This window comes from Dendrobates tinctorius, unplaced genomic scaffold, assembly GCF_039654945.1.
Source record: "Dendrobates tinctorius isolate UK_male_01 unplaced genomic scaffold, ASM3965494v1 ptg000099l, whole genome shotgun sequence".
NCBI lineage: Eukaryota > Metazoa > Chordata > Amphibia > Anura > Dendrobatidae > Dendrobates > Dendrobates tinctorius.
The window spans coordinates 2,762,776-2,814,519 of record NW_027361767.1 but is presented as its reverse complement, the minus strand read 5'-3'; the positions used below and the strand labels follow the sequence as shown (position 1 = coordinate 2,814,519).

Here is a 51,744-nt window from a genome sequence, read left to right as displayed (position 1 = left end):
AAGACCAAGATCCTGTCCCGTCCCAGGAATGCCGAGGAAGGGAAGTGGGTGACCGTGCCGCCGGAAACCTTCAGTTTAACCATGAAGGTCCAGCCCCCCGACCAGATGCCGAATTCCTCCCTGTTCTTTTTGGGGACCTCGGTGACTTCCCCGTAACGGGAAAGCCACGTCATAATGTCCACGCCGGCAAGTGACTCGTTACAAGTGACCATGGTCACTCGCTTGACGGAATTTTGGCAAGACATCGCTTGCGCAACGAAGTCTCGCCATCCGGGCTCTTCCCGCACCAGCTCATAGTTAGACCAGAAGAGCGCAAGCCCCTCTGGCCGCACAAAGCTGACGTTGAAGAAGCGGGACACCGAAGGATGTATCAGGGCAAAGATGTCATTCGCCCCGAAGCCCATCCTAAGGAGGAGCTCCATCACCTTGCTCCTAGGTGGACAGGCTTCACTGCCCCCCCACCTAAGACGGACCACATTCCTCCTTTGCAGCCCCTGCCCGGCTGTGGGGAGAGACCAAACAGTTCCTCCTTCCCTTTGGTTTTGGAAGGCAGCAAGGCCGTATCTCTCTATCCAGAAAGACAAGTCCACTGTCCTCCCCTCTACCACTATCGACCTTTCTCCTTTTTTGAGGGCCTCCAGGAAACGGTGGTGCAAAGCGCCATCCCTGGAGCCCGGAGGTGAGGAGACCCCCCCTAGGACCACCCCGAGGACCACCCCGACCCCCAGCCGCGGCCCCCGCATAACTATGTTGGGGTCTTGCGGCCGGGAGGGCAGACGGGCCAGCCCTCCCACCACCACTCGTGCTTGCACCCTCATTTATCCGCCCACTCACTCTCCCATTCACTCTTTTATTATTGGCATTCACTCCAGCACTTTCAGACCCATTCACACCCGCACTCACTCCCTCATCCATGTCACTCATATCTCCATTCACCTCTGCAAACATCTCTTCAAAAATATCCACGCCACTCTCATACTCACTATCACTCACACAAATGGTGCTTGCATTATTTACAGTATTATTTACAGAAATTACCTTAGCATTAGTATTTACAATATTGCCACTTTTTTCCCCGCAGTTCTCCCTCCCACCTGCTGGGGGACCTCTCTGGCTGCCAGATGCTCCTGGTCTGGCCTGGACAGTGCTGCTGGCCAGGAGTGCTGCTGCTCCTTTAAGGGCCTCCATGTTAGCCTGCATGTTACTCTGGCTGGGCCTGGGAGCAGCAGCTCCTGTTTTCCCCAGCTCACTTTTTTTTCTTTTGTCCAAAGCACCACAGTCGTCCTTTCCCGTCTGTACTCTCTGGGCAGGGACGGCCACTGGCACCGCTCCCTGCCCTGCATCTCCTCTCTCCGCCCCCGCCACTGGCATCCCAGGAAGAGCCGGAGCCCCCGCACCCCCAGATGACGGTAGGTGGGCCGGGGACCCCGACAACTCCCCACCAGTTTCTGGGGGCCGTGCTACATTGCTGGGAAGGGTGGGTGGGACAGAGGGCAGCGGGCCCGCCGTGGCCACGCCCCCCCCGCCGGTCGCAGTCACTCCAGGCCGGGCAGTGACCCCTTGCGAGGCCACGCCCCGGGTGACGCGAGCACAGCGGGCGGAGCCATGACCGCCAAGGCCACGCCCCCCCACCAGCCACAGCCACCATGGGCAGAGCAGCGGCCCTTTGTGAGGCCACACCTCCCCCAGGGTGACGCGGATGTAGTGGGCGGGACTATGGCCGAGGAGGACACGCCCCCCCGCATGCCGCAGCCTTTGCAGGCCGGGCAACACTCGGGGTGGCCTCGCCCCCCTCACGGACCACCGCCGCCACCCTGTGCCCACCGCTCGACACGGGCAAGGCCGGCCACTCCCCCTCATCACCCAATGGCGGCGGAGCCCCCTGCATGGACCCCTTTTTGAGTCGACGTGCCGGAGACCCCGCTCTCACCACGGGCGCCGATAGGGGAGCTACCAGCACCTTGCACCGCTTGAGCTGCGATTTAATTGCTGGATCGCCCTTTCTTGGCTTCTGGACCCCCACCAGCGATCCAGACCTAACGGATCCGTACGTGGGGGGCCCAGAAGCCCCAGCACTCGCCGCCGGAGGTGCGGCCCTGGCTGTACCAACTTTACCTGGTGCCAGGCCAGCCCCCCCTGCCACTGAGGGCTGAGCCTGGACACCACCACCAACACCACAACCAGCACCGACCTCCATGTCACTGCCCTGGTCTGAACTGTCACCAGATGCGACAGTCAGGTCACAACAGTCATCTCTCTCCCCGCTCCCTCGCTGCGGACCCACCACAGGGCCCGAGCCGGGGTGGATAGCGGGTTCCACACAGCGGGACAGAGGGGCCCCGGGAAGAGGAGCAAAAACCAGTTGTTCCTCCACGCCTTCAGAGGCCTTACGCCTGCGCCTCCTGTTTCTCCTCCTCCCGGTTGCCTCATCCTCCTGGCAGACTTCATACCCAAACAACAGCGTGCCAAACCGTGCTGGGGATTCTGTCTTCCGTACTTGTTTAAGGATGAGGCAGCCCCCCTCAGAACTACTCCCGCTCCCTCCATCCTCCCCCTCGCTCCCGCTTTCCTCCGCGTTACTGGAGTCCAGCGGGAGGGCCATCTGCTCGGGGGCTATCCCACTGTATGTTACCTGGCTCATGCTGGTGTCCGCCAGGTCTTCAGGTGGAGGTGGCCCGGGTGTGGTGTGGGCGCCATCTTGCTTTTCCTCCACCTGGATGGGGACTCCTGACCCCCCAGGAGACCCACCGGCCATGGCCCTGAACCGGTCCTCGTTGTGCAGCTTCTCCTGGAAGGGGCCGCTGCCGGCCATGATGGTACTTCGCCGGTCCTCCAGGGCCAGAATCTCCCCTTTCAGCCGCTTGACTGTGGCGGCGACCTCCGCTCTCTTTGAGGCAGGGAGCCTGTTTTTACTGATGACCCGGGCTCCCTCCAACTCCCCCCGGAGTCTCCTGAGCTGCTTGCCGGCCTCCTCGTACTCGGAGAGGTGGGCATGGATGCGGGAGGCGTAGGTGGTAGCCGGCTCTACCGCAACCTTGGAGCCCCAGATGTTAAGGGGGGGCCCCGCCTCACCTCTGCCGGCTGCTGCACCTCCGGGGGAAGGGCCCGCCACAGCCTTCACTTCAGGGGTCCCGGACCCTGGAGCCTTGCGGCCCCCTGGGGTCCGCTTTTTCCCCATCCCTGGGACTGGCTGGCTGTGCCTTGGGCCTCCTGGTGGTGGATGAGGCCCCCCCACCCCCAGCTGGCTTGCCGGGGGGTGGGAGCCAGGGGCACAGCCCCGGCGCTCAGTCCCAGGTAGAGTCCTCTTTCCTGGGAAGGGGGCAGATGGAAAGTCCTTGCAGGAAAAAAACCTCCCTTCCTAGGAGCTTAGCAAAACCCCAGCCTGCAGACGCTCAGCTGCGACGCTCCTCCTCTTCCTGGGCGTGTACAGAGCTGCACTCAGTATGCTGCTGGTGCAGTCACTGTGTGCATACATTACATTACTGATCCTGAGTTACATCCTGTATCTCTTTTATTATAAAAATATCAAAAACACAATACATAATACATAAGACAGACAAAAACAACATTCCAGAACTAAAAAACGAGACAAAACCATACAGAAATATACAACGCCTGTGCAAAACTTGCAATGTCCTTTGTGGTCCTCAAGCTTTCCAGCTTGGAAGGCCCCCAGCAGGAACTCTCCAACAACACTATACAATTTAAAAAATAAAAATAAAAAACCCCAGATATAATCCATTCATCCTCATGCATACCCATTCACACCCCATTCACGTTTCCCACCCATACCTATATACAAATAACTAAAGAAATACTTCCGGCCCATACTGCCTCAAAACTAGCTTTAGCCATTAACTTGGCAAAAAGAACCGCCACCGAGCTTACCACCCCTATCCTTTTTTTTTTTTTTTTAATTTTTTTTATTATATATATATTTTTTTTTTTTTAATTTTTTCCCCCCACCTTTTTTCCTCACCACAGGTCCATATATGTCCATGGCCTATCACTCCACAAGGTCCATAAAAGTTCGTGGCCTTATCACATCTACTTGAGGAGCACGAAAGTTTTATGCCCCTCAAGAAAAAAAAAACCCTCCACCATTTGCCTCCGATGTGCTCCAGCATGCCTTTTTCCTCCATGGTCCATCTCCACTTGCCACTTCCCTTTGACTTGGGATCCTTTGGTTTTTCCACTCTCACCTCCCCCATTCACCCCCCTCCCAACCTCACTATACCCTCCCATGCCCTCTAACTAAAAGAAAATAATAACACATACACATAATAACATACAATACAATATAACACATAATACACCAATTAAATATAATGTCATAACATCCTATTCATCATTACTAAATACACCATATCCTTCAAAACTTTTCTTACAGGCCCAAGTTCAGTGCCTGCAAGCCCAATATCCATCAATGCTCTATGTTTCTATGTTTCCAAAACAAAAGACTAGAGTGGCATGCTTTAGCCCTCCACCAGGAAAAGGAGTTCTCGAGGCCCCGTCCCTCACTAACTCATTCACCCTGTCCCTCAACAACTAAGACTGTCCCTGCTTCTGTCCCTAAAGAAACTGTCCCTATCTGTCCCTTCCTGTCCCTACTCTACCTAACTTATCATAACTAACTCTCTATCTGTCCCTCAGTGCCTGTCCCTCCCCGTCCCTATCTGCCTCTACTTCTGTCCCTAACACACCCAGTGAAACTTATGCTATCCCTACCCTCATTCACACGGAGCTAGCTCTCCCTTGAGTGCGTTTTTAAAAGGAGAGGCCTCTCCAAAGCCAAGAGGCCTTCCTCACACCCAACCTTTCAAACTCCAAAGAACGGACCTTCACCAGGTCACCCAAGATGTTTCCTACCAGCTCATCCCTTGGGAGGGTTTTTTTCCGCGTCGAAACTAGGCACCGTGCATTCCAAGTGTAGAACCTAACCACTACACTGACTAGGAAAAAAGTGCATGGGTCCCGGCCACCCAGGGATCTGAACGCTCCATAGGCCCACTCAGCGTAGGAGAGGGACGCCAGCCGCGGCCAACGTATGGAAGCACCCACCCTGTTGTACACCTCTGCATTAAAGGGACACTGAAGCAGGAAGTGCTCCATGCTTTCCAGCACGTTGCCACACTCCTCACGGGGACAACCCCGATCATCGGATTTCCTGCACTTCAAGTTATCCTTTACATACAGCCTCCCGTGGAAGCAACGCCAGGTCAAGTCCCAAAACTTCATGGGGATCCGCTTAGAATTTAAAAGCCCCAGCCCGACCTCCAGATCCCGGCCTGGGCAGTCCTTAAGGGCCAGGGGCTTCTGGAAATGGGTCAACAGGACCCTCCTGTCAAGGCATTGCCTCGACATGGTCCTGATTTCCCACATTCCCAGACCCCACTGGCGGATCACCTTCAGAACCGGGGTAGCGTAAGCCGGGAGATGCCCATGAGGTGTGCGTAGGTCCTTCACCTGCCCTCCTGTCTCCCATTCCTGGAAGAAAGGCCAAAGCCAACCCTTGCAGGAGACTACCCACGGAGGAGCCCTCTCTAGCCAGAGGTTGGAGATGTTAGTCTTAAGAAAGGTGTTTACTAGAAACACCACCGGGTTGACATACCCAACCCGCCTAGTCTCCTCGTACGGTATGTAACCTCCCTCTTGATTGGGTTAAGCCTATTCCCCCATAACAATTGGAAGAACAGGCTATAGACCCGTGTCCAGAGAGGTTCCGGCAAGATGCACACACTGCCCAGGTATATTAATAAAGGTAGCAGAAAGCCTTTAGCCAGGGCAACCCTTTCCCTCAGGGTTAAAGACCAACCCTTCCATTGGTCCACCTTTTGGGCGGCGATCTTAAGTCTGCCCTCCCAATTTTGCTGGGGGTAATCCCCGGGGCCAAATTCGATGCCTAGAATTTTGGCGGTGGCCTGGGGCCCTGGAAGGGTGCCCGGGAGACCAAACCTGGGATCTCCCCCTCCCAGCCAGAGACTTTCACACTTATCCCGGTTGATCATGGACCCGGATGCCTCCGAGTAGCGCACTACCTCCGACATGACCCAATCCGCCTCCCCTCTCGAGGACACGAAAAGGGAAACATCATCGGCATACGCCACCACCCTCAGAGAGGACCCAGAGCCCGCCTGGTCCATCCCGACTCCCGCCAACGGTCCACTATCTACCCTCCTTAGGAAGGGATCGATTGCGAACACATATAAAAGCGGGCTCAGCGGACAGCCCTGACGGACCCCAGAACCCACCTCAAAAGGGCGACCTGACCAACCGTTCACCAGCGGAAAAGTCTCAGCCCCTTGGTACAAGACCTCTAACCATTTTACAAACCTCCCAGGCAGACCATACCTCAAAAGGACGGACCAGAGGTACTCGTGGTTGACCCGGTCAAAAGCTTTCGCTTGATCTAATGACAGCAGGTACCCCTTCCAGTGACCTGCCCTACCCTGCTCCACTGCCTCTCGGACACCGAGCACAGCACTAAAAGTACTGCGGCCTGGAACAGAGCAATGCTGGGCCCCTGAAAGGAGCCAGGGTGCAAACTTCACCAGCCGATTAAACAGCACCTTGGCCAGAACCTTCCGGTCCGTATCGAGAAGCGCTATGGGACGCCAATTCTCGATACGGGACGGATCCTTACCCTTTGACAGAATAATGAGGGCTGACTTCCTCATTGAGTCGGGAAGAGTGCCCGAGGAGAGACACTCATTAAAGACCCCTGTCAAGAGGGGGACCAAGGAGTCCCTAAAAGTCTTATAGAACTCGGATGTTAAGCCATCCGGACCTGGCGATTTCTTGGGCCGAAGCCCATCAATGGCCAGTCTCACTTCCTCTTCCCTGATTTCTTCTGCCAAAACACCAAGAGAGGGATCACCCCCTGGCTCAGGGATGGTTTCAGCCAGGAAAGCCGACATCCTGTCCCGATCCAGATCCTTCTTTTCCAAGAGGTGTGAGTAGAAGGATCTGACCACCTCCAGGATCCCTGATTTGGATCTGTTCAGGGACCCTGTCGATCAGTCATGTCACCATCTTACAATTCACTGACATCTTACAGTTTCTGTAAGGGTCGGGCGAGCAGTACTTCCCGAAGTCCCTCTCAAAAACTAAAGATGTGTGTCTATCATACTGACACCTCTTGAGCAAAGATTTCACTCTGGAGATTTCCTCACGGTCACCTCCAGTCGAGACAAGCTGCTCGAGTTTCCTCCCCAGGGCCTGGTACAAGCGGTGCCTGTTCAGACTCCTGAGGCTCGAGAGCTGACGGAAGAACCCCGCCACCCGCTTTTTGAAGATCTCCCACCACTCTGACTTACTACTACAGAGATCCAACAGCGGTACCTGGCTCTGAAGAAAATCCTCGAAGGATTGTCTCACCTCCGCTTCTTCCAGCAGGGACAAATTGAGCTTCCACAGCCCTCTTCCCATCCGATGAGTCTCTGCAACATTCAGAGAAAAGAAAATTAGACAGTGATCGGAGAACTCCACCTCAACGGCGGACACAGCAGAAAAGATGGCGTCCTCCTTCAAAAAAAACATGTCTATTCTAGACCTACTGCTACCCCTATGGTAGGTGAAACCCCGTGACCTGGGGTGTGCCGGATGTGGACATCCACCAGGCGAGCTTCACTGGCTATGCTATTCAACGCGACGCTATCATAAGCCAGGCGATCTCCGGGACCCCCCCGGTCACGGGACCTCGTAATGGTGTTAAAGTCCCCACCGAAGACCACCTGCCGGCTCGTAAAAAGAAAGGGCTTGATCCTCAGGAAGAGACATTTGCGGTCTCACTTGGATTGTCGGCCGTAGATGTTGATGAGCCGGAGCTCTTGTCCCCTCGTGAAGACATCTAGGATCAGGCACCTCCCCATTTCCAACTCAGTAACCCGTCGGCATTTAACAGCTGCAGTCTTAAAAAGGACTGCCACCCCACTATACGGCTCGGCCGCAAGGGACCAGTATGAGGGCCCGCACCTCCACTCCCTCCGTGCTTTATAGATGGCCCCCATGTCTGTTAGTCTGGTCTCTTGCAAGAATAAAATTTCTGCCTCAATCCGGGAGAAAAAATCAAAGGCCGTGAAGCGAGCCGCATCTGACTTAATGCTGGCGACATTAATGGACGCCAGCGTCAACGGGGCGAGTTCAGCCATCATGGGTGATCGAGTTGGATGGCCAGTTTCTTCCCTGCCCCGCTATCTTCTCCACCTGGGGAGGGGTCAGACACCTTCCTTTTCAGGGAAGCTCCCGACGTGTCCATCCCACCCCCCCGGTGTCCTCGCCCCCGGGTTCCAGGTCTGTCCCCCCCTCAGGAGGAACAATGCCCCCTGAGGGACGGACTCCGCTATCCCCTGAAGGACCCTCCGGTGTTGCCCCCGGCCCAGCACCCTCGTCTGGCGGCTCATCATCTGAACCTCCGAGGGCGCTGAACCGGTTGGAGAGTCTGATCAGGGGGGGGTCAGCGGGCCCTTCCGTGTGCACCCTGGTGGTCGGGGGCGGGGGAGACTTTGAAGGCTTGTCTGCCTTCTTCCCCCCCGTTTTGCGCTTGGCACGCCTGGTTTTGCCACCTGATGCTGTAGGCTGCTCTCTGACATCCTCGTCGACACTTTCATAACGAGAGGAGTCGTCTGAGTCAGCCGCTTTCTCCTCTCTCTCCATCCTCCTGATCTCCTCACTCACCGCTCTCTCCCCCAGGGCCTCAGAGGCTTTGGCCACGGGCCTGGAGGGAGGAGCAGGCATCACCCCGGTTGCCCGAGGCTCCACCTGTCCCCTACCTCCCTGACACTTTTCCTGCCTCCGCTGGTACACGGGGCCCCTTGCAGCATTGCCCTTCCTCACTGGCCCCTCAGCCCTTCCTCCTCCGCCACCACCTGTCACAGCAGAAGAAGCGCCACCGGGGGTTGCCCCCCCACGGTCTCCCCCCACCGGGCCTGCGGCGGCATTAGAGAAAGAGCGAGGGCAGCGGCTGAGAGGGTGACCTAGGTCACCACACAGGTGGCACCGAATATCCTTACACAAGGCGGCCAGGTGACCTACCCCACCACACAACGCGCACTTCTGCACCTTGCAGTTGGCGCTGAAGTGGGTGGGGTCGCCGCACTTGTGGCAGACCCTCGGTTGCCCCTGGTAGAAGACCAGGATACTGTCCCTTCCCAGGAACGCCGAGGAAGGGATGTGGGTGACCGTGCCGCCGGAAACCTTCAATTTAACCATAAAGGTCCAGCCCCCCGACCAGATGCCGAATTCGTCCCTGTTCTTTTTTGGGACCTCGGTGACCTCCCCGTAACGGGAAAGCCATGTCATGATGTCCACGCCTGCGAGTGACTCGTTACATGTAACCACGGTCACTCGCTTGACGGAATTTTGGCGAGACACCGCTTGAGTCACGAAGTCTCGCCATCCGGGCTCTTCTCGCACCAGCTCGTAATTCGACCAGAAGAGCTCAAGCCCCTCTGGCCACACGAAGCTGATGTCAAAGAAGCGGGATGCCGAAGGATGTATCAGGGCAAAGATGTCATTCGCCCTGAAGCCCATCCTAAGGAGGAGCTCCACCACCTTGCTCCTAGGTGGACAAGCTTCACTGCCCCCCCACCTAAGACGGACCACATTCCTTCTTGGCGGCCCCTGCCCGGCTGTGGGGAGAGACCAAACAGTCCCTCCCTCCCTTTGATTTTGGAAGGCGGCAAGGCCATGTCTCTCTATCCAGAAAGACAAGTCCACTGTCCTCCCCTCTACCACTATCGACCTTTCTCCCCTTTTGAGAGCCTCCAGGAAACGGCGGTGCGAAACGCCGTCCCTGGAGCCTGGAGGCGAGGAGACCCCCCAGGACCACCCCGACCCCCAGCCGCGGCCCCCACATAATTGCGTTGAGGTCTCGCGGCCGGAGGGGCAGACGGGCCAGCCCTCCCACCACTACCACCACTTGTGCCAGCACCCTCATTCGTCCTCCCAGTCACTCTCCCATTCACTCTTTTATTATTTGCATTCACCCCAGCACAGTCACCCACATTCACATTAGCACTCACTCCCTCATCCATGTCACTCATATCACCATTCACTTCAGCAAACATCTCCTCAAATATGTCCACTCCGCTTTCGTACTCACTCTCACTCGCACAATTGGTGTTCATAGCAACAATATTTACATTTTTTACATTATTTACATTTCCTGAACCAGTGCAGTTCCTCTCTTTGCCTGCTGGGGGCCCTGAGCTCTCTTGCTGGGAGCTACTCCAGCTCCTGTCCAGGAGCGCCGCTGCCCCTTTAAAAGCCTCAGTGCTGATGACATCATGCACTCTGCCCTGGCTGGGCCTAGGAGCAACAGCAGCTCCTGGTTTCAGCTCCATTTTTTTTCTTTTGTTGAGTTTTCATTGCTCTGGGCAGGGACGGCCACTGGCACCGCTCCCTGCCCTGCACTTTTCTTCATCCCCGCCGCCGGCTTGCCAGGGAGCGCCAGAGTCCCCGCACCCTCAGATGAAGGTAGGTGGGCCGGGGACCCCGACAACTCCCTGCCAGCTTTTGGGGGCAGCACATCATTACTTGGAAGGGTGGGTGGGACAGAGGGCAGTGGGCCCGCCGTGGCCACGCCCCCCCACCGGTCGCAGCCACCCCAGGCAGAGCCGCGGCCCCTTGCGAGGCCACGGCCCCCCCGGGTGACGCGAGCACAGCGGGCGGAGCCGTGACCGCCGAGGCCACGCCCCCCACCAGTCACAGCCACCACGGGCAGAGCAGCGACCCCTTGCGAGGCCACGCCCCCCAGGTGACGCAGACGCAGCGGGTGGGACGACGGCCGAGGAGGACATGCCCCCCCGCACGCCGCAGCCTTTGCAGGCCGGGCAACACTCGGGGAGGCCACGCCCCCCTCACGGACGACCGCCGCCACCCTATGCCCACCACTTGAGACAGGCAAGGCCGGCCACTCCCCCTCGTCTCCCAGCGGCGGCGGAACCCCCTGCACGGACCCCTTTTTGGGTCGACGTGCCGGAGACCCCGCTCTCACCACAGGCGCCGACATGGGAGCGACCAGCACTTTGCGCCGCCTCAGCTGCTGCTTGATGTTCTGTTCGCCCTTCCTAGGCTTCTGGACCCCCACTAGTGATCCAGACTTAGCGGATCCGTACGTGGGGGGCCCAGAAGCCCCAGCACTCGCCGTCGGAGGTGCGGCCCTGGCTGTACCAACTTTACCTGGTGCCAGGCCATCCCCCCCTGCCACCGAGGGCTGAGCCTGGACACCACCACCACAACCAGCACCGACCTCCATGTCGCTGCCCTGGTCTGAACTGTCACCAGATGCGACAGTCAGGTCACAACAGTCATCTCTCTCCCCGCTCCCTCGCTGCGGACCCACCACAGGGCCCGAGCCGGGGTGGGTAGCGGGTTCCACACAGCGGGACAGAGGGGCCCCGGGAAGAGGAGCAAAAACCAGTTGTTCCTCCACGCCTTCAGAGGCCTTACGCCTGCGCCTCCTGTTTCTCCTCTTCCCGGTTGCCTCATCCTCTGGGCAGACTTCATACCCAAACAACAGCGTGCCAAACCGTGCTGGGGATTCCGTCTTCCGTACTTGTTTAAGGATGAGGCAGCCCCCCTCAGAACTACTCCCGCTCCCTCCATCCTCCCCCTTCGCTCCCGCTTTCCTCCGCGTTACTGGAGTCCAGCGGGAGGGCCACCTGCTCGGGGGCTATCCCACTGCATGTTACCTGGCTCACGCTGGTGTCCGCCAGGTCTTCAGGTGGAGGCGGCCCGGGTGTGGTGTGGGCGCCATCTTGCTCTTCCTCCTCCTCGCTTTCCTCCACCTGGATGGGGACTCCTGACCCCCCAGGAGACCCACCGGCCATGGCCCTGAACCGGTCCTCGTTCTGCAGCTTTTCCTGGAAGGGGCCGCTGCCGGCCATGATGGTACTTCGCCGATCCTCCAGGGCCCGAATCTCCCCTTTCAGCCGCTTGACTGTGGCGGTGACCTCCGCTCTCTTTGAGGCAGGGAGCCTGTTTTTACTGATGACCCGGGCTCCCTCCAACTCCCCCCGGAGTCTCCTGAGCCGCTTGCCGGCCTCCTCGTACTTGGAGAGGTGGGCATGGATGCGGGAGGCGTAGGTGGTAGCTGGCTCTCCCGCAACCTTGGAGCCCCAGATGTTAAGGGGGGGCCCCGCCTCACCTCTGCCGGCTGCTGCACCTCCGGGGGAAGGGCCCGCCACAGCCTTCACTTCAGGGGTCCCGGACACTGGAGCCTTGCGGCCCCCTGAGGTCCGCTTTTTCCCCATCCCTGGGACTGGCTGGCTGTGCCTTGGGCCTCCTGGTGGTGGATGAGGCCCCCCACCCCCAGCTGGCTTGCCGGAGGGTGGGAGCCAGGGGCACAGCCCCGGCGCTCAGTCCCAGGGAGAGTCCTCTTTCCTGGGAAGGGGGCAGATGGAAAGTCCTTGCAGGAAAAAAAACCTCCCTTCCCAGGAGCTTAGCAAAACCCCAGCCTGCAGAGGCTCAGCTGCGACGCTCCTCCTCTTCTGGGGTGTGTCCAGAGCTGCACTCAGTATGCTGCTGGTGCAGTCACTGTGTACATACATTACATTACTGATCCTGAGTTACATCCTGTAGCTCTTTTTTATTATAAAAGTATCAAAACACAATACATAACAGACTACATAATACAAAACACAATACATAGCAGACAAACAATGCTCCCGACATAAATATTTGTGCAAACCTCGCAATTTTACCTGATCCCCCAGGCTTTCCAGCCTAGAGGGCCCCAGCAGGATCCCTCCACCCCTATACAACTTGAAATAAAGAAACCCCTATGTAACACATTCATCCCCTACGCACACCCTTTCACACTCCATTCGCGCTTTGCACCCATACCTATATACAAGTAATAAACAAAAAAAACCATATTCCGGCCCTTCTGCCTTAAAAAAAAAACCATAGCCACTTATACTGGCAAAACCCCAGCACCAGCCTAACACCTCTACGAAATTTTTTTTTTTTTTTTAAATTTTAATAAATTTTTTTTTTTTTTTTTATTTATCATCCCCCCACCACACCCAAGGTCCAAAAGTCCATGGCCCATTACACGAAACACACAAGGTCCATCAATGTTCATGGCCTATCACATCTATCTCTTGGCAAAAACAGTTTATGCTCCAAGAGGAAAACCCTCACCCGGCTCCACCCAAAACCTATGCTATTTACCACGTGGTCCATTCTTCTTTTCCTTTCCACGATTTGTCCATCCACTTTCCCTTCAGATAAAGGTCCTCTTTTCCCATTCTCACCCCCCATTCACCCCCCTCCCAACCTCACTACACCCTCCCATGCACTCCTAACTAAAACAAAAGAAAGTATGTATAATACACAAAAATACAAATATACAATATATATCTACATATACACCACATAACATTATTACCATATTTGTTTTGGCTTGCCACCACACACTTTCCTTTGCAGACCCAAGATCAGTGCCTGCAAGCCCAATATCCATTAATGCTCTATGTTTCCAAAACAAAAGTCTAGAGTGGCATGCTTTAGCCCACCACCAGGAAAAGGAGTTCTCGAGGCCCCGTCCCTCACTAACTCATTCACCCTGTCCCTCAACAACTAAGACTGTCCCTGCTTCTGTCCCTAAAGAAACTGTCCCTATCTGTCCCTTCCTGTCCCTACTCCACCTAACTTAATATAACTAACTTTCTATCTGTCCCTCAGTGCCTGTCCCTCCCTGTCCCTATCTGCCCCTACTTCTGTCCCTAGCACACCCAGTGAAACTTATGCTATCCCTACCCTCATTCACACGGAGCTAGCTCTCCCTTGAGTGCGTTTTTAAAAGGAGAGGCCTCTCCAAAGCCAAGAGGCCTTCCTCACACCCAACCTTTCGAACTCCAAAGAACGGACCTTCACCAGGTCACCCAAGATGTTTCCTACCACCTCATCCCTTGGGAGGGTTTTTTTCCGCGTCGAAACTAGGCACCGTGCATTCCAAGTGTAGAACCTAACCACTACACTGACTAGAAATAAAGTGCACGGGTCCCGGCCACCCAGGGATCTGAACGCTCCATAAACCCACTCAGCGTAGGAGAGGGACGCCAGCCGCGGCCAACGTATGGAAGCACCCACCCTGTTGTACACCTCTGCATTAAAGGGACACTGAAGCAGGAAGTGCTCCATGCTTTCCAGCACGTCGCCACACTCCTCACGGAGACAACCCCAATCATCGGATTTCCTGCACTTCAGGTTATCCTTTACATACAGCCTCCCGTGGAAGCAACGCCAGGTCAAGTCCCAAAACTTCATGGGGATCCGCTTAGAATTTAAAAGCCCCAGCCCGACCTCCAGATCCCGGCCTGGGCAATCCTTAAGGGCCAGGGGCTTCTGGAAATGGGTCAACAGGACCCTCCTGTCAAGGCATTGCCTCGACATGGTCCTGATTTCCCACATTCCCAGACCCCACCGGCGGATCACCTTCAGAACCGGGGTAGCGTAAGCCGGGAGATGCCCATGAGGTGTGCGTAGGTCCTTCACCTGCCCTCCTGTCTCCCATTCCTGGAAGAAAGGCCAAAGCCAACCCTTGCAGGAGACTACCCACGGAGGAGCCCTCTCTAGCCAGAGGTTGGAGATGTTAGTCTTAAGAAAGGTGTTTACTAGAAACACCACCGGGTTGACCATACCCAACCCACCTAGTCTCCTCGTACGGTATGTAACCTCCCTCTTGATTAGGTTAAGCCTATTCCCCCATAACAATTGGAAGAACAGGCTATAGACCCGTGTCCAGAGAGGTTCCGGCAAGATGCACACACTGCCCAGGTATATTAATAAAGGTAGCAGAAAGCCTTTAGCCAGGGCAACCCTTTCCCTCAGGGTTAAAGACCAACCCTTCCATTGGTCCACCTTTTGGGCGGCGATCTTAAGTCTGCCCTCCCAATTTTGCTGGGGGTAATCCCCGGGGCCAAATTCGATGCCTAGAATTTTGGCGGTGGCCTGGGGCCCTGGAAGGGTGTCCGGGAGATCAAACCTGGGATCTCCCCCTCCCAGCCAGAGACTTTCACACTTATCCCGGTTGATCATGGACCCGGATGCCTCCGAGTAGCGCACTACCTCCGACATGACCCAATCCGCCTCCCTTCTCGAGGACACGAAAAGGGAAACATCATCGGCATACGCCACCACCCTCAGAGAGGACCCAGAGCCCGCCTGGTCCATCCCGACTCCCGCCAACGGTCCACGATCTACCCTCCTTAGGAAGGGATCGATCGCGAACACGTATAAAAGCGGGCTCAGCGGACAGCCCTGGCGGACCCCAGAACCCACCTCAAAAGGGCGACCTGACCAACCGTTCACCAGCGGAAAAGTCTCAGCCCCTTGGTACAAGATCTCTAACCATTTTACAAACCTCCCAGGCAGACCATACCTCAAAAGGACGGACCAGAGGTACTCGTGGTTGACCCGGTCAAAGGCTTTCGCTTGATCTAATGACAGCAAGTACCCCCTCCAGTGACCTGCCCTACCCTGCTCCACTGCCTCTCGGACACCGAGCACAGCACTAAAAGTACTGCGGCCCGGAACAGAGCAATGCTGGGCCCCTGAAAGGAGCCGGGGTGCAAACTTCACCAGCCGATTAAACAGCACCTTGGCCAGAACCTTCCGGTCCGTATCGAGAAGCGCTATGGGACGCCAATTCTCGATACGGGACGGATCCTTACCCTTTGACAGAATAATGAGGGCTGACTTCCTCATTGAGTCGGGAAGAGTGCCCGAGGAGAGACACTCATTAAATACCCCTGTCAAGAGGGGGACCAAGGAGTCCCTAAAAGTCTTATAGAACTCGGATGTTAAGCCATCCGGACCTGGCGATTTCTTGGGCCGAAGCCCATCAATGGCCAGTCTCACTTCCTCTTCCCTGATTTCCTCTGCCAAAACACCAAGAGAGGGATCACCCCCTGGCTCAGGGACGGTTTCAGCCAGGAAAGCCGACATCCTGTCCCGATCCAGATCCTTCTTTTCCAAGAGGTGTGAGTAGAAGGATCTGACCACCTCCAGGATCCCTGATTTGGATCTGTTCAGGGACCCCGTACTGTCGATCAGTCCTGTCACCATCTTACAATTCACTGACATCTTACAGTTTCGGTAAGGGTCGGGTGAGCGGTACTTCCCGAAGTCCCTCTCAAAAACTAAAGATGTGTGCCTATCATACTGACACCTCTTGAGCAAAGATTTCACTCTGGAGATTTCCTCACGGTCACCTCCAGTCGAGACAAGCTGCTCGAGTTTCCTCCCCAGGGCCTGGTACAAGCGGTGCCTGTTCAGACTCCTGAGGCTCGAGAGCTGACGGAAGAACCCCGCCACCCGCTTTTTGAAGATCTCCCACCACTCTGACTTACTACTACAGAGATCCAACAGCGGTACCTGGCTCTGAAGAAAGTCCTCGAAGGATTGTCTCACCTCCGCTTCTTCCAGCAGGGACGAATTGAGCTTCCACAGCCCTCTTCCCATCCGATGAGTCTCTGCAACATTCAGAGAAAAGAAAATTAGACAGTGATCGGAGAACTCCACCTCAACGGCGGACACAGCAGAAAAGATGGCATCCTCCTTCAAAAAAAACCTGTCTATTCTAGACCTACAGCTACCCCTATGGTAGGTGAAACCTCCGTGACCTGGGGTGTGCCGGATGTGGACATCCACCAGGCGAGCTTCGCTGGCTATGCTATTCAACGCGACGCTATCATAAGCCAGGCGATCTCCGGGACCCCCCCGGTCACGGGACCTCGTAATGGTGTTGAAGTCCCCACCGAAGACCACCTGCCGGCTCGTAAAAAGAAAGGGCTTGATCCTCAGGAAGAGACATTTGCGGTCCCACTTGGACTGCGGGCCGTAGATGTTGATGAGCTGGAGCTCTTGTCCCCTCATGAAGACATCTAGGATCAGGCACCTCCCCATTTCCAACTCAGTAACCCGTCGGCATTCAACAGCTGCAGCCTTAAAAAGGACTGCCACCCCGCTATACGGCTCGGCCGCAAGAGACCAGTATGAGGGCCCGCACCTCCACTCCCTCCGTGCTTTATAGATGGCCCCCATGTCTGTTAGTCTGGTCTCTTGCAAGAATAAAATTTCTGCCTCAATCCGGGAGAAAAAATCAAAGGCCGTGAAACAAGCCGCATCTGACTTTATGCTGGCAACATTAATAGATGCCAGCGTCAACGGGGCGAGTTCCGCCATCATGGGTGATTAAGTTGGATGGCCAACTTCTTACCACTGCTATCACCTCCACCTGGGGAGGGGTCGGACACCTTCCTTTTCAGGGAAGCTCCCGTTGTGTCCATCCCACCCCCCCCGGTGTCCTCGCCCCCGGGTTCCAGGTCTGTCCCCCCCCCAGGAGGAACACTGCCCCCTGAGGGACGGACCCCACCATCCCCCGAAGGACCCTCCGGTGGTACCCCCGGCCCAGCATCCTCGTCTTGCGGCCCATCATCCGAGCCTCCGAGGACGCTGAACCGGTTGGAGAGATCAATCAGAGGGGGGTCAGCGGGCCCTTCCGTGCGCACCCTGGTGGTCGGGGGCGGGGGAGATTTTGAAGGCTTGCCAGCCTTCTTCCCCCCCGATTTGTTACGATTGGCACGTTTACTTTTGCCACCCGCTGCTGTAGGCTGCTCCTGGACCTCCTCATCAACACTTTCATACTGTGAGGACCCGTCCGAGTCAGCCGCTTTATCCTCCCTCTCCATCCTCCTGATCTCCTCTCTCACCACACTCTCCCTCAGGACCTCAGAGGCTTTTGCCACGGGCCTGGAGGGAGGAGCAGGCATCGACCCGGTTGCCCGAGACTTCACCTGCCCCCCACCCCCATGGCGTTTTTCTTGCCTCCGCACATACGCGGGGCCCCTCACCTTGGCATTGCCCTTCCTCACCGGTCCCTCAGCCCCTTCCCCTCTGCCACCACCTGCCACAGCTGCAGGAGCGCCGCCAGAGGTTTCTCCCTCACGGACTCCTCCCGCCGGGCCTGCAGCGGCATTAGAAAAGGAGCGAGGGCAGCGGCTGAGAGGGTGACCTAGGTCACCACACAAGTGACACCGAATGTCTTTACACGAGGCGGCCAGATGACCTACCCCACCACACAAGGCACATTTCTGTACCTTGCAGCTAGCGCTGAAGTGAGTGGGGTCGCCGCACTTGTGGCAGACCTTTGGTTGCCCCTGGTAGAAGACCAGGATCCTGTCCCTTCCCAGGAACGCCGAGGAAGGGATGTGGGTGACCGTGCCGCCGGAAACCTTCAGTTTAACCATGAAGGTCCAGCCCCCCGACCAGATGCCGAATTCGTCCCTGTTCTTTTTGGGGACCTCGGTGACTTCCCCGTAACGGGAAAGCCACGTCATAATGTCCACGCCGGCAAGTGACTCGTTACAAGTGACCACGGTCACTCGCTTGACGGAATTTTGGCGAGACACCGCTTGCGCAACGAAGTCTCGCCATCCGGGCTCTTCCCGCACCAGCTCATAGTTAGACCAGAAGAGCTCAAGCCCCTCTGGCTGCACAAAGCTGACGTCGAAGAAGTGGGACGCAGAAGGATGTATCAGGGCAAAGATGTCATTCGCCCCGAAGCCCATCTTAAGGAGGAGCTCCACCACCTTGCTCCTAGGTGGACAGGCTTCACTGCCCCCCCACCTAAGACGGACCACATTCCTCCTTTGCGGCCCCTGCCCGGCTGTGGGGAGAGACCAAACAGTCCCTCCCTCCCTTTGGTTTTGGAAGGCAGCAAGGCCATGTCTCTCTATCCAGAAAGACAAGTCCACTGTCCTCCCCTCTACCACTATCGACCTTTCTCCTTTTTTGAGGGCCTCCAGGAAACGGTGGTGCAAAGCGCCGTCCCTGGAGCCCGGAGGCGAGGAGACCCCCCCAGGACCACCCCGAGGACCACCCCGACCCCCAGCCGCGGCCCCCGCATAACTATGTTGGGGTCTTGCGGCCAGGGGGGCAGACGGGCCAGCCCTCCCACCACTACCACCACTTGTGCCAGCACCCTCATTCGTCCTCCCACTCACTGTCCCATTCACTCTTTTATTATTTGCATTCACTCCAGCACACTCACCCACATTCACAGTAGCACTCACTCCCTCATCCATGTCACTCATATCACCATTCACTTCAGCAAACATCTCCTCAAATATGTCCACTCCGCTTTCATACTCACTCTCACTCGCACAATTGGTGAACATAGCAACATTATTTACATTTTTTACATTTTTAACATTTCCCAAACCAGTGTAGTTCCTCTCTTTGCCTGCTGGGGACCCTGAGCTCTCTTGCTGGGAGCTACTCCAGCTCCTGTCCAGGAGCGCCGCTGCCCCTTAAAATGCCTCAGTGCAGATGACATCATGCACTCTGCCCTGGCTGGGCCTAGGAGCAACAGCAGCTCCTGGTTTCAGCTCCATTTTTTTTTCTTTTGCTGAGTTTTGTTTACTCTGGGCAGGGACGGCCACTGGCACCGCTCCCTGCCCTGCACTTTTCTTCACCCCCGCCGCCGGCTTGCCAGGGAGCGCCAGAGTCCCCGCACCCTCAGATGAAGGTAGGTGGGCCGGGGACCCCGACAACTCCCCGCCAGCTTTTGGGGGCAGCACAGCATTACTTGGAAGGGTGGGTGGGACAGAAAGCAGCGGGCCCGCAGCGGCCACGCCCCCCCCGCCGGTCGCAGCCACCCCAGGCAGAGCCGCGGCCCCCTGCGAAGCCACGGCCCCCCCGGGTGACGCGAGCACAGCGGGCGGAGTCGCGACCGCTGAGGCCACGCCCCCCCCGCCAGTCACAGCCACCACGGGCAGAGCGGCGACCCCTTGCGAGGCCATGCCCCCCCCGGGCGACGCAGACGCAGCGGGTGGGATGACGGCCGAGGAGGACATGCCCCCCCCGCACGCCACAGCCTTTGCAGGCCGGGCAACACTCGGGGAGGCCACGCCCCCCTCACGGACCACCGCTGCCACCCCATGCCCACCACTTGAGACAGGCAAGGCCGGCCACTCCCCCTCGTCGCCCAGCGGCGGCGGAGCCCCCTGCACGGACCCCTTTTTGGGTCGACGTGCCGGAGACCCCGCTCTCACCACAGGCGCCGACATGGGAGCGACCAGCACTTTGCACCGCCTCAGCTGCTGCTTGATGTTCTGTTCGCCCTTCCTAGGCTTCTGGACCCCCACTAGCGATCCAGACTTAGCGGATCCGTACGTGGGGGGTCCAGAAGCCCCAGCACTCGCCGCCGGAGGTGCGGCCCTGGCTGTACCAACTTTACCTGGTGCCAGGCCAGCCTCCCCTGCCACCGAGGGCTGAGCCTGGACACCACCACCAACACCACAACCAGCACCGACCTCCATGTCGCTGCCCTGGTCTGAACTGTCACCAGATGCGACAGTCAGGTCACAACAGTCATCTCTCTCCCCGCTCCCTCGCTGCGGACCCACCACAGGGCCCGAGCCGGGGTGGGTAGCGGGTTCCACACAGCGGGACAGAGGGGCCCCGGGAAGAGGAGTAAAAACCAGTTGTTCCTCCACGCCTTCAGAGGCCTTACGCCTGCGCCTCCTGTTTCTCCTCTTCCCAGTTGCCTCATCCTCCGGGCAGACTTCATACCCAAACAACAGCGTGCCAAACCGTGCTGGGGATTCCGTCTGCCGTACTTGTTTAAGGATGAGGCAGCCCCCCTCAGAACTACTCCCGCTCCCTCCATCCTCCCCCTCGCTCCCGCTTTCCTCCGCGTTACTGGAGTCCAGCGGGAGGGCCACCTGCTCGGGGGCTATCCCGCTGCATGTTACCTGACTCACGCTGGTGTCCGCCAGGTCTTCAGGTGGAGGTGGCCCGGATGTGGTGTGGGCGCCATCTTGTTCTTCCTCCTCCTCGCTTTCCTCCACCTGGATGGGGACTCCTGACCCCCCAGGAGACCCACCGGCCATGGCCCTGAACCGGTCCTCGTTCTGCAGCTTTTCCAGGAAGGGGCCGCTGCCGGCCATGATGGAACTTCGCCTGTCCTCCAGGGCCCGAATCTCCCCTTTCAGCCGCTTGACCGTGGCGGTGACCTCCGCTCTCTTTGAGGCAGGGAGCCTGTTTTTACTGATGACCCGGGCTCCCTCCAACTCCCCCCGGAGTCTCCTGAGCTGCTTGCCGGCCTCCTCGTACTCGGAGAGGTGGGCATGAATGCGGGAGGCGTAGGTGGTAGCTGGCTCTCCCGCAACCTTGGAGCCCCAGATGTTAAGGGGGGGCCCCGCCTCACCTCTGCCGGCTGCTGCACCTCCGGGGGAAGGGCCCGCCACAGCCTTCACTTCAGGGGTCCCGGACCCTGGAGCCTTGCGGCCCCCTGGGGTCCGCTTTTTCCCCATCCCTGGGACTTGCTGGCTGTGCCTTGGGCCTCCTTGTGGTGGATGAGGCCCCCCACCCCCAGCTGGCTTGCCGGAGGGTGGGAGCCAGGGGCACAGCCCCGGCGCTCAGTCCCAGGGAGAGTCCTCTTTCCTGGGAAGGGGGCAGATGGAAAGTCCTTGCAGGAAAAAAAAACCTCCCTTCCCAGGAGCTTAGCAAAATCCCAGCCTGCAGACGCTCAGCTGCGACGCTCCTCCTCTTCCTGGGCGTGTCCAGAGCTGCACACACTATTCTGCTGGTGCAGTCACTGTGTACATATATTACATTACTGATCCTGAGTTACATCCTGTATTATACCCCAGAGCTGCACTCACTATTCTGCTGTTTGTTTTTGAAAACCTTCTTGTTATCACATATTCTTTACTGTGAGGTTCAGGATCTGGGACTTGTCTCCAGCTTTCTTCATTCAGTTTTCTCTTTTTGGGACATCATCCCTATTAAATATGTGATGTATAGTGATGGGAGACACGCAGCAGGAGGAGTCGCCCAGATCTAACTGCTGCTGCCGGTTGTCACAGATAACACTGAAGAAATCATGCAGATCCCATCTCCACCAGTTTGTCAGGGGATGCAACTCCGCCGCCTCCAATTGTCAGGACAGTTACGCAATTGACTAACAAGGGATGAATGAGGTAACGGCTTCATCCATTCAAGCCATAGGGGAAACAATAGTGAGAACATGGCACATACACCTCTGATCCCAGCTCATGGAATATATATACCATATATCTCCCAGTATGGTCACTGTCAGCTCCGCAATAACAAAAGAACTACCGGTATTAGCTGCCACCAACAATAATTTGTACAGCCCAATAGGACGACCATCAGCGTTAGCGTATGGCTTCAGGGGTGCGGTTTACAGAGCAAGACGAACAGCGCTATTAAATTTTATATACAGTGTGTCTGTGAAGTCATGGTGCACTTTTGACCAGTCACAGGAAAGTATATAGTATACAGTAAAAAAGTCCATAAAAGTCTATAACTTAAACAATTCCTCAGCTGCTCAGCAGTGTGCTCGACAATTACACATAAGCAAGACTACAGTTCATAAGGTGTTAAAGAAACTTCAGGGAGGGTTTACAAAGATGATACAAAATGGGAACAAACAATATGGTATTGTCACGAGTGAGATACGTCCTTCTGGAGATCCAGGGTTAAAAAATCATTACGTAGTATGAATCGCAGATCTTCCATTTAGCCTGTGTGTTTAGTGTCCCATATTAAATGAATTTTGTTTCTTTTGGTGCTGGTTGGAAACTTTCGGCTCCATCTAACAGCTGCTCCTGACCTGGTCATTTCCTTTCTCTAAAAAATCTGTCCAGACCTTCTCTTCCTCACCAGTGAAAGTTTACATCCTGGTTCGCTGGAGTTGCTGTACTGTAGTTGAAGATCGCTGTTGCTGCGTGCTGTTTTTGTCCTATTGGTTTGTACATGCCTACTTCTCCCTATATACCTCTCTATCTTTGGTGAGTGTTTTGTATGTTAGTTACTTTTTGTTATCTCTGTTTGTTTTACGTGTTTATACCCTAGCATTTCTGTCCCAAGCCTCCTGAGGGTGGTGGAGGGGAAAGCTTAGTGTATAACAGGAGAACAGGAAGGTGGTGGCCCAAACCTCCTCACCTTCAGAGGTACCTTTGGGAGCAGTGATAGTTAAGGCCCCAGCCCTAGGGACAGTGCAGGGTCTCTTTCCATAATCACATACAGTCACAGCGTGACAGGTACATACAATTACATAAAATAAAAGGGATAACAAAAGAAAATTACTCAACCTGTGTCACGTAAATGGCTCAAAACTTAGAGGAGGGACGTACTCCTTAGGAAAATGGAAAGGACCCACGACAAGCTGTACCTTCCAGATCTGACAATGATAGAAACTCAAACTTAAGATCAAGGTTGCGCCTACATTTCACCCCTTGATGACCTTATGTTGGGGGCTGGTTGTGAGACGTGCTGGGTCTTTTAAGAGATCCACAACTTACAGGATATTTTCACCCCTGGAGGTACCAGGCAGTATATATTGTTGTTATGTTTCCTATTTTGAATTTCCATTATAGAAATATGGCATGAATAGCATCATCCATTATTAAGTTGGAGGGTTAGAATGACCCTTACTGTGATGCAAGTAAATGTGTTATATTTATTCCATTGCTGTGACACCGAAAATATATCTCCCATAAATATTGGATCAATGCAAGCCCCGATATTCAATCACTGAGCACTGGTTCCAAAAAGACTCAGAAAAATGCTTTGAATGGAGGAAGCTCCTGTACTTCGCCGCTTCTGAATAAACTAATCCCAATTTTGGTATCTGGTTCCCAGAGAAAATCTCCTGTTGTAATTAACTGGTCGTTACAGGGGGTCTCCTTTTCAATGGAGGTTGAAGTGTCAGCTCTCTCTCACTTCCCCAGTTATAATTAGTTTATCTCTTTCCCAGCTATAATTAATCCCATATGTTCCATGTAAGGTCCTACTTCAGTAAAGGTTGAAGTGTCAGCTCTTTCTCACTTTACCAGTTATAATTAATCCTGTATGTTCAATGTGAGGGTGATATTTTCCCCCTTTAGAGATGTCTTTATGGAATTTCATTTTTCTCCATGACAACCTCCACTTTTTAGAGGTGGCATGGGAGACTGATTTACTTTCCCACCATCATGACAGGCTGTGGGGCACACTTTCCCACCATCCTGACAGGCTGGGTATAAAACTTTCTCTGCCTAACCTGATACCTCAGGAGCAGTGCTATTCATGGAACAGCTACCACCAGCCATGCCACAGTCCATTGTGACACTGGTCAGCGGCATGAGACCACATGCTTCATGATCCCCGTGCCTGTTCCCATCATCTTTGCTTCTTTTAGGGATTCCTAAGCAACATCACCCCAAAGTGTGAAATGGCTGAGTTCTCCAGTACCACAAAACACGAATTATCACGCATGACATTGAAACCCAAGTTATCAACATGTGAATCATATGAAGGGCCAGATATGGGAGGGTTGTCAGGAACATATTGAGAAGTTAACTTTCACAGATCGGTCTTGATGAGCTTGATGAGCATTTGTGGGAAGGATCTCAGATACCCCTGTAAGGAGATAGACCGGACTGCGGGTATCTGCATGCCGGGTCCGGAACTGAAGGGGCTGCATCCTCTGTTCCTGAGCCAAAGAGTGCAGAGCCGTGTGCCACCGAGCCAGAGAGTGCAGAGCCGTGTGCCACCGAGCCAGAGAGTGCAGAGCTGTGTACCACCGAGCCAGAGAGTGCGGGCCATGTGCCACCGAGCCAAAGAGTGCAGAGCCGTGTGCCACCGATCCAGAGAGTGCAGAGCCGTGTGCCACCGAGCCAGAGAGTGCAGAGCCATGTGCCACCGAGCCAAAGAGTGCAGAGCCGTGTGCCACCGATCCAGAGAGTGCAGAGCCGTGTGCCACCGAGCCAAAGAGTGCAGAGCCGTGTGCCACCGATCCAGAGAGTGCAGAGCCGTGTGCCACCGAGCCAGAGAGTGCAGAGCCGTGTGCCACCGAGCCAGAGAGTGCAGAGCCGTGTGCCACCGAGCCAGAGAGTGCAGAGCTGTGTACCACCGAGCCAGAGAGTGCGGGCCATGTGCCACCGAGCCAAAGAGTGCAGAGCCGTGTGCCACCGATCCAGAGAGTGCAGAGCCGTGTGCCACCGAGCCAGAGAGTGCAGAGCCGTGTGCCACCGAGCCAGAGAGTTCAGAGCCGTGTGCCACCGAGCCAGAGAGTGCAGAGCCGTGTACCACTGAGCCAGAGAGTACGGGCCATGTGCCACCGAGCCAAAGAGTGCAGAGCTGTGTGCCACCGATCCAGAGAGTGCAGAGCCGTGTGCCACCGAGCCAGAGAGTGCATAGCCGTGTGCCACCGAGCCAGAGAGTGCAGAGCCGTGTACCACCGAGCCAGAGAGTGCGGGCCATGTGTCACCGAGCCAAAGAGTGCAGAGCCGTGTGCCACGGAGCCAGAGAGTGCAGAGCCGTGTGCCACGGAGCCAGAGAGTGCAGAGCCGTGTGCCACGGAGCCAGAGAGTGCAGAGCCGTGTGCCACCGAGCCAAAGAGTGCAGAGCCGTGTGCCACCTAGCCAAAGAGTGCAGAGCCGTGTGCCACCGAGCCACAGAGTGCAGAGCCGTGTGCCACCGAGCCAGAGAGAGCAGAGCCGAGTGCCACCGAGCCAGAGAGAGCAGAGCCGTGTGCCACCGAGCCAGAGAGTGCAGAGCCGTGTGCCACCGAGCCAAATAGTGCAGATCCGTGTGCCACCTAGCCAAAGAGTGCAGAGCCGTGTGCCACCTAGCCAAAGAGTGCAGAGCCGTGTGCCACCTAGCCAAAGAGTGCAGAGCCGTGTGCCACCGAGCCACAGAGTGCAGAGCCGTGTGCCACCGAGCCAGAGAGAGCAGAGCCGTGTGCCACCGAGCCAGAGAGAGCAGAGCCATGTGCCACCGAGCCAGAGAGAGCAGAGCCGTGTGCCACCGAGCCAGAGAGTGCAGAGCCGTGTACCACCGAGCCAGAGAGTGCGGGCCATGTGTCACCGAGCCAAAGAGTGCAGAGCCGTGTGCCACGGAGCCAGAGAGTGCAGAGCCGTGTGCCACGGAGCCAGAGAGTGCAGAGCCGTGTGCCACGGAGCCAGAGAGTGCAGAGCCGTGTGCCACCGAGCCAAAGAGTGCAGAGCCGTGTGCCACCTAGCCAAAGAGTGCAGAGCCGTGTGCCACCGAGCCACAGAGTGCAGAGCCGTGTGCCACCGAGCCAGAGAGAGCAGAGCCGAGTGCCACCGAGCCAGAGAGAGCAGAGCCGTGTGCCACCGAGCCAGAGAGTGCAGAGCCGTGTGCCACCGAGCCAAATAGTGCAGATCCGTGTGCCACCTAGCCAAAGAGTGCAGAGCCGTGTGCCACCTAGCCAAAGAGTGCAGAGCCGTGTGCCACCTAGCCAAAGAGTGCAGAGCCGTGTGCCACCGAGCCACAGAGTGCAGAGCCGTGTGCCACCGAGCCAGAGAGAGCAGAGCCGTGTGCCACCGAGCCAGAGAGAGCAGAGCCGTGTGCCACCGAGCCAGAGAGAGCAGAGTCGTATGGAGCAGTACAGAGCTGTGCACACAGAGCAGTAGCACACAGATCAGCTTCTGCTGTCGCCAACAATGGGGACCAGTGAGAGCGGGACGTACAGTGTGTGTCCAGTGACTGCCAGAGAACCAGGTGCTGTGCCCTACGTGGCGGTGAGTACCGCACACGTGCTGCACACGAGAGACCGTATACCAGACTGACACTTGCGCCCTGACTGGGTCAGTAGATAGTTGTTCTGACATTATTGACCGGACTTTCCTAGAGGAGCGACGTTGGGCCCATACAGGACTGTGGCCCGTGCCTTTAATTAGCTATGTTGATATATGGACAAGGGGCAGTGGAAGGTGCCAGAGACCGACCGCTGTCACCAGTAGACGGACCAACGCCTACAGCGACCTCCAGGAGGAGGCGCAGCGCCCGCCGTTGTTGGCGCTATTGAGTACGCAGCAGAAGCTGCAGAGGCAGGACTTCCTTATTCAGTTGCTAATATTTGAACCATTATATAGTACCGTACCTTTAATATTGTTTAACTCTACACCTCCCTGCGTGGAGTATTTCCCCTGTAAATAAATCCTGTTAACCGTTGCTCTGTTGCCTGCCTACCATTACTGCATCTTGTTATCTTACACCCCCGCTTCCCTTAACCCCTTCCTGGCATCCTAGTCTAGGAAATCTAGGCCAATGGTAAAATGTCGGCCAATTCCTAAACGTGTCGCAGGACATTTTTGTTCAGCCTTTTTAATTAATCCTGAAATTCTCCTGTTCAATCACATCTCAGTTGTTTCATTTTACATTAAAAAAATAGCGTTCTGCAGAGCTGAAATCATGAAGATTCAATTACTGTCCAAATATTTCTGGACCTTATTGTATATACTGTATGCTCACACACCATCCTCTGTATATAAGCGCTATAATAACTGTGACCATGCATCAGACGTCGGAGCCGTACTACAAGACAGAATACAGTTTAATAAAATTGATTTAGTGAAACATTTACAAAAAAAAAAATGTAAAACAATACAAAGCGCGTGAATACAAAACTGAGCACAACCTCCGCAGCCGCGTTCATGGACGTGCGTCACAGAATAGTGCGGAAAGAATCAGAAGTACCTGAAAAACCGTTGACATCTGACAACCAGATGTGGCGCTCTTGCTGCAGGAGATCAGAGGAGAGCTGGAGGGAGGGTAGGGGCCGGTAGGAAGGAGATGGGGGGCATACACCGAAACACTGAGTTTCCACCGCTGGCCCAGTCTCTGTGGCTTAGCTGCAGTGGTGATGTCAACATCAACAACGCTGCAGTCAATCACTGACCTCAGCGGCTACGCTAGTGTACATGACATAAGCCAGTGATTGGCTGCAGCGCTGTCGAAGTCATGTTCTAGCTGCAGTCAAACATCAAAGAGGGAAAAACAAGGGAAACTTATCTACTAGAAACAGCAGGTCGTGCTACATATTATTTATGATGAATAAACTCCCCCCCACAGCAGGATGAAGTGCGTGTCTTGTATTATATTCACCATGTCAGGTGCTCTCCCCCTGCACTGAGAGTGAGCTAAAGAGTGGAGTGGGGGAAGGGACCTGACAACTGTTCTGAGCACATTTCTGTCTCACAAATGAAGTTGTCACTTGGCAAGCCGAGCTAGCTATATTCAATATGTTTAACAGTATTAAATACTATAATACTGCCTCATATGTACAAGAATATAACTGCTATAATACTGCTCCTATACAAAAGAACTAACTAAGAAAATACTATTCCCTACAGCAAAAAAACTATAATATAATACTAACCCCTAGGTACTAGAAAATATAACTACTATGATGCTGCTCTCAGTGGAAAGGAATAAAAATATCATAATACTGCCACTATGTGCTAGAATATAACTACTATAATACTGCTGCCTAAAGAAAATTAAATTAAAATATTACTGTCCCTATAAAAAATAATGTAACTACAGTAATACTGGACCCGCTGTACATCAGTAGAAATACTATAATACTGCCATTATGTACAAGAACATACAGCGCCTTGAAGAGTATTCATACCCCATAAACTTTTTCACATTTTTTCACGTTGCACCCAAACATAAATGTATTTTATTGGGATTTTATGTGAAATACCAACACAAAGTAGAAAGTAATTGTGACGTGTAAAGGAAATGATACATGGTTTTCTAAATATTTTAACCCATTCACGACCTATAGGTATGTCATAGGTTACCTCTGCTCAGCGTTGGAGCCTGCATTTTTCACATCAGCTGTCATGTGCCTCTAACAGCCGAGGGTGGAATCGCGATCCACCCGTGGCTGTTAACATGTTAAATGGTGCTGTCATTCTCTGACAGTGGCATTTAACATGATCACGCCGGAAGCCCGTTACTAATCCGCCCCTGTCATGTAATCGTGGGGCGCCGATGGGTTGACCTGACAGCTGGGGGTCTGCAAAAGACCCCCGTGATAGTCATTGCTGATCTGCTATGAACACCATCCTTCATAGAAGATGATGATTTCTGCTATGTGTAGCACAAGCTAGCAGACGATCACAGCTTCAAGTCTCCTAAGTGGACTACTGAAGCAAGTAAAAAGAAATATTTTTAAAAATATAAAAACAAAATATAAAAGTTCAAATCAGCCCTTTTTTCCGCATTCAAAACAAAACAATAATAAAAAAAAATACACCCGATCTTTCAAAACATAACTTAAATTAATCTGATCGGTAAATGGCGTAACGAGGAAAAAAAATCAAAATGCCAGAATTACGTTTTTTTTGGTCACTGCAACATTGCAATAAAATGCAATTACAATCCATCAAAACATCATATCTACCCCAAAATGCTATCATTACAAATGTCAGATCGGTGTGCAAAAAATAAACTTTCACCCAGCCCCAGATCCCGAAAATGGAGGGTGAAGTGGTCAAAAATGATATTGAGAAGGACAAACTTTTAAATTCCTATTTTGCATCTGTGTTCTCTAAGAAAGCAAGTGTAACATCAACTGATCTTCACAGTGCAATGGAAGGAATAAAATAATCCACACGATCCATAAACAGAGAGATGTCGAGGGAACACTAATTTACATGAATTTACAACTCCTGGTCCAGATGAATTACATCCTTAGGTACTGAAGGAGATAGCAGAGGAAATTGCAGAACCACTAACCAGAATCTTTGAAAAATCTTGGAGAACAGAAGTCCCATAAAATTGGAGAAGGGCAGATGTTGTCCCTATGTTCAAAAAAGGAAAGAAGATGGAACCAGGAAATTACAGGCCAGTGAGCCTTACTTCTAATACCAGGAAAGTTCTTTGAACAAATTATTAAATAGCTTGTATGTAAGTACTTGGATAAGAATACAGTAATTAACCATAGCCAGCATGGTTTTGTAGCAAGCAAGTCATGCTAGACTAATCTAATTTTCTTCTATGATGGAATCACTGACTGGGTGGATCAGGGAAATGCGGTAGATATTTGGAGGAGACTGGAAAACATGTATTTGGAAGTCACCTTGCTACACATTTAAGGAGAGCTTTAAACTAGAACAACATGGGAAGGGAAGCAAAAGACCAGAAAAAGCCATACACCTGACAAATGCTATTGAGAACTCTGCTATTAGAAGTGGAAAGGAAGAACAAAGACAAAAGAATCTAATTAATAACAATATTGGAGAAAGAGAAACCAATCACAAACTAAAATGTTTCTATACTAATGCACAAAGCATGGGCAACAAACAAGGAGAATTGGAACTACTAACACAGGAAAAGAAATATGATGTCAGTGGAATCACTGAAACTTGGTGGGACAATACACATGATTGGAATACAAGACTAGAAGGATACAACTTATTTGCTAGAAACAGACTTGATAAACGAGGAGGAGGTGTCACATTGTATGTTAGAAACGCGTATATCTGCACAGAGATTGAAGCTTCAGAGACTGGGAGTTCTGTGGAAACTGTTTGGGTAAGAATACAAGGACAGAACAATGGAAAGGACGCCATTGTAGGCATTTACTACAGGCCGCCTGTGCAAGCTGAAGATATGGATGAACTCTTTATGCATCAAATGGCCAAGTTCTCAAAAAAATATGACATAGTTGTCATGGGAGATTTCAACTATCCAGAAATTTGTTGGGAATCTCTCTCAGGCAAAACTAACAGGTCAAGGAAATTCTTATCCTCTCTTGCTGACAACTTTATCTTCCAAAAGGTAGGGGAGAAAACAAGGGGAACTGCTACCTAAGATCTAATCCTTATAAACAGGGAGGAAATGGTTGAGGAGGTAAAAGTGGCTGGGACCCTAGGAGGTAGCGACCATGCTATTTTAGAATTTTGTATAACTAGAGGAGGAAGACCTGTGAAGACTCAGACGTCAAGGTTAGATTTCAGAAAGGCAGATATTAAGGGACTCCGAAAGAGAATTGGAGGGATCCAATGGCTGGATATCCTTAAAGACAAAAATGTCCAGGAAGGATGGGAAATCTTGAAAAATGAAATTCTCAAAGCACAATTGTTAACAATTCCGAAAAGAGGGAAGAATAGGAAGAATTTAAGGAAACCAGGATGGATGAACACATAACTTAAGCACATGCTAAAAAGGAAGAAAAAAATGTTTATAAAATGGAAAGAGGGAGGCATATCTAAAGAATATAATGATGTCTGCAGAACCTGCAGGGCACAAATCAGATTATATAAAGCTGACAATGAATTGAGGCTTGCAAGAGATGTCAAAAGCAATAACAAAGGATTTTGGGGATATGTCAAAAGTAAAAGAAAAGTCAAAGATGCTATAGGATTTTTACAGGATGAAAATGATGAAATGGTGAGACAGGATGTTGAGAAGGCCGAACTTTTAAATTCCTATTTTGCATCTGTTTTCTCTCAGAAAGGAAATGTAACATCAACTTTTCTTCAATGTCCTATTAAGGGAATAGAAGAATCCAGGATATCTATAAATACAAAGATATTGAGGAAACACTTAGCTAACCTAAATGAATTCAAGTCTCCAGGTCCAGATGAATTACACCCCAGAGTACTGAAGGAGATAGCAGAAGAAATTTTTGAACCCCTCTCCATAATCTTTGAAAATTCTTGGAGAACAGGAGAAGTCCCAGAAGACTGGAGAAGAGCAAATGTTGTTCCTATCTTCAAAAAGGGGAAGAAGGTGGACCCAGGCAACTATAGGCCGGTGAGTCTGACTTCTATACCAGGAAAGATCTTTGAACAAATTATTAAACAACATGTATGTCAGTACCTGGATAAGAATGAAGTGATTAAACAGAGTCAGCATGGGTTTGTAACTAAAAAGTCATGTCAGACTAGCTTAATTTCCTTCTATGACGGAATCACTAATTGGGTGGATCAAGGAAATGCTGTAGATATAGTATATCTTGACTTCAGCAAAGCATTTGACAAAGTCTCTCATACAATCCTTATTGAAAAAATGACTAAGTATGGAATGGACAAGGCAACTGTTAGGTGGATTCATAACTGGCTTAGCGATCAGACCCAAAGAGTGGTCGTAAATGGCTGCACATCCAGTTGGAAGAATGTCTCAAGTGGGGTACCACAGGGCTCTGTCCTGGTCCCTGTATTGTTCAACATCTTTATCAACGATTTAGATGAAGGAATTGAGGGTAAACTGATTAAATTTGCTGATGACACAAAGCTAGGAGGGATAGCTAATACTAGAGAAGAGAGAGAGAGGATTCAAAAAGATATAAATAAACTGGAGCAGTGGGCAGCAACTAACAGAATGGTTTTTAACAGGGAAAACTGCAAAGTACTACATCTGGGCAATAAAAATCAAAAAAGCATATATAGAATGGGAGGAATAGGGCTAAGCAACAGCACATGTGAAAAAGACTTGGGTATACTAATAGATCACAGACTGAATATGAGTCAACAGTGTGATGCAGCAGCAAAAAAGGCAAATGCAATTCTAGGATGTATTAACAGAAGCATACAGTCTAGATCACGTGAAGTCATTATTTCCCTCTACTCCTCTTTGGTCAGACCTCATCTGGAATATTGTGTCCAGTTTTGGGCACCACATTTTAAAAAAGACATCAACTGGAGCAAGTTCAGAAAAGAGCGACCAGAATGGTGACCGGTCTGCAAACCCTGACTTATGAGGAAAGATTGCAGGATTTGGGAATATTTAGTTTGCAAAAGAGAAGACTGAGAGGAGACTTAATAGCTGTCTACAAATATCTAAAGGGCTGTCACATTGTAGAAGGATCAACTTTATTCTCATTTGCACAAGGAAAGACTAGAAGCAATGGGATGAAACTGAATGGGAGGAGACACAGATTAGATATTAGAAAAAAGTTTTTGACAGTTAGAGTGATCAATGAGTAGAACAAGCTGCCACGAGAAGTGGTGAGTTCTCCTTCAATGGAAGTCTTCAAACAGAGGCTGGACAGACATCTGACTGGGATGATTTAGCGAATCCTGCTTTGAGCAGGGGGTTGGACCAGATGGCCCAGGAGGTCCCTTCCAACTCTACGATTCTATGATTCTATGATTCTATAATATATCACGACTGCAGCAAAGCATTTCATAAAGTATCTCATACTCTCCTTATTGAAAAAATGACCAAGTATGGGATTGACAAGGCTACAGTTAGGTGGATTCCTAACTGGTTCAGTGATTGTACTCAAAGAGTGATGATAAATGGTTGTACATCCAATTGGAAAAGTCTTTCAACTGGGATACCACAAGAATCTGTCCTGGCCCCAGTGTTGTTCAACATTTTTATAAATGATCTACATAAGGGAACTGAAGATTAATTAATCAAATTTGCAGACAATGCAAAGCTAGGAGGGATAGCTAACACTAGAGAAGACAGTGTGATGAAGCAGCAGAAAAGCAAACACAGTTCTAGAGTGATCTAGACTCTATTCTTCTCTAGAACAAATCTGGCCTTTATGGATGAGGGGCAAGAAGAAAGGCATTTTTGAAAACAAGCCATAAGACATCCCATTTGCAGTTTGCAAAAAGCTATGTAGGGGACACAGTGAGCATGTGGAAGAAGGTGCTCTGGTCAGATGAGACCAAAGTAGAACTATTTGGACTAAATGCAAAACGCTATGTGTGTCAGGAAAGCTAACACTGCAGATCACCCTGAAAACACTATCCCCACTGTCAAACATGGTGGTGGCAGCATCATACTGTAGGGAGGCTTTTATGCAGCAGGAAAGCTGGTCACATTTGAAGGGAAGATGGATGGAGCTAAATACAGGGCACTGAAGGAAAACCTCCTGGAGGCTGCAAAAGACTTGAGAGTGGGGCATAGGTTCACATTCCAACAGGATAACGACCTTAAACATCCTGCCAGAGCTACATTGGATGGTTTAGATCACAACATATTCATGTGTGTGAATGGCCCAATCACAGTTCAGACCTGAATCCCTTTGAGAATCTGTGACAAGACGTGAAAATTACTGATCACAGACGCCTCCATCCAATCTCACTGAGCGAGAGCGAGTGTGCAAAGAAGACGGGGCACAAATGTCACCTCTAAATGTGCAAAGTTGGTAGCGATAGACCCCAAAAGAATGCAACAGTAATTACAGCAAAAGGTGGTCCTACAAAGTATTGACTCAGGGGCTGAATACTAATGCACATCACAAATTTCATATTTATTTTTTTTAAATTAATTAGAAAACCATGGATCATCCCTTTGACAGCTCACAAATATTTTAAGTTCACAGGGTATGAATACTTTTTCAAGGCACCGAAACTACTACTGCCCCTATGTAGTGTGCCTTGCGAAAGTATTCAGCCCCCTGGAACTTTTCAACCTTTTCCCACATATCATGCTTCAAACATAAAGATACCAAATGTAAATTTTTGGTGAACAATCAACAACAAGTGGGACACAATTGTGAAGTTGATCGAAATCTATTGGTTATTTTAAATTTTTGTGGAAATTCAAAAACTGAAAAGTGGAGCGTGCAATATTATTCGGCTCCTTTACTTTCAGTGCAGCAAACTCACTCCAGAAGTTCATTGTGGATCTCTGAAAGATCCAATGTTGTTCTAAATGACTAATGATGATAAATATAATCCACCCGTGTGTATCAAGTCTGCGTATAAATGCACCTGCTCTGTGATAGTCTCAGGGTTCTGTTTGAAGCACAGAGAGCATCACGAAGACCAAGGAACACAACAGGCAGGTCCATGATACTGTTGTGGAGAAGTTTAAAGCTGGATTTGGATACAAAATAATTTCCAAAACTTTAAACATCCCAAGGAGCACTGTGCGAGCAATCATATTGAAATGGAAGGAGTATCATACCACTGCAAATCTACCAAGACCCGGTCGTCCCTCTAAACTTTCATCTCAAACAAGGAGAAGACTGATCAGAGATGCAGCCAAGAGGCCCATGATCACTCTGGATGAACTGCAGAGATCTACAGCTGAGGTGGGACAGTCTGTCCATAGGACAACAATCAGTCGTACACCGCACAAATCTGGCCTTTATGGAAGAGTGGCAAGAAGAAAGCCATTTCTCACAGATATCCATAAAAAGTGTTGTATAAGGTTTGCAACAAGCCACCTGGGAGACACACCAAACATGTGGAAGAAGGTGCTCTGGTCAGATGAAACCAAAATCAAACTTTTTGGCAACAATGCTAAACGATATGTTTGGTGTAAAGGCAACACAGCTCATCACCCTGAACACACCATCCCCACTGTCAAACATGGTGGTGGCAGCATCATGGTTTGGGCCTGCTTTTCTTCAGCAGGGACAGGGAAGATGGTTAAAATTGATGGGAAGATGGATGGAGCCAAATACAGGACCATTCTTGAAGAAAACCTGTTGGAGTCTGCAAAAGACCTGAGACTGGGACGGAGATTTGTCTTCCAACAAGACAATGATCCCAAACAGAAAGCAAAATCTACAATGGAATGGTTCACAAATAAACGTATCCAGGTGTTAGAATGGCCAAGTCAAAGTCCAGACCTGAATCCAATCGAGAATCTGTGGAAAAAGCTGAAAACTGCTGTTCTCAAACGATCTCCATCAAACCTCACTGAGCTCGAGCTGTTTGCCAAGGAAGAATGGGCAAGAATTTCAGTCTCTCGATGTACAAAACTGATAGAGACATACCCCAAGCGACTTGCAGCTGTAATCGCAGCAAAAGGTGGCGCAACAAAGTATTAAGTTAAAGGGGCCGAATAATATTGCACGCCCCACTTTTTTGTTTTTGAATTTCCACAAAAATTTAAAAAACCAATAAATTTCGTTCAACTTCACAATTGTGTCCCACTTGTTGTTGATTCTTCACCAAAAAAATACATTTGGTATCTTTACGTTTGAAGCATGATATGTGGGAAAAGGTTGAAAAAGTTCCAGGGGGACGAATACTTTCGCAAGGCACTGTACAAGAATATAACTGCTATAATACTAACTCAATGGGAAAAAAAACCCTACCATAGCATGAATATGAAGCTGAATGGGTAAGTGGTGCTTGTGCTGATAGAGAAGGATCCCTTAGTAGATTTCCTCGTAGGTGCTACATGTATACAAATAAAAGGTCGCCCCGGATTTACAAAACTACAAAAACATCAGTCGTAAAATATTACGAGTCAGGAACGAGCAGGCGTCGGTGACGTCCGGGCTTTGGCTGCCGCTCACCATTCGGCTTCCTCCAGCTCTTGATAACAGTGGTGTTTTTGGGGGAGAGCTTGTCCCCACATCCTCGCTGTGTAGGCCGCAGGGCTTATACTTGACTGGAAATACAGTTTGAGGGGATCAGAACATCGGGGGTTACAGGAACAAGACACGGAGGAGGGTCGGGCGACATCGGTGGGTGAACTTCCAAGATCCTATTGGGATGAGATTGAGGGATGATGTCACAGTCGCTTGTACTCTAGAAGATATATAAAAATCATACACTTTACCTTAGAGCGAGAACTGTCATGGCGGCTTGTACCATTTAGTAACGTTCACCAGAAGATTATATGAACCAATCACAAGCTCACAATCAGGACAGCCATTTTTATTGGGTACATATTACTAAAGACACCCACAGAGAACTGTTAAAAGCCATATTAGCTATGTAGCGAAGATCTCTGATGTTACCGCTGTGTCTGGTAAGTATCTGCTAGAATATAGACCAATATATACAGGCTATAGAACATTCAATATGGTCTATGGGAAAAGTAATAGATATATAGTGAAAACCCCAAGGTAATAATGCTGCCTCAACTCTAGAACCATATCAGACACTTGTTTCGCAATATGCTTTGTCAGGGGAAACTTGTAAGCATATTGCGAAATGTGAGTCAGGTGCAGTTCTCCTAGTAAGGCAGCATTATTATCACTGGGTATTTACTTTGCATGCATTACTTTTCCCATATACCACATATATTGCTTTTCTCCTTTAGACTGTGTATATTGCTCTGTACACCCGAGTAACATCCAGGCCAGTTCCTATCCCCTCTGTTTGCATTTCGGTTGCTGAGCGGTGCTGCACATATTTTTCTGCGTGATGCAGTTCTGTTTATTTCTTGGGACTTTCGGTGCTGCTCAGCCCTGACTGTGTAGACAGCTCCTTTCTATGAGCCTGGGACAGGGCTGTCTTCTATTTAAACACCTGAAACTCTGACTCCCACTGCCAGTTATACGTTTATCTACTCTGGTTCAGTCCTGTGCTTTCATCTCCTGCTTAGCTTCTTTGTATTCCCGTTTCCTGACCATTCTTTTGAATTCTCTCTTGGTTCTGACCCGGCTACACCTGCGTACTCCTGCCAGCCTGCCCCACCAGCCAGCAGTAAATTCTGTGGGGTTAAAGGGTTAAAGCCAAGTCAACCTATGGGATCTAGTAAAGGTAGTGGCGTGTGCTGAGCCTGCCCGTGGTAGCACAGAGCCAGGCAACACTCTCTCTCTCTATTTTCCTTGAAGTAACTGGCAAAACATATGGTTCTTGTTTCCGCTTATCCTAATTTAATGACGCAGCGACTTTCTGTGTCTGAGATTGTGGATCATTTTATTTAGAACCAGAACCGAATCCACCAATTACACTGTTATTAGTCCGTCCAGTACTTTCTTTGTCTCATGTACAGCACCATGGAATCAATGGTGCTATATAAATAAATGATAATAATAATAATATTGTTTATGTTTCTATATTGTTTTTTTTTTACTTGTGTATCAATAAAGGTGATTGTTATTTCTTTCTGTATTTTGAGTCGTGCACTCCTATCATTATAGGTAGCGTTTTTGCTTGTTGCTTTCTGTACTTGTTGTATGGCTGATGCCCCTTCTCGAAGAGGGCTGCGTTTTGTATATTGCCTGTGACATGCTGCGTGCTGCCGCACTAGGTGCAGCCTGTAGCCTTTCCTGTGCATTAGATCTCCACCAATCTGTTATCTGCATGTCATAGAAACACCACAAAACACCACATTACTGACTCCTATCTAGTTACCCCTGTTATTTACACTTTATAGACAGTTTTTCCCCTTACCTTTACTACACTAAACTTTTCACAAGCAGCAGCTAGAGGGTTTTCAGCCTCAAAGACGTCTTCTTGCTCTTTCTGAATCAAGTCAACCTCTTCTGGTGAGGAACGCCCAAAATTATTCAGTACACAGGTTACCTGAAGTTATAAAAGCCAAAAGAGAGAGATAAAGAGATAATACAATCACATACAGGATAGGTTTGTATTCTTTCCTGTCTTAAACCTTTTCTATTAATTCCATCATGATCTCAAACCACTAGGAACATTACGTGATAAGCCCTAAAATACCCAAGACTACCAAGGACAATAGATATTATCCCGAAACCACCATAGTCTACCATGGACAATGTCCAAACCAAACATGATGAGAAGGTCCAGCTCCACCAATAGTCCTACAAGTGTTAGTGATTGTGTTGTTCTTTTTCACATGAGCATGTGAATTATTTTTGGAGTTTTAGTAGATTTTATTCTCGTTATTATATCCAATAAATGAGACACCTACTGGATGACATTTGGCTTCAGAACAAACCGATAATATCTAAACTTTTCACAATCAACCAATATTTTGGAATTCAGTTAGTTGATCCTTCATCAACCACCGGTAATATTTGCAAAGATGGTGGCTCGCAGCGCTGGGGTTCTGCGTTCGAATCCCACCAAGGACAACATCTGCAAGGAGTTTGTATGTTCTCCCCGTGTTTGTGTGGGTTTCCTCCGGGTTCTCCGGTTTCCTCCCACGTTCCAAAGACATACAGATAGGGAACTTAGATTGTGAGCCCCATCGGGGACAGCGCCAATAATGTCTGTAAAGCGCTGTGGAATTAATGGCGCTCTATAAATGAGTCAAATAAATAAATATGACATGGGCCAGTCTAGAGGTCTACTTGTGATGCACCAGTGGGGGATGGCTTATGACTAGGGACTCGTGGATGTTTGGGTATGTCGGGTTAAAATGAACTCTACACCAAAGTTCGGTTCGGGTACTAGAACTGTATCCGAACTTGAACCTGAACCCCAAGGAAATCAAGAGGCCCCGAACGTTGGAGCTGGATAATTTCTCTCTTCTCTCTCTTTGTCTCCTCCCCGAACTCTGAAAATGAGATGAAGGCTGAAAAGTGGCAAGACGTTTCCGATATCACTGGACATCTGGCAGCATTTTCTGTGTTTAGATCTATTAATCAGCTAGCAGATGAGTTTCTAGAAGTGCAAACTTTAAGTGTGTACCTCCTCGTTAGCAGGGAGGTGCTACCTCAAAGGGGAAGATATTTGTTCCTAAGGTAGATAGTACAGCTGGCAACCCTTCGTGATTCATTTCTTTTTGTTTTATCCTGTTTTTGCCTCGTGAGTGTGTAGTGCTAGTTCATCTGTTCGCACTTTTTTCTTAATTTATTTAATAAGTTTGTTCCGTGCTGCTTTAAACGTACTCACAACCTCAAAGAGGGAAAGTACATCCTGGTTATGTTACCCTGTGTATGTTACAATGCAAGTAAAGCACTTATCAGGCATTTGGAAAAGTTGGGTGTGCGTGTGTAGTAGTTTGTCACCCAGTTAGTCATCCTCGCTATCAAAATGGCAAGTGGTGGCAGCAAGAAGTGTGGTGTGGCAGTGTGAACTGGCGCTTAGCTCATTGTCAGCCTATTGCAATAGGTGAGCAGACGAGAGAGTGAGAAACGTAGTTCCCCTTTGAAGTAACATCCGAGTCACGTGTGCAGCGAGTAGTTGGGGAGTGGTCGTGACAATGTGCCAAATAAGAACTTTAGTTGACCCATGCCTAATGCTATTGGACATTTCCAAATTCTTACCAAGAAAACAGCGATAGCTGCTCCGGTTATGGTCCCGGCAAGAACGTCTCTCCAGTGGTTACGGTATTCAGCCACTCGCAGCAAACAAAGGAGCCAGGAAGGAGACAGCAGTGCCAGGCACAGGGAAGGCTTTACCAGCCGGGAGCCCTTCACTTTCAGCACGAGGGTGACGTACATCTGTGGGCATCAATGATCAGTGAGATTCCTGTATGTCGCTTTGCTCTGTTATATTCTGTATACAGTTATGGGAGACTTCTCTTGTGCTGCACCTTTTCTCTCAACTGACTTCCTCCCATGACACTTACATTTCCAAGCTCTCGGTGCTCTTACAAGGCAAACCCCCTTGGTGAGTACATAACGTACCACTACTAGTCCATGTCTATAGGTTTAGATTATCATTACAGGCACTTGGCACTGCATTTTTACTTTTTCAGTGGCACCAGGCTCTTTTCAATAGACTTATTATATCTGGACTTTTCACAATACCACTAGATGAAGGAAGAATTAATGGACATCTAAGATCTCTAGAGAATATATAACAAAGGAAGAAATTGGAAAAAGTTAAGTAACTAAAGCCAAACTGGACTTACCGTAGTGTAAACTGCAGCATACGCTCCAAGTGCGGCAGGTTTGGAGGGGAAGGCTTTCCGAGCCTCGATGATAAGATCAGGGTCCCCGTCACAAGCATAGGGTGTGGAGATATACTGCATATGGGACTTGCATCCCAGGGCAGTGTAGTTGGGACGGCAGACAGACAAGAAGTGAGGGGCCTGGTTACCGGTGACTGTCTGAACAGCTCCAGCAAAGATCACGGTGCAAAAAAGACCAAATGAGAAAAGCCCTAAGTCGTAAACATAAAAGACAATTAGTCAAACTAATTATCATGTATTTTTTTACCAAGTTTGGCATCATTATAGTCACAAAGGTGCCCACATAGTGACCTCTGGACAGCGTGCCTCAGCGGCGCCCATGGTGGCTCCATTATACCTGCTGTTAATGCAATAATGCAAAGTTTGAGTGTCGATGAGGCTAACAGGTCACTTTACTTCTCAGCAGTGCCGCAGTGTATGGGTGCAGAGGTAACAGTCGCCATTAGGCCCTGGTTTATAAGCCCTAACATATTGGTTTTATAACATCCACATGGTAGGCCGGGCCCGGTTACAAATTTTGCACTGGAGCCCAACAGGTACAAGTTGGACAAAAGATAGTTTGAAAGATCGTTTATCCGACAGCTAACTTTACACACACAGGATCACTCTGAGGTCTCTATGCAGGAGCCGTCACCAAACTCCTCTTCCAACCGCGGCTTATTTCACAGACAACAAGAGGGTATGCCATCTGATCCCAGACTCCCCCCCCAGATCCTTATCTCCCCCGACATCACATGTTGGAGGAGAATCTGGAGGTCCCCATAAATATTAGGCCGTTGATCGATCCCAATAGTATCAGTGGGTTAAGCCAAAGTCAGCCTATGGGGGAACTTTACACCTCTGCCTCAAGGAGAGATCAACTTCAGTCGAGAATTTATACCCTCAAACACATCGGATGAAAGTTGTCTGAACCCAATGATTTTGGTGGGACCAGCCGCCGACCATCTGCTACGTATGGGGGCCTCACGACTGTCACCAAGCAGATGATGTTGGAAGAGAGAAGGATTGGGCAGTCAGAATCAATTGGGGAGATAAGCTAATAACAGAGATTTCTGGCAGTGGCTTTCTCCTCTATACCCACTGAGCACAAATTAACTCTTGACTGCACGAGCAGGGAGAAAAGTTTGTCTGCTATCTCATGTGTATGGCCAGCTTTACTTGTCCTGTGATGTCAGACTATATGGAAGTCTTGCCTCTTCTTTCATTCTGGACTGTGTCCCATTATTTTCAGTGTGGAAGACCCATAGGTTCGCCTATATCATAACTGGATAGTTGCTGGGATAATGATGTACTCACTTGTACTATACAGCTTCACTGTTATAAAGTTAGACTTGTTGATAGTTGTTTTACTGGAGCTAGAAGCTTCGAGCCATGTCAGGTCATCGAGCTGGATAACTCACCCAAGATCCTGACAATACGTCGCAGAAGAGGATTGAAGAAGCAACAATCTCCACATGAAATGATCTTCTCCCTGCTACTCCTGCGTGGATTGATAAGGACGGTGGACACTTCTCCCAGGAGGATCTGTAATCGGAAGACAACTCGCCATTAGTACCACATATCATGGTCCGACAACTGGACACCATATCCATAGGAGCTTGTAGAACATCACATGCCTAGCGAAAATCATACAGTAAAGGTGTAGCTTGTCAATTCCTTTTGCTGCTAGAAGAACCTTCACGCTTCTAAGGATTTCTATAAAAGTTTTGGAATATGGCTGAGCAGAAGAATCTGATCACAGCCGTCAGTAATGAAGCTGGCCTGCTCACAGTCGGAGTAGCAGTTGTTGGGGAGTTTGGTGGAGAAGAGGTCAGATAATACTGTAGGTTAAAAGATATATTTTGTGAACCTCCCATCGTCATTGTGAAAGAAGATACTTGGAAGCTCAGAGCTCTCTAAAAAGTTCATATTGGTTGATTGTGAAGTTTATTACTTGCCAACTAGACTATTAAGGTACTTGGTTGAGAATGTGTGAATGTAAGAAGCTTGCAGGTGGGGAGTTTTTCTATGCACTTTTCTTTAAGTAAAAGATGTAAAATAAAAAGTTGGACTGAAACAACACCTTTAAACTTTGGGGCTGACAAACTTTAGAAAATATTGTGGAAAACAAATAAAACATAGTGGATCCTTGACCGAATCTATCCGAGCCTCTGTAAGGGTTGTACAGGCAGAGGTGTTATTCTGCGACACCGAACACTAGTGAAAGGAGTTCTGCTGGTTGTGTGTGTGTGATGTTAAACGCTTTACATGTTTCTCACTCGTGCCGAATATCCCTAGATGACTCCGATTTAAGATACTGGCAAGGAAGCTCTCAGTCCAGATAATAAAGATAAAGTAAACATTACTGATGGAACATATATGAAGGTGGTAACAGGTACAAGGCTTGTGTTCCCATCTTGGTAGTCAGAACATAGTGTTTAATCACCTCACATGACCACAGGCAAGGTGGTAAGAGCCACATTTAATGTATGTGTCTGTCTGATAAATGTCCATCCTGAAGCCCATGCACACTGCTGGCAAGTCCAGGATTTCTTCACTAAAAATCCCATGTCTGGCTCACACGTTGCCTCTTTCAGCCCTACTTGGTCTATGCTGTCTCATGGTCCCCACAAACCAGCACCTTCTGGTCTCCTGGACGCACCCAGTGCAGATGAGGTCACCTTTCTGTTTGCACTCCAATCTATTTTGGCCGTCTTAGGATCCAAGCTGCCACTTTTGAAACCAATTGCAAACATGCTACCTCTGAAAATCTTCCTTTCACACACACACCCCTGAAATTAATTCTCTAATAACTCCCAAAATTTCCTCCCACCTTCTGAGCTATCTACTTTTCTACAGGCCCAATTGATAGGCATTGCAATAAACCACGTTAAGCAGTATGCATCAAACATCAACATACAATAATTCCCTAGTATAGCACATTGCAGTGTCAAAATCAAAAAAGTGATAATTTCAGGGGGTGTCACACATCATCTCTCTCCTTTGTACCTCAATGTGAAGCTAAAATATCCAGACTGAAAATGTATCATGTCTGTTACACACGCTCCCCTCACCCCGATCCACTGAACACTGTTGTGCTTCACATCGGGGTTTGCAGGTGGCCCGATGTACTCTCATGTGCTCGTCTGCCTGGACCTATACAAGGCTCACCAAGATACAGACCTGTGTCTTGGTATTAAGACTTTCAGTGTTTGTGAGTCCTTTCTACATTCTTCCTGGTCTCCTTTTTGTCTGCAGCCTCCAGTACCTCTGCTTACTGGTCTCATGCCTGCCTGCAGCCTCCAGTACCACTGCTATCTGCTTCCTTGTCTCCTGTCTGCCTGCAGCCTTCACTGCTTCTACTACCTGCTTCCTGGTCTCCTGTCTGCCTGTGGCATCTAGTGCTTCTACTACCTGTTCTAAGTGTGCCTTACCTGCCTGCTGACCCAACTCCCGTGGTCCGAGTACCCACCCTGACCTTGAACTTGGAGGATCCACCTCACCAGGTGAGCCAAAACAATGTCCTATGCATATTATGACCCACACTTTTAGAAAATGCTCAGAAAAGTGAAGAGGAGATTAAAAACGACAACAAGATAACTAGAGACAACCAAGAAAGACCAAAACAACGCTAATACTATTTATATTGCGACAAGAATTCCAGAAAAGCTGATATTCTTTCGGAAACAGTCATCATAATGAGACCAGATTTCTAGAAAAACAGAACATTCTGGAGAAATATTATTTATATTGCATCCAGAATTCCAGAACAAAGGTATTCTGGAGAAACAGTTTGTTTGATGACCAGAATTCCAGAAAATAGATCATTCTTGAGATACAGCATTCTTATTAAAGAAAAAAAAAACTGGAATCCAGAAAACAGGTCATTCTTGTGAAACATGACACAGATGGGACATTCTGGGGAAATGTTTAATATCGAAACCAAGTTTCTAGAAGAAAGGACATCCTGGATATAAAAAACGTATCATTACCAGCATGAAGCATGACGTTTTTGACTATTTACACCGTGACCAGGATACTACAAGACAGGGCATTGTGGTGCTTTCCATTCCCAAGCAATAGTTGTAGTCTTTTCTTATTATGACCAGGAACTGTAAAAACGTGATATTCGGAAGAAACGATCATATCCCAACTATAGTTCTAAAAGACAGAAACGCTATGACCAACATTGGATATTTTCTTACCTGGTGACCTACTAGAAGTGCGATGTTCTTCAGTTTACGATGACCTTCTTGTGGTCATTATATAACGTTTGTGAATTGCTGTTCTTCACTTCATTCAGTGGAAATATTTGGCTTCTTCATGTGTAAGGAATGTGCAAGAAAAAAAAAGATCTTCAAGAGCCTACGGCACCCGAACGCATGCACAATAACCATGTCAGCGCCCGGCCATTGTGAGTCCCTGCTGTCACCCTGTCTTACACCGTCACATCAGATTGTGACAACCATAGACAGACATCTGTAAGATCTACAACCCGCCCGGAAGATCTACAGTCTCATCGTATACACCTAAGGAAAATCTACCTACCGTGAGGACTGGCAGCACGGTGATCAGCGGGTACAGGATACGTGGAGGGACCCGGCTGGCACTTTCAGGACCCGGATAAGGTTTCGACAAGGTGCTGTCATAGCAAAAAAATCCCTGGGAATGGACAGGGAAGGTGTCCGTGTACTCAAAATGGTAGGAAAGGATAACCGTACCGGCCATCAGGACGAGCTGGAAATAGAGCATCTTGTCAGACGAGCAAGGAATGAGGGCAGAGAAGAAAGACGTGAAGAGAGGGAAAAATGTTGGAAGCGTTAGAGAGTGATGGAGACAGTGAAGACTAGTGAAAGCAAGGAAGAGAGGAAGACATACAGAAGACAGAGAAAGGAAGGTGGGATCTGGAGAATAAGGTAGATAATGGGTTTAGGAAGAATTACTCAAACAAAAATCTGAAAAAGAGCACTGAGGGCTACAAATAATATGTAGGAAAGAGGAAGAACAGAAAGTACAAAGGGTAAGAAGGAAAAAGGACAAAGCAAAAGATGTGAGGAACTGTGCGCGGAATCTGGTTCAGCCGTCAACAATCTCCACACATTTTGTCACGTCTTCCACTCCCATCACCGTGCCTAATCCCACCACGTCATGTCACCCGTGTCCCACTTTCACGTCTCACCCTCTGGTCACACCTTCTCTTGTCACAAATTCCCAACTTCAACTTCATGTAAAAGGCTGCACTGAATCACGTCATGGTGCCCAAATTCTATCGAATTATCTAATGTGCCCAAGACTAATATAACATGTCACTAAGGCGTCCGGGATGTGGAAACTAAAATAATAATATCTCATTATGTAGGGATATGATTAGAAGGATCAGAAGGAGATGGCTTATATGTGCCTCATGCAGCTTGCACGGCTTATGGTGGCATATTGCAGACGCGGTAAATGCGAGGGTATGAGGTTGGCATATATTGGTTGGCATATATTGGTTGGCATGTGGCACCTTCCCTACCCTCCGACTGAATGGTATAAAACATGTTCCCCCAGATTACCATGGGACTCCAGTCCCAATAGGTTCTGGCGTCTGTCCATGTTTGATGGTGCTGACCAGCACACTATGACTATGTCTCCGACCACATGAATCATGTTACCTTGGCCTAATGTCATGCCACAAAACTAAACTTTCACCACAAAGACAGAAGGGAAACAACAGGAGTATGGCACCTTCCCCAAACAACAAACTATACAACCATGCACAGGTCCTGACCGCGGAGGAATTACCTCTACAAATAAGAAACATGGTATGAAGGAGACACTGCTTTTAATCTCTGGCTCACTGGCCGCCATGTGTGCAGCTCCAGAACAACCTGCAAACAAACAGAAATAATAAGCGCCAGGTTACAGCAATAAAAAGATTGAGACCATATTGTTCTTAAAGGGAATCTCTCAGCAGTATTTCACCCCAAAACTATTTATGAGTTCATATAGCTCATAGTCAAGTCCAGTAATACCTTTTTTACATGGCCAGTTCATTCCTCCGTCACTGTGAAATCAGTGTTTAAATTGATTGAGGCTTAAGATCTATTTGTAGTCCAAATCTTCTGTCACTCCAGCTCTATTCCCCGCCTCCTGCTTGACTGACATCTTCTATGCTGTATGATGTCAGTCAAATGAGTCATCAGTCAAGCAGAAGGAGGCATGGAATGGAGCTGGAGTGACAGAGGTTTCAAATCTACAAATAACTATTAAGCATCATTTGTATATCAATTTACAGCTTGATTTCACAGTAATGGAGGCACAGACTGGCCATTTAAAGGTATAGCTGGACTTGTCTTTGAAAGAGCTACATGCGCATATAAATAGTATGGAGGTGGGGGGTGAAATGTTGCAGACAGATTCCCTTTAAGACTGAAAAAGCTGAAGCTTAGGGATCCCCACAGGAACAAAATATCATACATTATAATATATATTTTTTCTTGTTGAGACACTGTTTTGTGCACCCTAAGGCTCCAATAGTTAAAGGCACTTTGATATCTGCACAGTAGGACTACATGTACTGAACATATATATTTGTAAAAGTGAAACAATAGTATCAGGGCTGTAAGATCAATTACTGTAATGAGATGTTAGTAAAAAGGTGTTACAGTGTAATAAGAGGATCAGGAGACGGGTTACTGTAATAACAAGAGGTTACAGGAGTAATAAGAGGATCAGGAGACGGGTTACTGTAATAAGAGGTTACAGGGTAATAAGAGGATCAGGAGCCGGGTTACTGTAATAAGAGGTTACAGAGGTAATAAGAGGATCAGGAGCCGGGTTACTGTAATAAGAGGTTACATGGGTAATAAGAGGATCAGGAGCCGGGTTACTGTAATAAGAGGTTACAGGGTAATAAGAGGATCAGGAGCCGGGTTACTGTAATAAGAGGTTACAGGGGTAATAAGAGGATCAGGAGCCGGGTGACTGTAATAAGAGGTTACAGGGTAATAAGAGGATCAGGAGCCGGGTTACTGTAATAAGAGGTTACAGGGTAATAAGAGGATCAGGAGCCGGGTTACTGTAATAAGAGGTTACAGGGGTAATAAGAGGATCAGGAGCCGGGTGACTGTAATAAGAGGTTACAGGGTAATAAGAGGATCAGGAGCCGGGTTACTGTAATAAGAGGTTACATGGGTAATAAGAGGATCAGGAGCCGGGTTACTGTAATAAGAGGTTACAGGGGTAATAAGAGGATCAGGAGCCAGGTTACTGTAATAAGAGGTTACAGGGGTAATAAGAGGATCAGGAGCCAGGTTACTGTAATAAGAGGTTACAGGGGTAATAAGAGGATCAGGAGCCGGGTGACTGTAATAAGAGGTTACAGGGTAATAAGAGGATCAGGAGCCGGGTTACTGTAATAAGAGGTTACATGGGTAATAAGAGGATCAGGAGCCGGGTTACTGTAATAAGAGGTTACAGGGGTAATAAGAGGATCAGGAGCCGGGTGACTGTAATAAGAGGTTACAGGGTAATAAGAGGATCAGGAGCCGGGTTACTGTAATAAGAGGTTACATGGGTAATAAGAGGATCAGGAGCCGGGTTACTGTAATAAGAGGTTACATGGGTAATAAGAGGATCAGGAGTCGGGTTACTGTAATAAGAGGTTACAGGGGTAATAAGAGGATCAGGAGCCGGGTTACTGTAATAGGAGGTTACAGGGTAATAAGAGGATCCGGAGCCGGGTGACTGTAATAAGAGGTTACAGGGGTAATAAAAGGATCAGGAGCCGGGTTACTGTAATAACTGGGTCAGGAGCCGGGTTACTCTAATAAGAGGTTACATGGGTAATAAGAGGATCAGGAGCCGGGTTACTGTAATAAGAGGTTACAGGGGTAATAAGAGGATCAGGAGCCGGGTTACTGTAATAGGAGGTTACAGGGTAATAAGAGGATCCGGAGCCGGGTTACTGTAATAAGAGGTTACAGGGGTAATAAGAGGATCAGGAGCCGGGTTACTGTAATAAGAGGTTACAGGGGTAATAAGAGGATCAGGAGCCGGGTTACTATAATAAGAGGTTACAGGGGTAACAAGAGGATCAGGAGCCGGGTTACTGTAATAAGAGGTTACAGGGTAATAAGAGGATCCCAAGCCGGGTTACTGTAATAAGAGGTTACAGGGTAATAAGAGGATCAGGAGCCGGGTTACTGTAATAAGAGGTTACAGGGGTAATAAGAGGATCAGGAGCCGGGTTACTGTAATAAGAGGTTACAGGGTAATAAGAGGATCAGGAGCCGGGTTACTGTAATAAGAGGTTACAGGGGTAATAAGAGGATCAGGAGCCGGGTTACTGTAATAAGAGGTTACAGGGGTAATAAGAGGATCAGGAGCCGGGTGACTGTAATAAGAGGTTACAGGGTAATAAGAGGATCAGGAGCCGGGTTACTGTAATAAGAGGTTACATGGGTAATAAGAGGATCAGGAGCCGGGTTACTGTAATAAGAGGTTACAGGGGTAATAAGAGGATCAGGAGCCGGGTTACTGTAATAGGAGGTTACATGGTAATAAGAGGATCCGGAGCCGGGTGACTGTAATAAGAGGTTACAGGGGTAATAAAAGGATCAGGAGCCGGGTTACTGTAATAACTGGGTCAGGAGCCGGGTTACTCTAATAAGAGGTTACATGGGTAATAAGAGGATCAGGAGCCGGGTTACTGTAATAAGAGGTTACAGGGGTAATAAGAGGATCAGGAGCCGGGTTACTGTAATAGGAGGTTACAGGGTAATAAGAGGATCCGGAGCCGGGTTACTGTAATAAGAGGTTACAGGGGTAATAAGAGGATCAGGAGCCGGGTTACTGTAATAAGAGGTTACAGGGGTAATAAGAGGATCAGGAGCCGGGTTACTATAATAAGAGGTTACAGGGGTAACAAGAGGATCAGGAGCCGGGTTACTGTAATAAGAGGTTACAGGGTAATAAGAGGATCCCAAGCCGGGTTACTGTAATAAGAGGTTACAGGGTAATAAGAGGATCAGGAGCCGGGTTACTGTAATAAGAGGTTACAGGGGTAATAAGAGGATCAGGAGCCGGGTTACTGTAATAAGAGGTTACAGGGTAATAAGAGGATCAGGAGCCGGGTTACTGTAATAAGAGGTTACAGGGTAATAAGAGGATCAGGAGCCGGGTTACTGTAATAAGAGGTTACAGGGGTAATAAGAGGATCAGGAGCCGGGTTACTGTAATAAGAGGTTACAGGGGTAATAAGAGGATCAGGAGCCGGGTTACTGTAATAAGAGGTTACAGGGGTAATAAGAGGATCAGGAGCCGGGTTACTGTAATAAGAGGTTACAGGGGTAATAAGAGGATCAGGAGCCGGGTTACTGTAATAAGAGGTTACAGGGGTAATAAGAGGATCAGGAGCCGGGTTACTGTAATAAGAGGTTACAGGGGTAATAAGAGGATCAGGAGCCGGGTTACTGTAATAAGAGGTTACAGGGGTAATAAGAGGATCAGGAGCCGGGTTACTGTAATAAGAGGTTACAGGGGTAATAAGAGGATCAGGAGCCAGGTTACTGTAATAAGAGGTTACAGGGTAATAAGAGGATCAGGAGCCGGGTTACTGTAATAAGAGGTTACAGGGGTAATAAGAGGATCCAGAGCCGGGTTACTGTAATAAGAGGTTACAGGGGTAATAAGAGGATCAGGAGCCGGGTTACTGTAATAAGAGGTTACAGGGTAATAAGAGGATCAGGAGCCGGGTTACTGTAATAAGAGGTTACAGGGGTAATAAGAGGATCAGGAGCCGGGTTACTGTAATAAGAGGTTACAGGGGTAATAAGAGGATCAGGAGCCGGGTTACTGTAATAAGAGGTTACAGGGTAATAAGAGGATCAGGAGCCGGGTTACTGTAATAAGAGGTTACAGGAGTAATAAGAGGATCAGGAGCCGGGTTACTGTAATAAGAGGTTACAGGGGTAATAAGAGGATCAGGAGCCGGGTTACTGTAATAAGAGGTTACAGGGGTAATAAGAGGATCAGGAGCCGGGTTACTGTAATAAGAGGTTACAGGAGTAATAAGAGGGTCAGGAGCCGGGTTACTGTAATAAGAGGTTACAGGGTAATAAGAGGATCAGGAGCCGGGTTACTGTAATAAGAGGTTACAGGGTAATAAGAGGATCAGGAGCCGGGTTACTGTAATAAGAGGTTACAGGGGTAATAAGAGGATCAGGAGCCGGGTTACTGTAATAAGAGGTTACAGGGGTAATAAGAGGATCAGGAGCCGGGTTACTGTAATAAGAGGTTACAGGAGTAATAAGAGGGTCAGGAGCCGGGTTACTGTAACGAGTGGTTACAGGGGTAATAAGAGGATCAGTGTGGTATGTGCCATTTTGGAGGTAGTTATCGGGTACCTGTGATCAGTGTTATGATGATGTGATATGGATTACACTTGACATTTATGAAGAGTCGACACATAGTATGATGACAATCCCCAATAATGAACGTGCCCCCTGCAGCCCCGGTTGTAGCACAGACCTGCTGGCATCGGGCGGATATTCCCCCTCAGAGGGAGGAGAGACAGCTGGCTCCCTGATCACTGTCTTCAAGGAGAAGGGTTTGGATAGAGCGATGGAAAACAGAAGGAGAGAAATGACAATATTGGGATCATTAATGGGGGAAGCAGGATGTCATAGATGAATGACGGGAGAAAATATGTGAAATGGGATAAAAACAATAAAAAATACAGTAGAAATGACAAACAGCAAAAATACCAACGATGAGAAAAAAAAAGAGGGATAATGAGCTGCGACTGAAGGTTGGGGAGAGGAGGATGAGGACGGACAATGGAGGGATGAGGAAAAGAATAGTGTGATGGAGGGAAGAGGAGGAGAGTAACAGCTGCGGGGGGCTTATTAGTAGGCTGACGGCATATGCTGTGTGATCATAACACCCACCTCTCCATACCTGAGTCCTGACACTGCAGCAGCGCCCCCTACTGGACATATAAGGAATTGCATGTTTTATATGGCACTCAGAGTACGTTATGTAGAATGCTTGGAGGATACTCTGAAACACTGGTGGTCTCCAATGTCCCCCTGCCCGAACTGTGACAATCTTGGTGGAGATGGATAATAGATGCCATATGAATAGAAGTGAACCTGCTAAGGAACGCAGGGGAGGAGGTTACTGTCTGATTGGTGGGGTCACCCAGCAATGTACAGGGGCTAGGGCACTCATGTGTGCACCTCATTACAGGGATCCCACCCAACAGTGGCACTAACATAAACAGACCCAATCAGAAGCTAACAGGGTCTGTGTGGCTCCCCTGAGGCTCAGTCGCCACAGAGGTACTGCACCTTCTCCTAAGGTGTGGTGCCCCACCACCTAGGTAAGTTGGGAACTCCTTTCCACACTCCAACACTCCACCCCACACACAGGATAGTTCAGCACTGA

At 49.7% G+C, this 51,744-nt stretch overlaps 1 protein-coding gene across 4 annotated transcripts; it reads right to left on the bottom strand.

Moving 5' to 3' along the window:
• Positions 1 to 35,746: 35,746 nt before the first annotated feature.
• Positions 35,747 to 51,193, bottom strand: PLPPR2 (phospholipid phosphatase related 2). Of its 4 annotated transcripts, none has more exons than XM_073587437.1 (8): positions 50,827 to 51,193; positions 46,099 to 46,184; positions 44,863 to 45,066; positions 41,736 to 41,859; positions 40,276 to 40,526; positions 39,686 to 39,862; positions 37,890 to 38,021; positions 35,747 to 36,249 (listed from the first exon to the last, which is right to left on the bottom strand). In XM_073587437.1, the coding sequence occupies exons 1-8, from the start codon at positions 50,834 to 50,836 to the stop codon at positions 36,055 to 36,057; spliced, it is 1,179 nt and encodes a 392-aa protein (XP_073443538.1). In that variant the 5' UTR covers positions 50,837 to 51,193; the 3' UTR covers positions 35,747 to 36,054. The 4 variants fall into 4 exon arrangements, with proteins under 4 accessions (XP_073443538.1, XP_073443539.1, XP_073443540.1 ...); XM_073587438.1 differs by having other exon boundaries at positions 44,863 to 45,051; positions 50,827 to 51,192; XM_073587439.1 differs by having other exon boundaries at positions 35,747 to 36,293; positions 50,827 to 51,191.
• Positions 51,194 to 51,744: the final 551 nt, after the last annotated feature.

Coding starts and splice junctions, on each gene's coding strand:
- PLPPR2 (XM_073587437.1), bottom strand. Junction 45,067..46,098: donor CATGTTTCTTATTTGTAGAG/GTAATTCCTCCG, acceptor TCGTCTGACAAG/ATGCTCTATTTCCAGCTCGT. Junction 39,863..40,275: donor ATGCTGCAGTTTACACTACG/GTAAGTCCAGTT, acceptor TGATGCCCACAG/ATGTACGTCACCCTCGTGCT.